Source organism: Dipteris shenzhenensis, chromosome 11 (genome assembly GCF_047967505.1).
Source record: "Dipteris shenzhenensis isolate YYH24624 ecotype China chromosome 11, Dip_SZ_1.0, whole genome shotgun sequence".
NCBI classification, from domain to species: Eukaryota; Viridiplantae; Streptophyta; class Polypodiopsida; order Gleicheniales; family Dipteridaceae; genus Dipteris; species Dipteris shenzhenensis.
In genome coordinates this window covers 5457025-5529113 of record NC_141606.1, presented here as the reverse complement: position 1 = coordinate 5529113, position 72089 = coordinate 5457025, and the positions used below count along the sequence as shown (strand labels likewise).

The 72089-nt window shown below is 41.4% G+C and overlaps 1 protein-coding gene and 1 long non-coding RNA gene across 3 annotated transcripts; one reads left to right on the top strand and one right to left on the bottom strand.

Moving 5' to 3' along the window:
• Positions 1-2383: 2383 nt before the first annotated feature.
• LOC147896532 (uncharacterized) lies at positions 2384-3365 on the top strand. The gene is made up of 3 exons (XR_015541787.1): positions 2384-2539; positions 2840-2893; positions 3119-3365. It is a non-coding gene; the product is annotated as an uncharacterized LOC147896532 (long non-coding RNA).
• A 29745-nt stretch (positions 3366-33110) lies between these two features.
• LOC147896531 (uncharacterized) lies at positions 33111-68695 on the bottom strand. 2 transcript variants are annotated; one of them, XR_015541756.1, is made up of 6 exons: positions 68188-68695; positions 45700-46627; positions 35097-35192; positions 34441-34577; positions 33658-33898; positions 33111-33624 (listed from the first exon to the last, which is right to left on the bottom strand). XR_015541756.1 is itself a non-coding variant. In XM_087381397.1 (5 exons), the coding sequence occupies exons 1-5, from the start codon at positions 68394-68396 to the stop codon at positions 33727-33729; spliced, it is 1542 nt and encodes a 513-aa protein (XP_087237523.1). In that variant the 5' UTR covers positions 68397-68695; the 3' UTR covers positions 33111-33726. The 2 variants fall into 2 exon arrangements, 1 of the variants encoding a protein (XP_087237523.1); XM_087381397.1 differs by having other exon boundaries at positions 33111-33898.
• Positions 68696-72089: the final 3394 nt, after the last annotated feature.

Sequence of the window (72089 nt, the reverse complement as noted above, 5' to 3'; positions counted from 1 at the left end):
TCTATGGAATGTTCTTCTTGGAGCATTACATGAAAGTTTTGATATGGTTTGTGAGGCAAAAGGCACAACAAGAGGGTAGCATGGAAGAGGGGTGGTTGGTCAATGTTTTATGTGACAGACTTTCTCAGTGCAATGGAATCTCTCAGTCTCCCAACTTTGGGAAGACAAGGATGATCACAAGTTAAAGGGAACATGGCACAAGGGAAAGGCAGGCGACAAAGAATGATTGTTGCATTAGAGTTAAATGTAAACACAGTTTGTCTCTATAGTTGTGAAGGATTAGAGAAATGGATTGAAAGATACGAAGAGAGAAAAAAAGAAGAAGAGAGGAAGTATGAAAAGATTTAGAAGAAGCAATAGAGGGGCAAGGTATCCTGATGATTTGTGTATATTGTGAAGTAAATGCAAAACTGAATGACTTCAAGACACAATTATAGAGGCCTGTCAGAGCGAGAGATCACGACAGATTGTGAATAGTGAAAAATAAGACATTGCCAAGGGGTGTGAGCTTCACATAAGTAGCGGTCTCATCCATTTATAGTTATCATGATGAGAAGTTGGAAGTAGCATTGTCGATTTATCTGGAATCTAATTTTTCTTTTGATTTTATGTTCAATATATTTAGATCAATACAATGTGTCACATGGGCATCAATTTCTCATGGCGTCATAGCAAACTTCTACCAAGAGAGTCGAGCTAGTGCAAGGGATACCAAAATTGTGGAAAGTGGGCTAGATTATATTGGAACCATTACAAGGTATCATGAAACTGAGATTTTAAAAATAAGACATGTCTATCTAGGGTTTATATTAAATGTAAATGGTTTAAATTTGTGTGTAGAGGGGCTTAAGCAACTATGAGAAAAGATTCAAATTATTTTCTTGCCATTGACTCAACCAAATTTGGGGATGAAAATCTCATATATTTGTGCTAATGTGAACATGTACATTTCTATAATATTCTTATTCGATAGGTTGGACCATAGGTATTTCGATTATTGATGCACTTAATACGTTTTTCTTAGGAGCTTATTTTTCAACAAATGGATTGCTTGGATGCAAAATGGTGGTACGTGATTCAAGTTGCACCAAGAAAACTAGTTATGTGTATTTGAATATCTTGACATGGACAAGACATACCCTTGGTCATAGTAGATGATATGGAGGCATGGCACTTCAAATGCTCCTCCCTTATCTCATGAGTTGGTGGCTATATAACCATTAGAAGATAATGATTGTTTAAGCTCTTCGGATCATTACTCAAACCTGGATGCGAGGGATCTAGTCTTTGATGTGCGGAGGACCTGGTGCCAATGTGTTACTAAAGAATAATGTAGAAGATTTATGTGATGATGCCAACAATCAACTATGCAACATGAATTCGTAATGCTATATATTGTTCATGGATTATAATATGTTTTAAATCTAGCTTTTTGTATACTAAAGGTTTTACACATAATTTCCATACATTAGACGATAAAAAATCAGAATGTATCTGATCAAAGTGAGGTGGAAATTTTTACAAGGTTACAATTTTAGAGTTTATGTCATAAGCACTATCGATGGTTATTAAGACGCTCATTTTGATGCTTATGTGCCCTGAAATTCCAAAGGGTATTTCGATGCTTTGGTCCACACCTTTCTATTTTGTTCAAAAAGGATAAAAAAAGGAAAGGTCTCGTATTGTAGTAGTGACACACTCATGGAAGCCTTCACAGCAAATGATAACAAAAGTAGCAAGTGTGAGTCACTACAAGACCAACCAATCGAAAAACCAAGTGGAACAACTGAATCGAAAAGCAAAAAGGTGACTTGTAGATGTGAATAACCAATCATCGATCCAAAACCCATTAACAACTACAAAGAAAACATTCAAATGCCCACTATTCCTCTAGCACTTTCTCCACCACCAGTCGTCTCGCCAATCGCACAGAGGCTCCTCTTCCCACATACCTCCACCTTGGGATGATGACATAGCCAACCACCTAATCAATAAATTCTGGATGATAACATAGGCAGCCATAGACCTCCACTTATGGGTTGATGACATAGGTGACCACCCAATCAAGAAATTATGCCTATCTAACCCTCAAAATCATTGGCAATAAGCCCATTTCAGAATTTTTCTATCATCCCTATATGAAACCAAATTAAAGGCTTTTTTTCTTTTTCACCGACCCTTTTTGGGGCACTTTGCTCTAAGCCTATGCAGTAAGCTGCACAAGTGGAACGTGGGCCGCCATCTTGGTAGGGAGTTGGTAGGGGGGCGCCCTACCATTGGGCTCCGCGGCATCTGAAATTGAGGGCAAATTTGAAGGGCATGTGTGTGGCAGACGCCAAAAGTGATACACTCAAGCCCCGTTGGCAATTGCAAGGGACATTTGCGTATAAATATTTGTCGATGGAAGGAGCTTCCTTGCCCATTGTTTCTCACTACTTTCTTTCGCACCCATTACCCTCCGATCGCTTAAGCCCTTTACCATGTCTTGCGGAAACGGCTGCGGATGCTGCCTCAAATGCGGATGCAAGGCAACTTGCACGTATGCCCAAAACTTTCCGCGCACTAGGAATAGTTTATATTACGAGCATGTGTCTCATGAGTAACTGGCCAATCGCCCATATCTGTCTTCGCCTGTAAGGCGTTTGGTCGTGCCTCCTCGTGAGAGAAGGCAGAAGAAGCCCATAGAGCGTTTGAGGTTGCGCAGCATGTTGGGAAGTGAAATATTCCTAGTTGACTTTGGCATCCACAACTTCTCAGCGTGCACGGGAGGTTTAGAGAATGGTTTCGGTTCCCAAAACGTTTCTTAGTTCACTGATTGCTTCATGTGATTTGCATACAGATGCGGGAAAATGGACGAACCGGTAACGTTTGCCACCGAGAGCGCTTCAAAGAGGTGACGGCAAACACTTTGGTGCCTGCAATCCCTCTCTCCCTCTGTTTGCCCCCCCCCTCTCTCTCTCTCTGCCCCTTTCTATCTCTCACTCTCGCGAGTCTTCCCCCCAAAGACACGCGCAGCGCAGCGATCCACACGAGGATCTGACAAACGTTAACATTTTAAGGAGCCTGTTTTGTTCACCGTTCCCTCAACCTGACGAACTCTTAAAAAACGTTGATGCAGCTGGACCTCGGCGACTGTTGCGAGCCAGCTCAATGAAGCCGGCGATTGTGTACCGGAGTTGAGCTCTGCTGCTCCATCTGCTGAAAATGAGCTCTGTGACTGCGGCAAGAAAAAGATATGTGACTGCAAGTGAGGATGTGTGCGCTTTGTAACTGTGTGGTCATATGGACTGTGGGACGCTTGCCGAAGCTATGGCTTTCCAAGCTCCCTTTTTGTAAAAAGTTAATAAAAAACTTGTCCTTGCATATCTCCTGCTTGGGAAATTCCTTCATCAAGCCGTCATGTCGGGACAAGAAGGGAGGCAGTGCGAGGAGGGAAAAGTGAGAGAGGGGAAGGCCTAAGTGAAGGGAGAGATCGCCACGATTGTGTAATTCGACTTCTCTCTTCGTGCGTTTTCTTATGTATGCAAGGCTCATTGCACTCCTTTCAATGTTCATAGAAGTGTGTTGCGACAAGCCAGCGAGAAGAAGGGTGGGCTGAGCAGAGGGAAAGAGGGGGAGGGAGAGACAACAAGAACAAGGGGGAGAGAGGGGGGCTAAGCGGAGAGAGAGATCATGCTGAGCTGAGGGAGAGATAGGGAGGAGAGAGGGCAGGGGGAGGGGATGAGCGATGGCGAGGCAAAGGGCAGGGGGAGGACCTTGGGCTATTTAGGTCCCTTAACTAATTAATTGAATTTTAAAAGCATGAGCCAAATTTGTCCGATAAAGCCTTTATTTGGTTTTCACCTAGAGTAGGATTCACTTAGGATTCATGCACTAGTTTTGGAGTATAATGACCAAAATATGTTGCCCTAGTGAACTTTTAATGGAAATCCAATTGATTAGTTCCCCCCCCCCAAAACAATCCATGAATTAGACTCGCAACTCCCAAATAATTAAGATCGAATTAACTTAAGTGAATTAAGATTGAATACATTGTAATTTGGTATTTTTGGGCTAACCACCCTTATCAATAAATTCTACATATTCCACTTTTTTATATAAAAAGATTTGACATATTCCCCTTTTTTTATATAAAAAGATTGAATATAGTCCACCCTAAAAACCTTGTCTAGTTGATTTCCTTGCCATCGCACTATCGTGAGACAATTCTAGCTCCTTCTCGCTGCTGCGGAGAACTCCTCCTTGCATTTCGTCCTCCTTCCTTTGGTCGGTCCTCCTTTCTTCCAACTCCTTTCATTTTCTTGCATTTCCCAGCATTGAATAATCCTAAAGTCTATTAATTGGAAAGGGAAGGAGGGGAGGATAAACGAAGGGCCCGTTGAACACAATAAAAGAAAACTTAAAGGAAGGGTCCTCCTTTCTTCCCACTCCTTTCATTTTCTTGCATTTCCCAGCATTGAATAAATCCTAAAGTCTATTAATTGGAAAGGGAAGGAGGGGAGGATAAAGGAAGGGCCCGTTGAACACAATAAAAGAAAACTTAAAAAAAGATTAATGAGTAGATGTGATGATTTCTATTCTTCTTTAGGCCGTATCTCGATTCTCATCTTTAAATTGCAACATTTTATACGGACATCTTTGAAACAGCAAGCAAACTTAGATCCCAACCTAATGAAAATGATTCTCAACCCAACAAAGGCATGGGTGATCGAAAAAATAAAAAACAACCTATTGAAGTTTCCAATGTTAAAAAGCACAAGAGGTTAGGGCCACCATTGCAATAGGCAAGCGTGATATCGATTTAAGCATCTTACCTAAGGTGGATAAGCATTGCAAATATATGTTCATTTAGCAAGGAGTACACTATTCCACATGCATTTGGAAATGGTTTGCCATACTCATTTGAAAACTATACAAATTGTCATTAAGATAATCAAAGGTTGGGACAAAGAACATCTTGTTGGAGGGTTAGTAATGTGGAGAAGACTTAGACAGAAAAACATGCATACTTTTCATGGTATGATTGGATATTGCATGGATCATGTAGATAAAGAATACTTTCAAAAGACTTCAAATAATGTCACAGCTAAGGACATAGAAGCAAGAACATGCAAGATGGTATAAATGAAATGAAGAATATGCAAGATGGTATAAATGAAATGAAGAATAAAGTATGCTTAACACAAACAAATATTTTTGACCATGCATGTATGTTTTAATGAAGCTAGGTGCTATGTTTGTAGAGTGTCTTTTGAAAATGCTTCAAAAAAGTAAATATTATATGATAGCATCATATATATGTATATGTACACACACACACACACACATGTATATGTATATGTGTGTGTGTGTGTGCGTGTGCGCGTCTCTCTCTCTCTCTCTCTACATACATACATACATACATACACACACACACACACACACACACACACACACACACACACACACACATATATACATACATCTATGTAACATACATACATACATACATATATACATACATACATAAATACATACATACATACATACATACATACATACATATATGGTTTCACCATATCAAGGTAGAGGTATGGAAGGTGAGAGAATTGGAGCTCTATGGTGCTCCATGCACAATCCAACGCTTGTGCCTTCAAATGATGTTAGGAATTGCTTTTTGGTATATGATGTTCCACACATGTCAAAGGGTCACAAAGACAATACTGAGAGGAAGTCCAAGAAAAATTAATGTCGATGATTCCGATGATAGAAAGTGTATCTTTGAAATAGTAATGATAGCCATGACAATGCCTATTAATGTCGAGGTTTGCATTAGCAAATAAAGTCTCACTAGAGAAAGAACCCTAGCAAAGAAGAGGTAATTGCAATCCATGATATGACAAAACTAATGGTGATATTCCTACACACCTAGCTAATTATATTCCATTGTGTACTCTTTAAAAAATACAAAGGCATACACATTGCTTAATAGAACGGTTTTTCCAAAAATATTTTATTTTATTATGTTTTCATACACTATTAAACTATTGCGTTCATTTCCTTTGCAATTTTCTCTCTCTATTGCAACAAACCATGCTTCATTCTGAGTTATACATGTTGAGATATGATTTTAAAAAAAAATCTAAGTCCCATTAGGTAATCAAGTTGAGACTAAAACTATATCATAATCCTTTTAAGCTATGGCTAAGAGCTATATCATAATCCTTTTAAGCTATGGCTTATACATGTTGAGATATGATTTAAAAAATATATATAAGTCCCATTAGGTTATCATGTTGAGACTCAAACTATATCATAATCCTTTTAAGCTATGGCTAAGAGCTACCTATTTTTTGTTTGGAAATTCACTTTAATTTATTTTCTCATGGATGAGATGGGGATACATATTTAATCTTTTTAACCTGTGGTTAAACGCTTCAATTTTTACTCTTACTTGTAAAGAGGGGGTATACATTAATTCCCATGGAAAACGGGGATCCATTGCTTCCTATCCTTCACATGTAAGCCTTACCAAATAGCCTAGGGAGAATTAGTAAATGTATCTCACACACAAAGACACTTATTTCTTCACACACACACACACACACATGTAAAATTCCACAACTGTGAATTATTCTTTTATGTACCCCTTGCAAAATCCCCCCTTTACACTCTCTTTTTAACCACCCCACACACCAAGCCCACTAATCCATCCAAACCTCTTCTAATCCCTTCTCAACCCATGCACTCATTCGCTCCTTACTCCATGTGTGACTTAAACTTTTTTTAATTATCTAAGAATCCATATGGTTGCCTATATTCTAGGTTAAGCGATAACAAGTCGAGGGAAACATGCATTACCTGTCTACCCAAACGTAACTATGATGTTCTAGCACCTAGTTTGTTTAGATGGTGGCAGGTAAGTGGACTGCCACCTCAGTACTTGGACTCTACCTAAGGATTCAACATTTTTTTCAATATTGTGTTTGTCAAACTCAACACTATTAATTCTTAATTTTGGTCCAAAATTTTACAAACTCTAGTTGTTGCAATTCAAATGTTATTTTGATTGTCCATTATGTTGCAATTTATCCTAATTTAAAGATACAAGGGTTAAGTAATATCATAAGAACATTCAAACATTTAAATTATACTCATAGAGTGCATCTAATCATGAATCAATGGTACCAATTTAAAAAAGTTGTGTAGAAAAGGGATAAATGAGACAATTCAAAACTATAAAAGTGAGATTTAATGTGCAACCTAGTTTGATAGTTGAGACTAAGAGTGCTTAATCTGTTTTATTTCGAGCCTTCATTGTGATATGGTGTCTTTTACCTATGAGAGATCTTTAGGATTAAAGATATGACACTTCATGGCTATTAAGTGTATTATATAAAGATGCATATTTATGAAATGCAACTTACATGCAACCCACTATGCTAACCACTCTTGTTAATTGCTAAATTAATCTTGCCAATGTTATCTTTTAACAAAGTTTTGTCACTCTTAGGTGTTTGATATACTTACAAACACTTTTGAAAAAATGCTAGCTCATTGAAATCACTCCTTATTTTCAAGCATGCGAGATAGAATTTCAAATTTGAATACTACCTCATTGAAAAACTATGTAAGCATAGATTTGTGAGCATTTTGTAATCACATGTATTGGTTTTTTATGCTCCTTATACTTTTAATAATATTCCTATGAGTCTCTCTTAATCTCAATAGAGGGAATTGTCAAAAAACACATCTATATTGACAAGTTGTGAGTTTTTTGCCAAATTTTCAAAAGGACACTTTTATATCCTATTATGCTACCAAACTAGTGTTAATATTGAACACAATGGTCTTTCATCTAGATCGTTCTGATCCAAGATGGTGGTATGTGGTCAAGTTGTTCCTCAAAGTAAAACAACCTTTGAAGATAGGGATGTGGATACAAAGATACCAATGGATCCAATTGATCCCAATGGATCTATAGAAAAATATGAAGATCATGATATGGACCGAGAAGAAGGTGGAAATAATACATCTTAACAGAGGAAGGCAGAGATCATGACATTGGGAAAGAATATGTAGACCTTATATCACTTGATATTATTGAAGAGGGTGAATTAGAGGAGTAAATCTTAGGTAGTTATATAGATCCTGATGATACAAGTGAGTTGAGCATAGAACTAGAGATACACTTACTTGGCATGATGGACTTGGCCAAAGACATAGCATTTGATGTAAAGGATAGTAATTAATTCTTTTGCCATCAAGAAGGCTTCTTATCCTAGTCTATTTCACATTTATACTTGCTTTATGTCGATTTGTCTACTAAGTTCATGATGAATATGTGAGAAATTTTAACTCAAACTTGGTGTACACACTCTTAGACTTCTTATCTATAAATTGATCACGAAAATAACTCATACAAGCCACTGTGGGCTAAAGCAAAGGGCTCGCCAACGCCCTTCCTGAGGGCTAAGATAATAATATTGAAGCTCAAACATGCAAAGCTAGTGCTCCAAATACATATTTGTGTGCCACGGTATACCTCCCATGAGACACAAAAATGTCTTGTATCTATGTTTGTCGAGCTGTCTCTCACTATGGGCTGGGAGTGTGGTCTCCATGATCTTTGTATCCAATGGGGCACATCAAGAGTGATACCTTAGCTTGGATGGTCTCCTTTGGTAGTGATTGGATGGACCTCTATCATGTGTGCTCTAGTCAATGTTTGCATCGGGTGTGGTCTCTATGTCACTGACTCCATTGCTTTATGCTATCTCTTCTGGCTTCTCCATGCTTCCATCGTGTCGACTATCTCCTCTTCCTCTACCCCAATGTGTCCTAGGATTGACTTAAAGGCATAGAAGTCGATGATGTGTCACTATGCTCCATTTGTCTCCTATGGTCCCGCTATCTGATCTACTATAATAAGGTTGCTCTATGTCATTATATATACATCAAAAAGAGGCCAACACAAACTTGTTCATGGAAGCAAATCAGCCGGGAGAGTTGATCAACCTCGTGTATCTCTTGAAAGAGACAGTGGTACCCTCCTCGGATCTCATAGTACATAAAAGACGGGGCAAGTAAATGGGAACTACTCCTCTGCCTCCCCCTCTACCAGCAAACATAACCTATGTGGAAATGCATGCATCATGAAGCGAGAAGGCTGCCAATCGGGGGAGGTAGGGAGTCTAACAATAAATGCAAGAGACGGCGGGAAGGCAAGGTGTGACACAATCGGTTCATCATGAGGCATCAATGTCAGGGAGCCCAAGAATCCAAGTATAGTCATGGAATGGAAGGGGGGGTTAAGTGTAGGACTAAATGCATGATTAGGGGAGGGGGAGAGTAATGAGGAATTAGTTTGGGGGAGAGATTAAAGAGGGGTGAAGCGTGGGTTGCCTTAGGAAATAGAATAAACAGAAATTAAGGGTGAAGAGAGAAACATTAGGGGAAAAGGGGTTAATTAGGAGAAGAGATTGGAAAAGAAAAGAAGAAATTAGAACAAATTATGAAATATTTAAAAAGTGAGAAAATTTATGGAAAAAGAAATAGAAAGGAAACTAGAAAGGGTTATTAGGAGAAGAGATTTAAAAATTAGGAAAATTTGGGAAATATTAAAAAAGTGAATAAATTAGGAAAAGTTAAAATAGAAAGGAAACTAAAAAGGAATAACTAGGAGTAAATTAGGTAGAAAGTAATCAGAGGAAAATGTGGAAATAAAAGGTATGTATAAAGAAATAAAAAATGATAGGTTAGGGAGAGAAATTTAAAAGGTGAATAAAGTGAGTAACTAAAGGGAAGGAGAAGTTAAAAATAAAGGGAAAAAAAAGAAATAAGAGAAAAAAATATTAAGACAACTAAGGAAAAAATAGAGAATAAGAAAGAACAAGGAAAATTAAAGGAAATAATGAAAAAGATTGAGGAAAATGAACAGAAGTTAAGAAAAAGTTAAGGACAAAATAATAAAAATACAAGGAAATTGAGAAGAGAGTAAGGAAAATAGGAAAATTAAAGGAAAATAAAGGAAAAATAAGTAAAGAAAGATATAATTAGGGAAAATAAGGAAAATGATAAAATACGAGAAACAGGCAGAAATTCAAGGGAAGTAAGAGAAAAATAGAGAGAAGGGAGGGGGGAGGTAAAAGTAGAGGAAAAAGGGAGGAAGGGATAGAAAGTGTGTGTGTGTGTGTGTGTGTGTTGCCCACCCCCATCCTAGAGGGTAAGACACATGGTGAGGGGTAAGCCCACCATGTAGAACTTACCCGCCCAGCAAAGAGATTAATGATTATCAAATCGTAATTTAGGGAGTGTGTTCTCTTTTAGAAAGTAAGGGAAATAAGTGGTTGAGGTTGCAACATAGCCTAATTTGATTAGAGAAGGGATCGATCGGTTATGCAATTCAAATTAAATAGTTAGTTTTCAAAAGTAAGGGGAATCACAAATGAGCAATAACTATCCATACCATTATCCAATGTGTATGAATTAATTATACTATGTTACTAGCCTGACCAAGGGCTAGTTGGGAAATCAATGTGTGTGTTTAGATTTAATTGTCCCATCAATAAATGAATCATAAATTAATTTCATCATTTGGATAGAAATCTTATGTATGAGACCAGAACAAAACTATGTTAGACCATTAAATTGAATATTTTGACAAAATTGTAACACTTTCAGAGTGTTTCTTCATATAGAATTTGCAAAAAAATCGAACAAAATTGAGAATTTCTACTTATGTGTGCATGTATGTGTGCATATATATAATTTATATCAATTTATAAATAATATATAAATTTATTATTATTATATATATATGTGTGTGTGTGTGTAGACATACATACATACATACCTACATACATGCATAGATACATACATACATACATATATATATATATATATATAGAAAGAGAGAGAGAGAGAGAGAAAGAGAGAGAGAGAGAGAGAGAGAGAGAGAGAGAGAGAGAGAGAGAGGGGGGGGGCCAGGGGGACGAGAGAGAGGAGAGGGGACTATATAATATATAATAGTATAAATTAAGTAATATATAGTATACTATATATTATCTATTACTTAATATATATTATAATATTATATTATACAATATATTATATATATATATATGTATGTATGTATATACGTATGTACACACACACACACTTACTATCCCTTCCTCCATTGGTTGGTCACTTGCTCATTAGTTCTCCCCCCGTCGACAACCCCCCCCTCTCTCAATTTCTCTCCCTAGTATGTCCCTCTTTTCACCCACTCTCCATTCATTTCCCTTAAAAAAATTTCCCCTTCCCCCCTTCTTCCCCCTTTTTTCCCTAATTTTCTCCATATTTTTCCTACATTTTTTATTATTTTCTTCCTTAAATTCTCCTAATTTTTATATATATTTTGCCTATTTTCCTAATTATTTTGTATTTCTCCCTAAATTTTCCTAATTTCTTCTAAACTCTTCCTAATTACTTCCCTATTTATTTCCTAATATATATTTTTCCCTAATTATTTTCTATGTATCCTAGAATTTTCTAAAATTGCAAACTTTCCTCCCTTTCTCCCTAGTAATTCAAAAGTCCTAAGCCTACTACTAACTGCCTCTAATTAAAAGTCTCTAGCTAAACTTATGTTATACTGAAATCTTCCACTAACTGAGCCCTAACCATCCCCAAAAACCCGACGCCTCCTTTCGTTGACTTTGTTTCCCGACCCTCTTCCCTGACTAAGACTCCGTAGCCTATTTAAGCACTCCTCCTCTAGTCTAATCCTAGCCTCCCTATCCATTATTTTTTGATAGCGTCCGTAAAATGACATGGCCACATCTATGACACCTCCTTTCTAGTCACTTCTCTCTCCCCCCTAGGTACTGATTACCTCCTGTGTGCAGAAGTATGGGAGTTGTCCTCTGGAGTCTGCCCTCTTTCTTTGCAGTCTGTCCCAAGCTCTAGTAACGAAGTCCAGTTCGTTGCTCCAGTCCATGCTACCGGTAATAGTATGACCCTACTCTTCTTATAGTGCCTAGCTTCGCAAGTCTGCATGCCTTGCTGCCTTGGTGGTACTACGCATGTACCGCTCGCACATCTACGATTGCAAGCTCCTCAACCACTGCTCCGCAAGATGACCATGGATGCAATTTCATTGCCTACATGCATGGCTTACATTTTAACTCTAAGTTATTTTTTTGGCTATCCCCGCCCCCACTCTAAGGTTATTTTCCCCTTAGTACATACATTCCTTGGACAACCCCCCCCCCTCTTTGGTTATATTTATTCTTCATGTCGACACCCCTCTCTAAGCATATAGCTCGACTAAACCCCCCTCGTTAATATACCCCCCTCTCTAAGCATATAGCCTCCTTAATAAACCCCCCTCTAATTATATATATATTCTTCCCTTCATTTCCCCCCCCCCCCCCCCCCTTCCCCCCCTCTCTCCCTTTAAAAGCTTTTAGGAAAACCCTTTAGTCTATGCACTTTTTCCTTCTTTATTTTCTTGTTTTCTAGGTTAGAATTTTGTTTCTCTCACTAAAAAGTTATTTTCCACACAACTCTTTTCTTTCTGCAAAAATTTTAGGATAAGTTCTCGCAAACTTTCTCTTTTGTAGATTGTTTCCTCCATTCTAAAACCTACTTTTTCACCTCTATATCCCTATACACTTACTCACTAGCCCCTTCTAAAAATCCTTGAGCAAACCTTAAAACCGTCTCTTCTCTCATTTTTTAGCCCAATTTTTTTTTCCTCTTTCCCTTTATATCTCCTTCCCCCTTTAATTTTCATTCCCCACCTTTTCTCTATTTCTACGTCTTTATACTTCTCCCTTGATTAATGAAAACTCTGCTAATTCCCCCCTTCTATTTTTTCTCTCCCTAGATTCCTTGTATTCTTCTTCACCCCCAACCACCAACCCTTTCCCCCTCATTTAGGCCTTTGTTCTCCTTCATCCCTCTTTTCCTTACTTTTTCCAAAAAACCTTATTAACATTACAAAATCCCTTTTGTTTTTTCCTATATTTTTCTATAAACTTTATTAATTCCCCCTTCTTCTCTCACTATTTTTCCCTTCTACCTAGCCTCTCAACTGGATCCACAATTTAAAAAAACCCATCTTTTTGCACTTAATATTTTACATTTTGCTGGTTAAGTTTATGGCTAAGCTTCTAATTTATTGTGACCCTGATAACAAGGGAGGAGGGTCTATGACACCTGTCTTCCCAACTAAAGTTAAACTGGTCCTTATCATGTTTTCTTATTGGATGGTGGCAGGTAAGCAGACTCCCCTCCTCAATAAAAGTGATGCTTGCCAGGACTTATCCAAGCTCAACTTCTATACATTTTCCACAAAGACATGTCTACAAAAGGGCCCATTGCTAGTTTCCTTTACAAACATGGATTCATCAACTTGTATAAACTTTTCTGTTAATTTGTCCTATCTCATTATCTAGCTTCGCTCTTTTGTCTTTTCACTATGCAAAGGGGTGTTGTAAACACACACACACACACACATCCTCCCATTAAGTAACACATTAATCTTTATGGGGACTCTTCTCAACTTAGGGCATTTTTATGCCGAAGAGATGTTCATGCTTACTCCTAATATATGTAGTCGAATGAGGAAAAATCAACGTGTACATGAGTTGTATTAGCAAGTGATTACACACACACATACACACATTATCCCAGTGGAGATGATATCAATACATACCTCAATCTTATGGGTTTTTCGGGATTAGTAAAGTATGATGTGGCAATGTGGGATAAATAGTACCACAATTACTAGGATATGTGGAGCCTAGCTAAGATGATTGAAATATAGAGTCATTTCCTTACATTCACCAAGCATCATCTTGGAATGGGATGTTTTGTAATTGGTAATATGTATTTGTTAGTAAGATATATAGATAAAGAGATATATCCACTTATGGAATGAGTTGAACATATGAAAAAAGTGGAGTGGGGATATTAGGAGATCATATTATAAACCACCCACCACACGCTTACATCCTTCCTCTAGAGAATGAATCTATACATCGGTCTACTAGAGCTTGATTATAGGAAGGAAACGAGACATGTACACCAAGATAATTGAGAGTAGAAGGGATATTGGTACCTTGAATATTTTATGTATGGATAAGGATGGCTCCCCTAGTACTGATGGGAGGTGTAATATTAATATTTTTGGTATGCCTATTCATGTTTAAATATACCCATGGAGAGGGATATACACGAAGGTAATTAGAGGAAATTACAAGAACTAAACCCATGGAGAGGCGAGTTGCGATATGGGGTTAGAGATCTAGCCGAGTAGACCCTTATAGGAAATACAAGAAAAGACATAATGGACTATGCGGTGGAGTATCGAGAAACAATTAATTGCTATATGGATCTAAGGGGGAAACCTCGAGATATCTGTGGCCAATGGCAGCTGACAGGAGACCGCCCCTCGGACTTTTAGGTGATGGAAAATGCGCACATAGTAAAGGGGGGAATTGACACCAGACTAAGGGCAGATTTTAATTCGAAATAGTGATAGCACTGTATTTCGAATCAATGTCAGGGATTTGCATTAGCTTGGAGGCGGTGGACCACAACCACCAGTAAATGAGGGAAGTACTGGAGGACCTCCTTGGAAGGAGAGTCCTCCCCATTGCCCAAAGCACTAGAGCATCCAAAGGAGGTGCAGTGCAGGGGAGTCCAAAAGAAACGGGAGCTGGCGGGATTGAGAAGACTGTAGTCAGATAACATGCATCAAGAAGGGTGCACAGGCTCCAATCTACACGCACGAATACGCATCGACCTCCAGCAAGTACTCACTCTGTAAGAGGAGAATTTAAGAATTGGGAAATTGAGAAGGGAGGAACGTCTCCAGGGAAGTCGTGAAGGTCGAAAAGAGAACACAGACCAACATTATAAGTAGTGCGGGAAGTGAAAAATTTGGTCTTGTTTCTGCACGATTGTCTTTGTCCAAAGCTGGGTGGAGGAGCAGTGACATACTGGTTCCATAACAGTGAGCAGTGACATACTGGTTCCATAATCGTGACCTCCTCCAAAAGCTTAGGGAGAGCTGCATTGGATCATCCCTCTTGGACTGGTGTGTTCTTTGTAAACAGGGACGTTGAAGGAAACTACCGCATCTGCGAGTCCCTCCTCAGATAACGGTCGATCTGTGCAAGATTTATACCACGGTAGATAAGGTTTTGTCTCGTCATTTTTCACTATGCCAGGAGTGAGGATAGACTGGTCCTATGACACCAGTGAGCTCCTCAGTCGGGAATGAAAGGGTAGATTGAACGCATGCGCAGACTAGCACCTCTTATTTTGTGAAAGTATTCTGATATATACAATTAACCAGCATCTTGAAAATGGACGACGTTTCGAGAGCTAATCTTACGTGTGTTAACATAGAGGCAAGATATAATTTGATTGCACTGGAGCAATGATATTGGAGCTACCTCCGTGAGCTCGGTGTTTTCTTAACCTGATATATTTCTAACTGTCATGAGCAGACCGCCACGAAGATGAAGGGCTCGTGCACCGAATAGTCCATTATGTGATGCACGTAACCATGAATAGATGGTCTCCGTCTTGAATGCACTTGGAGTGATGAGAGGCCATGACGAGAAACTTCTCTATTTCACACGAAACCATTCCTATAATATGTAAGACTACTGTCTACGCCTCTTAGCGTCTTTGTCCACCCCTACGTAGAAAGATGAACACAGAAAGTGACCTTTCTTACTAGTCCCCACTTCGCACAATATACATTTTCCATGATAGCATGTTTGGATTAGGAACGAGGACTCCAATAGGGAAATGGTCGAGAGAGCGAAACGGTGATTGGTAAGCTACGATTAGCTTTGAGTTGTATATAATAGATTACATATACGTCAACGGAGCAATGAAAGGCTTGCCAGCCATAGAGCTCACGATGCATTTTTTCACACCGCAGCGGATAATAGGAACGCTTCAACCAAAAAACTCACGCACTTTGCATGCAGGGAGAACTCAGTGAAGGCCCGTGAACCAGAGAGTCTTAAAATACGGCTGAAACAATATCGAATCCACATGATTTAGAGTCTACGAAATGACGGAGAGCTTACGAGACTACAGAGAGTCATGATATTACACAGATCTCATATCCACCTTAGTGAATGAGACCTAGACTTGGAAGTATGGCGATACGTTCATCTTATTCGTTTGGATAAAGGAGAGGTCCACGATGGTGGTAATGCACAGTCGCGAGATATCACTACTCGATCCATTTAAGGACATCTCGGAGGAGACAGTAACCTTGGATGACACGAGGGCGAAAGTTCCATGTTCTCACCATGGCATGCACTATGAAGCTAAACTAGGAGAGGAATGGATTAACACATATAAGTTAATGTCTACGTAGACGCAAGAACACATGAACCAGTAGAAGGAGGCCGTTTGTTCATAAGGCCCTTCTCATTGAATCATATGGTTTTTTAAGTAAACTAATTATTGTTATGTGGACTTGGGGAAGAAGGAATACGGAAGCCTATACTAATAGAGATTTTATCACCACTTGCAAATGGGTAGATCCCAGCAAGAAGGACACACAAGTTTCATTACTATGAGTAATATGTGTGATCAGAAGGTGCCATTTACTGATTTTTTACACCCTCTTACTATATTTTCTCGGAGTCCAAGTGCCATAGTTTTAATCTTCGCACCACTCCTATCTCTATCAATAAAGGAGGATCAGTACCATGTACATTATTTTTTGTATTTTATCTCTTATTTTTTTATATGTTTAAGAGGTTAAGTACCATAATTGAATTATAGCAAGTCAGTTTGTAAATCAGGAGAGAAGTTGTGGATCTCGTAAGATGATATGCACCCTTTATATTGAATATGATGTTCAATTGATAATTTTGACTGATATACGATTTTTCACTGTCATTTACATGATTTTTATGACCATTTACTAAAAATTTTTACTGCCATTTACTTAGTATTCGTAGGTAGTGACATATACTAAATGCTCTTGACATTCAAGTGCCATTATGAGAACAAATGCAAAGCAAGCTGGGTGATAGGGATAACAACCGTGTGCTGGCATGGAGGCCTACAGTCCCACATTTACGGGTCATTGTTCTAACTTGCCCTTTTTGTGGATGGATGCAGGTGACTTGGCACACTTCTCAACCAGATTTGCGGATGATGTTTGTTGAAGATGACACTGGCACACTTTATACTACCGGCAGAATAGATGGATGCATATGTTCATCTTATGATAATAGTAGATATTTTGGATGCAACTTTTGGCTAAGACTGAGAATTTTGGAGTAGATTGTCCTCTGTATGAGTCAATTATAAACATGGAATTTTGAATCAACTCAGTCATGTATAGCTATTACTGTGATTTTACAAGTCCTTGGGGAAGACAATAATTTTTACCTTAACACCTTCTATTAGATTTGATGGTGTAGGATTTTTACAATGAAGAAGGATTGATAATGGGGGAATCAGAACATCTTGAACCCCCCTTCCGAAATTATTTTCAGTTACTAATATTATGGAACCTTTACTTGCAGCAATGCCAATCTAATGATATATAATATTCTCTGATCCAGTTAAATGGGGAACAATAGGACTTGGGATTTGAGGGTGTGTTTCCTGCAAAGAGAAATAGAAAAATTGAAGGTTTTTAATGAAATACTGAGATGAAAGATTCAAAGACATTAGAGTTATATGATTTTGAATGGATCAAGGATGTTGGAAAGAGATGAGAAATAGGGTAGTAGAAATATAGGTTGAAACACACTAGCCTAATCATTGTGAGGTAAGAAAAATCTCATGACTAATGGTTGGACTTGGATTTGGTTAGCTGGTCTCTTTGTGATACAAGGATTTGATGGCTCTTGAATATGTGGATCCACTAGCTGCCCATCACTTGGATGCCAGGCCATTATGACTATGCTGAATAAAAGAATCCATGACATAATCATTACCATAGATATGCAAGAAATCAAGGAGCATCCTGAAACTAATAAATTGTTGGTCGTGTAGCTGTCCATTAACGATTGGAAAGGGAAATACAGCGTAATCAATCAGTTATCTTTGTCTTTGGACCAATTGATGGAGGAAGACAATATTGCTTTGGTGGAATTTACAGAGAAGTCTCCGGAAACAATGAGAAACCTCTTCATGTATTCCAATCTCCCTCCCCCAGTTGGACCTTTGACCCAAGATAGTTTGGGCCTGAAGTGCTTTTCGTTACTAGAGGGGTCCGGCCTCTAGCACAACACAGCATAGCTTTTGTGATCTTGAGGGTCTATCGAAAGATGTACAAGAGACAATATTCTCAGATCAACTCATGGCTATGGTAATCACCCCAAAAAAGAGCGCTACACAGATGTATACTAAACCTTATTTCCCTCCATGAGTATTGGGAAGGTGAACTATTGGCATATGATAATAAAGTTTGGGAACTACATGATATGAATTTATTGGCATCGTTTGCACCAAATATGTGGATTTTCTTGGTTGATCTTGTTGAATCATCTAAAGCATTGAAATTAGAGCAAAAAGGCAAGTGCAAAGCTTCAATATTATCCTCTTTCAAACTTCTGTCCTATGTTAGCATTTGCTACAGACAGATGCCCTTCCCCAGTTGGTGTTTTCGGGAGATGTAAGAGCAGGATTTCAAAAATAGAAAGGAGGACTCCTAAGTACCTGAATGATATCTTCAACATTGGGAGACCTTTTATTAAATGCAGATGTATGGAAGAAAAGATGGAATGCAGAGCACAACCATTGTGGTATGACCATGGGATTTGATATATGCTACACAATCTACCAGCATTCTTTCCAAATAGGTTGCTAAAAGCTGCCTTCAACTCCTTCCTCAGTATTCATGAAGGCATGTATAGTGTATTACCATTTAATGAGGCATTTTAATACACATAACATAAGGAAATGAAGTTACTAATTATCTTGATTTTTTTATTTATGAAGGCTAGTGATATGGTTATATTCTACAAAGCTTCTCTCACATTTCACTACATGAGGGAACTGGACTTATTAGCTGTGAAAATTTCGGAGAAGAACCCTTTGGCACCTTTGTTACCCCAACCATCACCAGGAGTGATGTCGTATGGAGAACTCATGCTTCGGTCCTTGGAGACACTACCCTCTAGAGCATATGGATCTCGAGCTAGAGGGAGAGCAGTAGGACGCATCGGGTATACAAGGGGACAGAAATGAGTAGCATACTACTCACCTAGGGACCATTATTCTAGTAAGATGATTGAATGGCAACCCCTAACAGAGAGTTTAGTACATTTGGATAGCTCGGAATCCCAGGTATGACCATCAAAGATCTTGAGAGGGGGTAAGACCATGTCATACACTGATGCAAAGAACAAGAATTTGCCTGTTCGACACCTGTTGTATGATGACAAGGACTGATCGATGGTAGGTATGTGATGTTCGATTGAGGAGTATTGTGCTATTGCCACATAACAAGAAAATTCTGTTGAATAAAGAAAAGAAATCTAGCATCTTCATACATGCATTATTCGATAACCCTCTACTTGAAATGTTTTCAATTAAAAAACTTCTTATAGACTTTTTCTATCACCACAAGATAGACAATGTATTTGACTCCATAAAAGATATCAGCATTGCTTGGGAGTTCTCCGGTAATTTAGCATCTTTACTTTGTAAACTCGGGATAGTATTCAGAGATGGGTCAGAGATTATGTGTTAGTGTGAGAGTAATACTTTTAGAAAATTCATTAATATAGAATGGGGACATGTTTGTACCATTGATAATGATATAGTGATCGAGAACACATTGCAGGATTATTTGAAGAAGGGATTAGGACATATCCCTAGGAAACAGTTAAATATTGATGGGACACTAAATGTATTATATATGATCTGGGACAAAATAATCACACTAAATTTGGAGCTGTTCGAGACATTAAACCCAAAGGAGAAGGAATTTGGGGTATTTTACAGTAACTATTAGGAGAGACTAGTGGGTAAGAAAAAATTAAACATAGTGGGAGTTGGGATCCTTTAAGGACACCATCTATAATGCAGGAAATAAGGAGACTCAACGTCCCTACTTGTTACTTATACAGATAAGTCAGCTTCGACTCCAGCATATATTTGCAAGAAGTTCATTTATGACCAAGCAGTTCTAAGGGTATCCAGCAGGGACTTCGCAAGAGTGGATAACCCAAACATCTTAGACTGATTGGCCAAAGATATTCAAAACTTTCACTTAAATATTTCTCTGGATTTGCATACTTTGCCATATCTAATGGCTACTTTCAAAGCTCACAAAAACACTTTCAGATGGATTACTAATGCACACCTTTGTGTATTCTCAGAGTTGGCATCGTTAATTACTATTGCTTTACAAGCATGCTTGGACCCCATCATAAAAGCATCTAGGGATCTCCAAGAGCGAATCAAATTGGATGCCAACATTAATGTGAGTGCGTTTTGGATAGTCAATTCCATATATGAGGTAAAATTAAATCTACGACATAAGATTTATTCGATCTTCACTGCAGACATAGGGAAGTGTTATGAGAACATCCCTTTAGATGGGAATTATGGGTTGAAGAAAGTTATATCAGAAGTCATCAACATGGCTTATGGAGGGAGGAGAAGGAGATATCTCAACATAAACTAGAATAGGAGGAAAGCTTCATGGAGTGATGGAAGAAGCAAAACTATGTTATCTTGGTCTAAAGAGGAATGTGTTATGATCAATATGTGGCTCTTAGAGAACATGCATCTGAGGTTGGCAGAGCAAATATATAAACAGGTCTCAGGCATACCCATGGGATTTTCCTGCTCACCCCTATGGCGTAATTTGTATTTACATTGGTTTGAGCTCAACTTCATTAAGAAACTATGGACGAAAAAGGGTTGGGGGAGATTATCATATTTTGAGCACCCATTTAGATATATGGATGATATCTTGCTAATCAATGTGGATTCCCCAAGGGAGTTTTTCAAAGCCCAAGAGAATGATGAGATGGACCTGTTATGGATTTACCCCCTCCAATTCCTAGAAATAAAAGATACTACAGTGGATAAACAAATTGGGGAGGATGGTATTACTAGAGGAGTGAGAGCCAATTTCTTAAGCATGTCCATTACTGTTACCAATATAAGCAATGGAATAGCGGGTGACAAACAAGTATGATAAAACCGAGTCCCCGGATTATCCAATATGTAAGTTCATCTGGACTAATAGTAACCGACCACTATCATTCTCTGAGAAATGCCCATATTATATACAGAGAAAGAGGACTTCAATGCATTTGGATAAATTAAGAAGTTAATTGGGAAATTTGAAGGGAACGGGTTCAAGAGGGACAAATGTAAAAGACTTGTAAAAAGATTCTTACAGCACGAGTTCCCTGGATGCGACTTGGACCTAGAGAAATTGAGAAAGTGGTTAGGTAAGTATGCTTCCACAACTGTTAACTCACAGAAATGTTTAAACTCTATGCAAACTTCATGGGCAGTAGTCCGACCCAACCTCTCTCTCTCTCTCTCTCTCTCTCTCTCTCCCTCCCCCTCCCCCTCTCTGATGGTCTTTGGCCGGAGTTGGGTGGAGCAGTGACATACTGGTTCCATAACAGTGAGCTCCTCCAAAAGCCTCAGGAGAGCTGCATTGGATCATCCCTCTCGGACTGGTGTGTTCTTTGTAAACAGAGACGTTGAAGGGAACTACCGCATCTGCCAGTCCCTCCTCAGATAACGGTCGATCTGTGCATGATTTATACCATGGTAGATAATGTTTTGTCTCGTCATTTTTCACTATGCCAGGAGTGAGGATAGCTGGTCCTATGACACCAGTGAGCTCCTCAGTCGGGAATGAAAGGGTAGATTGAACGCATGCGCAGACTAGTAACCTCTTATTTTGTGAAAGCATTCTGATATATACGATTAACCAATGTCTTGAAAATGGATGACGTTCCGAGAGCTAATCTTACGTGTGTTAACGTAGAGGTGAGATATAACGTAGAGGTGAGATATAATTTGATTGCACTGGAGCAATGATATTGGAACTACCTCCGTGAGCTCGGTGTTTTCTTAACCTGATATATTTCTAATTATCATGAGCAGACCGCCACGAAGATGAAGGGCTTGTGCACCGAATAGTCCAAGTGATGCACGTAACCATGAATAGATGGTCTTTGTCTTGAATGCACTCGGAGTGATGAGAGGCCAAGACGAGAAACTTCTCTATTTTCACACGAAACCATTCTTGTAATATGTAAGACTACTGTCTACGCCTCTTAGCATCTTTATCCACCCCTATGTAGAAAGATGAACACAGAAAGTGACCTTTCTTACTAGTCCCCACTTCGCAAAATATACATTTTCCATGATAGCATGTTTGGATTAGGAATGCGGACTCTAGTAGAGAAACGGTCGAGATAGCAAAACAGTGATTGGTGATTAGCTTTGAGTTGTATATAGTAGATTCCATATACATCAACGGAGCAATGAACGGCTTGCCACATCGCATTTTTTCACACCACAGCGGATGATAGGAACGCTTTAGCCAAAAAACTCACGCACTCTGCATGCAGGGAGAACTCAGTGAAGGCCCGTGAACCAGAGAGTCTTAAAATACGGCTGAAACAATATCGAATCCACATGATTGAGAGCCTACGAAATGACGGAGGGCTTACGAGACTACAGAGAGTCACGATATTACACAGATCTCATATCCACCTTAGTGAATGAGACCTGGACTTGGAAGTATGGCGATACATTCATCTTATTCGTTTGGATAAAGGAGAGGTGCACGATGGTGGTAATGCACAATCATGAGATGTCACTGCTCGATCCATTTAAGGACATCTTGGAGGAGACAGTAACCTTGGATGACACGAGGGCGAAAGTTCCATGTTCTTACCATGGCATGCACTATGAAGCTAAACTAGGAGAGGAATGGATTAACACATATAAGTTAATATCTACGTAGACACAAGAACACATGAACCAGTAGAAGGAGACCATTTGTTCATAAGGTCCTTCTCATTGAATCATGTGGTTTTATTATTGTTATGTGGACTTGGGAAGAAGGAATATTGAAGCCTATACTAATAGAGATTTTATCACCACTTGCAAATGGGTAGATCCCAGCAGGAAGGACACACAGGTTTCATTATTATGAGTAATATGTGTGATCAGAAGGTTTACTGCCATTTACTGATTTTTTACACCCTCTTACTATATTTTCTCGGAGTCCAAGTGCCATAGTTTTTATCTTTGCACCACTCCTATCTCTATCAATAAAGGAGAATCAGTACCATGTACGGTATTTTTTGTATTTTATCTTTTATTTTTCCATATGTTTAAGAGGTTAAGTAATTGAATTATAGCAAGTGGGTTTGAAGTATTGTAAATCAGGAGAGAAGTTGTGGATCTCGTAAGATGATATGCACCCTTTATATTGAATATGATGTTTAGTTGATAATTTTGATTGATATAACATTTTCCACTCTCATTTACAGAATTTTTATGACCATTTACTCAAACTTTTTACTACCATTTACTTAGTATTCATAGTGACATATAACAAATGCTCTTGACGTTCAAGTACCATTATGAGAAGAAATGCAAAGCAAGTTGGGTGATAGGGATAACAACCGTGTGCTGGCATGGAGGCCTGCAATCCCACATTTAAGGGTCATTGTTCTAACTTTCCCTTTTTGTGGATGGATGTAGGTGAGGTTGCACACTTCTCAACCAGATTTTTGGATGACGTTTGCTGAAGATGACATTGGCACACTTTATACTACCGGTGGAATAGATGGATGCATATGTTCATCTTATGGTAGTAGTAGATATTTTGGATGCAACTTTTGGCTAAGACTGAGAATTTTGGAGTAGATTGTCCTTTGTATGAGTCAATTATAAACATGGAATTTTGAATCAACTCAGTCATGTATAGCTATTGCTGTGATTTTACAAGTCCTTGGGAAAGATAGTAATTTTTACCTTAACACCTTCCATTAGATTTGATGGTGTAGGATTTTTACAATGAAGAAGGATTGATAATGGGGGAATCAGAACATCTTGAACCCCCCCTCCGAAATTATTTTTAGTTACTAATATTATTGAACCTTTACTTGCAGCAATGCCAATCTAATGATATATAATATTCTCTGATCCAATTAAATGGGGAACAGTAGGACTTGGAATTGGAGGGTGTGTTTCTTATAAAGAGAAATAGAAAAATTGAAGATTTTTAATGAAATACTGAGATGAAAGATTCAAAGACATGAAAGTTATACGATTCTGAATTGGATCAAGGATGTTGGAAAGAGATGAGAAATAGGGTAGTAGAAATATAGGTTGAAACACACACATACACACACAAACTTTGTTGTCTTGGAATGATCATATGGACCTCCTACTGATAGGCATATAGACTTTCTTTATGGACGATCCTTTGGAAGTAAGCCTTGCTAAATTTATTTTTGGTACGAAATATCTTGTGCATCTCGAATGAAGAGTTTGAAATGAACTATCTACTGATAAACATGATGGTTGGGCTCTTAGATTCATCCTACGCTGGTATACATACGTTCTTTCATGACTTGTCTAAAAAATGATGGATTGGGCAGTACCTTAGACATACACGGGCATAGTTATGAGCATGGAAATAAATGCCTACTGCAAAGTTTTTTAGAAGAAAATAGCATGATGGTAGACTATTGTGGCACAAATAACGTAGAGGCATTCAACTTGGTTGGTTCATTGTGCCATAACCTCTATATATAGGATGGTATTCTTACGTAGAAAGCATCTCCCTTGCTTTCTTAAGACCCACGATTTGGGTAGGAGCGACAATGCTTGATGAGCTTGGATTCTTGGCTACCTCACAATGTAGATAGCATATACCAAGCAAGATATAGGGGTAGGGACTCCACTTTTGACGTTTTGTCTCATACGCTCTCTCTTTCCTAGCTATGGCAGCATGCTTTATGATTTACGTATGAGCCTTACAATTCGTAGGTGACAATTTGATGCATATATGCATGGGATGACAATTAGCTTTTTGTGATACTCAAGGGTGGATCACGTTCTCTTCATCACTTGAGTCCCTAAGCTACTGATGTTTTGCATACCACGGTCTAAGTCCCTGTGTGAGTACAACCTCTCTTGGCTTCGAACTATACACTCCTCTAAACACAAGGCAAGTTGGGGTGATTCTTCTTTGTAGACTACTATGATATGATCTCCTCTATCTTGCATGCTTAGCTGGACCCTTTCTTACCCTGATATAGGGCCTGATTCTTCTGCTCTCGGACATGTTATATCGGAATCATATTAGATCGTAATCCATATGCTCAACCATGGCTATATTGCAAGTTACTGAGGATCTAACAAAGGCATACTGCCCAAATATCTGTGATCTTCACTCTCTTTCTAGTGCTATACTGGCACACTCCCTTTGTCCTTTGGTTCGTCAGGTAGGTTACCTTGAGTTCTTCCCTACATGCTTTATACATATCATTACGTATCAGATCCTATGTGTAAGTCTTGCCTACGTATCATATCTTGGCTTGACTTTGATCTTGGGTATTGCCTTACATACTATGCTACTTTGACATTTACATATGGCATACTTCCACCAAGGAAAGCGTAGTTCTCTAAACGAGGTTTTTTATTTACAATGTGGATCTTAACATTGCTTGGCTTGGTATACAATAGATCATGCATGGAATGATGTGTGGAAGAATGGATGTGTGTATGAAGTGAGTGACCGTCTACATGGCATACATCTTACAAAATTGGAGGTTCTTTTTACAAACGATAGAATCATAATAGAACTGGTTCCAAACCATGACTCAGGTGTGTGTTATTGAGAGAACATTTCCATACTCTATCAACATGGAGCCTATTGTCGGTGTACAACACGATGCACCACAAGCTAAGGTTAATTTTATCTATCCAGAAGTTCTGTATGGTATTGTGACATCGATAACAAGTGGAGCTTTGCTGAGAAGCCTGTAGTCCCACTTTAAAAGTTTCTTGTTCTAACATGACTTTTATGTGGATGGATGCAGTTGAGTGGAGCTCCTTTAGTAGTGTATGGTATCTTCTGGTCTATCATTGTTTTTTCAATGAAATCTTATACTGTCTGAATCAATATTGTCAAGTACTTTCATGCCTGTGTTTATCCTTTACGGATTGATATAGATTTTGTTAGTAAATGAACATCCACACACACACACACATGTAAATGAACATCCACACACACACACACACACACACACACACACACACACACGTATATATATAAGTAGTATGTAAAGGCTTTAACCAAACCAAATGCACAGGAGAAGGTGTGGCCAACGTAGATGACAAACCAGCCTACGCTTGAAGAGCCTCAATACAATGGCTAAAGAGAACCAAATTTTTTTTCTTGAGAGGCTTGGGTCTAGCCAACCAATGAGATAAGAATAGATGAACTGTTCAAGAAGTGGCCACGGGTCTCGTACTACAAAGAATATTGAGGTAAGAGAAGAAAGTGAGATAAGGCTAGAAAGGAGTTATATCACCAAATACTGAGGCGGAACACAGGGACTTAGTGCAAGTATGAGAGTTGTGTGTGAGTGTGTAGCTGCACTACAAATGACATAGGAAATCCAATGAGCCAAAACGTGGTCTGGAAGGAGTGAAGCTGGTAGAATAGAGTATTTGGGAAGCAACCAAAGAAAATACTCACGAAGGGCAGGTCTATGAATAGCCAAGGTGAAAAACAAGACGAGTGATTGTGCATTGTCTAGATGACTTGCTAGCACAAGAGCAATTAGATGATGTGATTGTGCATGCGTGCTTGCATGCCTACATGCACACACACATGTGCATCTATGTCAGCATGTGTGTGTGTGCGCATGCCCCTTCAACACTATCAAAATGAGTTGGGGTGGTTAAATATTGCTTGGGGTTTACGAGCATAAGCACATAACATTTCTTCTAGGGTTGACTCGTTCTATTTGACCATTTGATTATGGATAATAAAACGTACGCATATTCAACTTAGTTTGCAAATTTTGAAAGACAATCCTCCAAAATGGGCTATCAGACCTACCATCCTAGACACTAACAAAATTAATTGTATAACCTAAAGACTGATTCAATAAACAATCTTGCTAATTCAGTGGTTTTCCCATTTTGTCTTGTTGGAAGGAAATGGAAAATCTTGGTCAATCATTCAACTATTATCCACACAAAGTTGTGCCTTCTATGTGTTCTTGGTAAATCAATAATAAATTCCATGGACGTACTTTACCATTTGATAGGTGGAATCACTATCAAATGTAGCAAGCAACCTAACTTAAGATGTTCAGCCTTATTAATTGGGCACTTTTGGCACTGGGAGGTGGGAATGGGAATTGGGGGGGGAAGGAGTTGTGCACACAGGTGGGTGGCATGCACGCAAGGGGGGAGGGGAAGGGGGGGTAAGAATTGCACATGCACACAAAGGCGGTGGGGTGTTGCACATGTGCGCAAGGCTAAGGGGTTGTGCATGCATACAAGAGGGGCAGGGTCATAGGGGCAGGGTCACCCATGAGCACAAGGGGGGATGTTTGCACATGCATACATGGGGGAGAGAGGGGGGGGGTAGAAGGGCATGTGCCCAAGAGGGGACATGTGTTGCACAAGCACATGAGTGGGGGTGCACATGCATCCAAGGGGGAGTCATGCATGCATGCAAGGGGGTTAGGGGGAGTGATGGGAGGGGTGTAAGGAGGAGCGATGTTAGGGGGATTGGGGTGGGGTGCATGGACAGAAGCGGGAGTGGGTGTCACACATGTGCACAAAAGGGAAGGGGGATTGCAGGGATGGGAGTCCATGCATGCACACAACAAGCGATGGACGAAGTGGAGTGTTAGGGGTAGTGGATTCCAAAAAGGGGAGCGTGGGTTGGGGGTTTGTTGCGTATCCTAGCAAGGGGCAGGGGGGACAGGGAAGGGAGTGTGTGGGTGGGGGACTCGGTTGAGGTGTTGCACATGCATGCAGGGGGAGGGGATGTGATGAAGGAGCCTAGAGGTGGGTTCAAGTGTTGTGCGGGATAAAACTAACATGCCTCACAATGGTCTACACCTAGCTCACATCCCTATTAGTGGTGAACAATTCAACACTTGTTGAATTCTACTTCCAATGATAAGAAGAGCCAACATTGAAGGATAAAAAGAGCCAACATTGAAGGATAAGAAGAGCCAACATTGAAGGATAAAAAAGAAACGTCACTATGAATGCTTGGCTGCCACAAGCTAGTTATCCTTATGGTAAATTTTTTGACACTTCTAGCTTCAAATTCCTTAACACTAACAATGTCTTCTACTAGGATAAGTGCACAGATACACTTGAAGAGATCAAAATAAAGAAGTAAGTAAATAATGGTAAAAGAATTGGTATTTCACTCGTGATAGAAGTCCCACTTATTCTAGATACATCTCCCAAGTCACAAATGTGTTGCAATCTTTTGTGCCACCACCGAGAGTCAAGCTCAACATGGTAGGTAAGGTGTAACAGACTCGTTAGAGAATTTTGACTTCCATGACCACCATCTTGTTGTCTTAATCAACCAACTCCTTTTTGGGACCTATGTTAGCACGTACTTTGGCACCGTAGTCCAACTTTTGGTTGATCCCGCATCGCCAATTTTGCTTACAAAAAGTGGACTATTTGGAGCTTCCCTTGATGCCTCTAATCATTTGCTTTACCCAATAAAATTGTGTAATGAGCTCCAACTATGCTGAGGAAAACTTCAAAGGAATCAGCTACTAGATGGTGTGATCAGTCTTATGCCCCTATGCCCAAGTTGAACAAACAATTGGCACGTCAGTATTATCAATATAGAGTGTCCACTAGGGTTTCCTCTCACTTCACCCTACTCAGGCGTAGTTCACCCTATGCAGGCATAGTTTACCCTTTTTTGCGTCCCAACAGGTACGCTCCCACTCAAACATTTCACTCAAGATCATGGTCAACTAATGGTGCACCTTGTGAGGGAGTCCCACCTTTCAGGTTCCTTGCACCTACATGGGTTCAGCACCTGTACATGTTAGACTCCTTGATCCATGTGTTAAGACAGGTTAGATGGAAAGCCAAAATGCCAACACCTCGAGCACACAAGTGCATGTAAGCTTGCCACAAAGTGGTGCATGCTTCATGCCTCGGCCGATGCAATGATATATGCATGCCATCAAAAGACCGCTTTTGTCCTATCACACCATCCTTCACTCACCAACGCCCTGCGCTGAGCAACGGATCTGCAACCTGCATTCGCATTCTTTCCAACAATTTCAAACACTTTTTAGCTCTAATTCAAAGTCCTTTTCATCTTTCCAGGGCAGTACTCGTTTGTTTTTCATCTTTTGCACAGATTTAGCCTTGGATGGAATTTACCACCCACACGGTTGCATTTCCAAACAGTTGGACTCGCCGACAGAGCAACAACCTCCAAGATCGATGAGGCTCTTGTTGGAAAGGTCACCTCCCCATCTATAAGCCCCCACATGAGGAGAGCATAAAAGGGATGAACTTGGGAATTGAGAGAATGCCACATGATTTACCACCCACAGGGTTGCGTTTCCAAACAGTTGGACTCGTCGACAAAGCAACAACCTCCAAGATCGATGAGGCTCTTGTTGGAAAGGTCACCTCCCCATCTATAAGCCCCACATGGGGAGAGCATAAAAGGGATAGAACTTGGAAATTGAGAGAATGCCACATGAGTAGTAGCATGGGTGCCATAGGGGCAGAGATCAGACAAAAAAAGAGGTACTAAGAGGGACCCTTGTGGTTGCATCAGGTGGCATCATCACACATGAGAGATGTTGGCATTAGGCCAACTAGATGTGTCAATGAGAGGGGGTGTTGGAAAGGTTACCTCCTTCAGTAAGCCCCCATATGAGGAGAGCATGGGGGGTGAACCACTGAGAGAATGCCACATGAGCAGCAGCATGGCTGCCATGGGGGCAAAGATCAGAGAAAGAAAGAGGTAATTGGACGGACCCTCGTGGGTGGCTGCATCAGATGGCGTCATCATACAGGAGAGATGGCAAGGGCACATAGCCATGGATTTGCCCTAGCTGAAGGCGATTCTTGAAGAGTAGCATGGAGGTTCTTGAAGAGCAACATGGCAGGATAGGTGTGGACCAATACGACAGCATGGCGAGGGTCGTGGGCACGGTCTTGGCTTGCAACAACAGGGCCTAGAAGTAGGCCACACATAGGTGTAGCAAAGGGGTAGAGGTGGAAGCTATGGTGGGCCAGCCACCTGGCCATAGATGTGCCCAAGGGTGCGGCCCAATGGGGGCTAGCCTTGGGGCCTGGCAGCAGTTCAAAGGGGCAAACAAAGGGCCCTTATATAGGGTTGCTTATATAAAGTCGGCCAGGGGGAGTTGGTACAAATTCCCCTACTGGTCGGCCAATTTTGGAGGGCTCAACCTCTATAAAAGGGAGGGCCTTGTGCCCTCATAAATCATCTTTTGGAGCAACCTTTGAGGTGCAGAAAGGAGCAACACCAACAACACCAATTGGGCCTCATCTTGAAGGTGAACTTAGCTGGAGACCTGCAGACTTAGCTCACTCATTGGCAGTCCACCTAGGCTGGTTTGCAGATAGCAAGGTGGAAGGGATCTAGACGGAGAGTCTACATACGCTCGCCGAGGTGGAGCACGCGGGCCCAAGTTTAGAGATATCCAACAGATAGTAGAAGTACCTTGTGGTAAGATCAAAGGACCATGCTCTAGTGGGGCTTTGGATCTATCTCTTCTATATTGTGTCCATAGCTTTGGACAAAAATATATTGTTTTGGTGGTTTCTATGTCTGGCTGGATCATTGTTTATTGATGAGTCTATACATCTATTTGATGCATATAAGTTTAAGAAGTTTGTGATTCCAATCCCTAGCTATTCTATCAGTCTTCCGTCGTGCATACCATCTGTCGGTCGATTTCTAACAGCTCTTACCCTTGAGTGCGATGGACCTATACCTTTGCAAATGACCCCTCCCTAGATTACAATTTGCGTGGTGAGCCCACATGATTGTCAAGCTAGGCTCTTTCCGATCCATTTACCACTACTAGGAAAATCCTTGTGCGTTTCTTTTCCTCTACTTAATGATATTCTTAAATTTGACAAGTAGCCTTACTTGATCTGAGGTTCATGTTTCAATCTAGGGGAGCACAGCAGCACCCCTTGCTAGCCTGATCTCTACATATGCCCCTACGAGCAATTCGTTCGCAAACTACCACCTCGTGAGGGAACGAACCACCCTTGCATGGCCTCGTCACCCAATGCCACAAATCCATTTCAACCGCTTGCACCGGACCCCGCACAAGGAGGGACTGTCACAAAGGGGTAGCTCCACCTTGGCCCTGCCTCAAAGAGGTGGTGAAGAGGAATGGTTGTGTACACTCACATAAGCATGACCTTGGATGAACCACAAGCACACATTGTGTTCCAAGACTAGATGATACACTTGAAAACCCTCTATATGTGTTCGTTCTAGGAATATCATTAAAACCCCTTGTCTGTAAATCCTAAGGCTTTAAAACGGACCCTTTTTTTACAAAACCTTAAGTGCTCTTTCCCCCTTGTATCACGATTTAACAGGCCTTTTAATAAAAATATTTTAATAAAATTTTACTATTAAAAAACCCCTCTTATTTAACCCATGTGCCATGTTTGTATGTAATGAGTGAACCCCTCCCTCCCCCCTCCTTCACTACATGAGATTTAGGTTTCTCGTAGAATCCCAATCTTTTTTAGTACCAACATGACCATATTCCAATTAAAAAATACATATTTTTTCACGAATAAGATTTATACTGTTTTGAGACTACACTTACCTCCTTAACGAGAGCCATGTCCTCAACATATATGACCCATTTTCCATCGTCCCTAATAGTGTTAACCTTGGCTAATTTTGTCACCTTTTGGTTCAGTTGAGCTACGTGAGTTCTTCGACTATTCACATCTTGGCCTCTTTCAACCTGCCAAATTGGCAAAGAAGCTTGATTCATATACTACATATAAATGAAACATGTCCTCCAACATCACGAATATTAGTTGTTGGGAGCTGTCTCCTTTGTCTTCTTTTGCTTATTCACTACTAGGGGTGGCTGCTTTGATGTGTGCTATGCACATATCCTAGTTAAACCGACTTTCAATAAGGCCTCCTACCTTGATTTCAATGCTTTGCTATGTTTGGTTTCATGCTCCTTAATCTCATCATGAATCTCGATTTATATCCACCTCTACAACAACTTCATTCTTTATTATTTGCACTTTTGTGTGAACAAGATCCTTGATTTTAGAGACTAACTGGGGGTAGGAAAAAAGTGGGGGGGGAGAGAGAGAGAGAGAGAGAGAGAGAGACATTTCTCTAGAGATGTCAAGTCTATCCAAGGAATGTTTTTCCTAGCCATTTGAAATATAAATGGTTCGATGGATGTGTACATAGCATGAAATAAAAACGAGCAATACAAACATTCTTCATATACAAGCTATGAGGATGCAACAAAGGTTACCTTTATAGCATCAACATTCTTGTGTTCAAAATATTCCCAAGGTACATAGACCTATACTAACACTTTATACAACACAATATTAGCACAAAATTCAAATTGGGTTTCTCTTCTTTTCTCAATCATGCATTGCAAATTTTAGAACGACTTTAAAAATGTGTGAATTTTATTTCTAAAAACATTAGCATCTTTTACCAATTGTAAATTTAAAACACAAAGAGAATACTACGATTACTAATTGTTTTAGCAAAATTTATATTATCATGATGATCCCATAATCACATGAACCATGAGCATATGAACCCTAATACCAACAAAAAGACATCCCCTTCCCACATCACTTAAGGCAAGCGATACCCCACCACTAGACATATAAGCTTGTAAACTCACATATCAAATGCTTGCATACTTCGATGGATCTCACTTCTATCTCAATAAGAGAAGGATGAAGACAACAGTGTCTTTTCATCAAACCATCTTTAAGATTTGTTTTTCACCAGTAACATAAAATTTCCCAACCACCGAATGATTAACTTATATCCACTTTATGAACCATAAAGCAAGAATCATCAGTACTGCATGTGCATATTCTGCAAGAAAACAGTCAGTATCAAACATGGCTGCCTCATGTTCATACATTCTTGCAGGTATACATGTTTTCTTGTGCCTATGTGCGGGTTGTGCAGATATGCATACAAAGATATAACAACGCTTACATGCTATGTGTTGACAAGCAGTTACATACAAAAACTTGAATATCAAAGCCTTCAAGAAGTCGCCGGTAGTGCAAGCATTTTACAGAAGCTACTCTCTCACACATATAGCCTCTCGCGAGCAAGGAATGTAGTGAAAGAGACACTCTCAATCTTGTGGCACTTGTTCTGAACATTTCTGGAGGACATTTCTAGCCTCTCGCCAGTAAGGAATGTAGTGAAAGAGAGATACGCTCTCAATCGTGTGGCACTTGTTCTGAACATATCTGGAGGAGATGGACCAATACAGAAGACTATTGTACATGAACATAATTGTTTGTATCCTCAGACTCTATAGGCCCACAAGCAATGGGATTCATGCTAATAAGAGTTTCATAATCAATGGGATTCATGCTAATGATAATCATCCAAAAATTAGAAACATTTCAAACAGCAGAACCACCATCTGCTTGACAGATAACTTATCATTACTCTATCTTGTCCTCCCCATCATTTTCCTCGAGCCTGAACACGTCCGTTTTTATAACCCTCTTTTCCTTGTCCATTTCTACAGCTGTGGGGGAGTTTGCCCCTACAGTTGTCAAGGCAATGGTCTCTTCCATATCAAAATCCTCCTGGACTTCTTCGGAATATGCATAACTGCCAAAAAAATTTTGAAATCATGCCATTGAGTGATGATGCAACTGTCTTGTCAGCCTCCTGAAATTGCTTACACCCAACCCTTTCTAGAACACACCAAAAATCATCTGATGGTGTACCAGAGTGCTATTCCCTGACTCTATTAACTCGTTGCCTTCCAACACTTGCTGAAGGAAAGCAGAGAAGCCATCAACAAATCAAAAAGGGGAGGTATGCCAACTAGATGAAGGGGCATGCCAAAAAGCAGTAAGCTATGCTTGCTCATGATTCAACTCCACTACTTGTGTCAATTATTCCCACCCTCATTACTATTTGTGATTTAAAATTACTAGTATTTATTTCAACAAGATCATGGAGTAGCATTTTTTGCCACCATATGTAGACTTCTAGAATTGTCATGTAGCATTTTTTGTCACCAGTTCACATTTTTTGTCCCTGCTTGTGATCATCCATTCATTTACAGTAACCAGTTTGTAATCACAGCCACACCTTCATTTTAAAACAACAAGCAACCAAGTAAACACAAAGGTTGGCTAGTTTACCGTGTAGCATTCTTTGAAGGAGCCCACAATGTACAGATCACACATAAAAGAATGAAAGTGATCACATTCCAAAAAGATGATATGATCCATTCGTTTTGCCATCGCTCACCGAAGGGATCTGTGGCCTTGAAAAACAGCTGCAAAGTTCAGAAGTTTTAGAGCTGCTAATTCCAGTACACAAGGGATGGTACAAAAGCTTAAAAATGCAATGAGATGGTCGTATTGAACATTAAAATTGCTTACACCAAGAGTTATCAGACCAGCCTTAATAAATTGCCCCACAGACTGTTATCCTTGTGTCAATAAGCACATAAAAAAGAAGTTGAGTGATGTTTATTTGTATAGGGTTAATGACGGGATAAATCACTTATTAGTACTGGTTTTAGCAAAGCTGCCTTGCAATTTACCCACCGGCACCAATTTACGGGAGGTGAAGGGTAAATTACAATACAGCTTTGCTAAGACTATTACTCACCAGGCGATGTATAACAACTTGCCAAGAACCCTGTAAAATAAGCATCAGCCAAGTTCTTTTTTATGAGCGTTGATCTAAATCTTTTCCTTGTCAGATTGTAGGCCCCTCGTCCTTTCTCCATCCATAAAATGAATTACATACACTGTAAAACAAATCAAGGATAGGAAGTTTGACAACGCACCTCATAGCCAATCCAAGCTATTGACATGATCACGACCATAGCCAAGGAATTTGTGAATTTTTTGTAAAGCTCAAGCTTTGCAGATATTCTCCTTGCCTGCAATGCAGAAAGAAGACTTATATATTTTGACAGATAGGTTAACTCAAACCATATTTGCATTACACACGAATAAACAACAAGAGCCAGCCAAGTCATGCAACATGCATGGTCAAATGACTAATACTAATTTGCTCAAAACAGTTTGTGCTTACGAATGTCGACACATCATTCACTTTCGCCTTCCTTCTTCGAATGTTGAAACTGCCTATTCAAGCTCATGACATAAAGTGTAAAAGAAGAACCGAGGGAACATCAAAGCCCGACATGCTATGAATCCATTGGCTGGAAAAAATGCACGTATTTTACATTGCCCAACATGTAATCAAATAGAAATTCTACTTGCAATAAATTCTGTCACTGGTGACAAAAAATGCTACATGACAATTCTAGAAGCTTACAAGATCATTGTGTCTAGGAAGTGTCTTGTAACATCTGCAAGTTTTTGAGCTATCTACCACCAGTAATGTATCTTTTGAATTCAAGAGATATCCACCACTAGTAATGTATCTTTTGAATTCAAGATAGATATTTTATCCTTTGTTGCTTAGCTTCACTGCAATACTTTTGTGTCTCAAAATCTACTTCAGTACACCTTAGGAATGTTTGTGATCACTAGTTGGTCCACATCCCTTGAGTTGGAGAGCCATGTAGAGCTGGCTTTCCAATTCTAAAACCTTTTTATTTGCTTGAGTTGCCACTGTATCTGGATGGCCTTCTCTTCCACTTGTTTCTTAAAGCAAACGCATGCTCCTCACCTCCCTAGGATTCTAAACACACTCAGCTCTGTGAACGTGGACACCTTGAGTTGGACTTCTGCTCATCATGTTGAACAAGTTATAAACATTGTCAAGCTACAAGCTCAACTACTAATGAGGGTGAGAGAATGCCCTTCACCTCCTCCCCAATGACAGCCAACTGCTCACCAATGTCTTTGACCAAAGTGAGATGGATCTCAACTGACTCTCCATGCAATTTCAAACCATACAGCTGGTTTCTAAGATACGACACCCTGAAAGTGCTTGCTACCCATATTTTTTTTTCAAATCCCCCAAGCATCCTATGCTGATTTTGCATATATTTTGAGACTTACGGGGTTGCTAGCTCTCTCAACGTGTTATGACCAACAAAAATACACTTAAGTGCCTTCTCTGACAACTTATGTTGAAAGTCCACAGGCACGTGGACATATGCGACACAACCAAAGACTCTGAAGTGATCCACTGAAGGCTTTCTCCCATGCCATGCCTCATAGGGAGTGATTGTCTTCAAAGCCTTTGTTGGAGCCCGATTCAAAACATAATTTGCACACATGAGGGCTTCAAGCCAAAACCTATGAGGCAACTTCTTACTAGTAAGCATGCATCTATCCATCTCCATAAGAGTGCGATTCTTGCGCTTAGCTTTGCCATTTTGCTGAGGCGTAAGTCCCACTGTAAGCTGATGCGTGATGCCTTTCTCCTTCGAAAATGCCTCAAACTCATGAGACATATACTCCCCCCCTCTATCTGTGCGAAGTGTCTGTACCTTGAGTCTTGTCTCATTTTCAACCATAACCACAAAGTGTTTGAAATGCATAAACACTTCAGATTTTGCCTTAAGACCATAGACCTAAGTCTAATTGGTGAAGTCATCTATGAATGTAACATAATAGAGATAACCACCAAAAGCAGGTGTCCTCATGGGACTACAAACATCACTGTGCATGAGCTGTAATTTACGAGTAGCTCTTACTGCACCATCCTTCTTAAAAGAAAATCTATGCATCTTGCCAAGGATGCAACCCTCACATGCATGAGAAGGAGGTGACTCCAAAGGAGGCAATGCATCAACCATAGCATGCTTCTGAAGTGTCATCAAGCTGCCATAGCTCATGTTCCCATCTCTGGCATGCCATAACTCCGCATTCTACATCGCAACAGTGGGAGTGCTCACTAAGAGTGCAAGATTGGATCTTTTCTCATTAATGTCAAGCTGAAAAAGACCCCAATACAAAGTGCCATACAACATCAAAGCATAGTCATTCTCTTTGTCTCTGACTGCACACTTAGCATCATCAAATATGACCAGTAGCAGCTGCTCCAATTACTTGTGCTGCATCTTGACCTCTACCTTGGCCTCTAGCTGTAGGAGTGACACGTGTAGCCACAGATTCTGGCCTTGCCTCATCTCCATTAACATAATTCCAGAGATGTCTGCCAACCAAGCTGCTGCAAACCATAAAACTCCACAAGGAGTAGTTGGTGCCATCCAACTTATCCTCCTGTGTGAGGACTCCAAACACCTCATTGGGGTTGTTCTGAGCCATTTCTGTCAGAAAAACGCAGCAAACTAGACAAGTAAAATCCCTTCCTGGGATGTAAAATGCACAACCAACGTCTGCCAAAAAATTCTGCCCATAGTGACAATTACTATCACAGCCTATCGAAGGCTTGAAACGCACCACAATGCTCTGCATATGCCCAAAAATCTGCAAAGTGGCAAAGATCTGCAATTTGACTCACACTGAGTCCAAAACTGCTTGCAAATTCCTCTCCCACTCCTATGCTCCCCCTAAACCCTTAGTTCCTCAACCCTTAACCTCCATGATCCCAAATGCTCTTTCAACTACCAGATTGCATCCAAAATGCAAAAGCCCCAAATTTCTACAAGAAATTGCACCTGAAAGGGGCAAATCAACTAAAAGCCCCAAATTTGCTCCCAGAATGCAGGCCAAACAATGGCTCTCTGCACGAATGCCTGCCAAGAACACCTTCCAAAGTCCACTTGCAAAGAAGACTCTGCAAACAATCACCCTGCAAAAATGCCTTGCTCAAAAAACCTGCAACAGTCCGTACAGTACGACTGTACAGACAATGTGCAGCGAGCAGGTACGGCCTGAATGCGGTAGTACGGAATGCCGGTACGGCGACTTGTACGGCTGGCACAATACAAGATGCACGTACGGGGACTGTGCAGCAATTTGCACGTGCAGTTGGCACAGCTGTACGGCAGTTCGCAGTGCCTCCCACGCCAGAATAGATACGCTAGGTTCAAAGTGACACACATGCATATGCTTTGATTGCAATGTCTAGCAAGAGGGTTGTTATACCTCACATTCGGTCTTGCAAGGCAGCCATGGCAACATGGGACACTTTGGCCAATCTATATCAGATTTGAAATGAGGCCAAGGTTGCTTTTATGTATAGACAGTTGGACAATGTGAAGATGAACAAAGCAGACAGCATACTCAACTGGTCAAAGACTTGAGAGAGCAGCTCATCAATGTTGATGAGATTTTGCCAAATTCTCATGTGGTATCTACCACATTGGATGGCCTACTTAATTCATATCAGGGCTTTGCTACGATCTTTGAGTTAATGGCCATGGGTAACCCCAACCGCTACACCTTCAATGAGCTTGTTTCCCTACTCTTACAGGAGGATAAGAGTCGTCAAAACCAAGCTACTTCCATTAATGCAGATCAAGCCTTCACCACAGATCACAAAAGCAAAGGCAAGGGAAGAAAGCATTTCAACAAGCCCAAGCCTCCTTGTACCTCATCCTCTTCTACCCCAGCTGATGGGAAGAAGAAAATAAAGCGGGTAATTATTGCAGGAAGCCAGGAGATGACATCTTAGTGTGTAAGAAGCGCATTGCTTCAGAAAAGAAAAACCAGCAGCAAGGTCTTGCAGTTACAAATGCCCCTAGCAGCCATGAGGCAGACCATATGGCTCATGATGAGTGGGCATTTCTTGTGACTTGCCACTACAATCCGTTGAAGCACGATGAGGCTGTCAGTTTCACATTCTATGACCCATTGGTCCCACAGAAATCTATTTCAGTCCTTGCATGATGCACCCAAGGGGGTATTGTCACTTGTGCAAACAATGCCTCTTTTCCCGTGAGGCAATTGGCCAAGTACAGGTCATTTCAGTGTCGAGGGATGCAGTGACTCTTGTGGAAGACTTAAATGTTTCAGGTATCAAAAAGATTTCTATATCAGCCATCTCCACAAATGGCTTCAGCATTATTTTTTATGGTTATTGTTGTGCTATGTATGACAACCAGCATGAGAATTGTATAGTACTTACTGGCAGACTTTCTATAGGGCTGTACCATCTTGATGCATATAAAAAACCTGCTGTTACAGAAGCAAATACAGCTGCTGAATCTGTAATTTCAGGCATGAGAGATTGGGACATCTCAAGTATGGAAGTTTGGTGAAAATGCATTCTAAGGACATCATGGTAGACCTTCCACCCATGCATGCACTTACTAAACATCTCTGTGAGCATTGCTTGTTGGGTAAAATGCATCAGTTCTCATTTCCAAAAGGGACTGTTGGTGCATCCTATAAGTTGCATATAGTGCATAGTGATGTATGTGGGCCAATGCGAACAGCATCACTTCAGAGTTATTTATACTTTGTCACCTTTGACTTCACCAGACATACTTGGGTTTATCGATGCATGCATAAGAGAAAATCTTTGCCAAACAAGTTTTGGTTGGATAAATAGAGCACCCACATAGGCATTCAAGACCATCACTCCTTATGAAGCATGGAAAGGCCCCAAGAGTGTAATTTCACTCATGCAGGTGTTTGGGTCCTTAGCATATGCACGTGTTTCCTCTTAGCTCAGGCATAAGTAGGAAGATAAGGCAGCCAAATGCATTTTCATTGGCTACAGCTCACAGTGGAAAGGATACAAGTTGTATCAACCTAGCACAAGCAAGGTTATTGTCATCAAGGACGTGATTTTTTCTGAGAATGCAGCTTTACATCGGCTGGACTGTAAAAAACAGCCATCAGTAGATGCCCCTTATGTGTGTGATTCCTTGCTCCCACTTTTTCAATCAAACATAGATTCAAAATCAGATTTTGCAGGGAACAAATCCCAATGCTTCTAGAAGGTCACAGCCTCCTCAAGATGCCCATGTTCAGCCTGCTTTGCAGCCAATTGATGATCATGCTATCGAACAAGCAGTTGCAAAGGAGAGGACTGCCATTAGACAGCATTAAACAGTCCCAAGATAGCTCTTGCATATTCATACATGTCTGATAGAATAAGAAACTGTTGTTAACTTGTATACTCTCAGGGACAGCAAGCAAGCTGTGCCCTTGGCTGCCCACACAAGAGGTGGTCGGAAACAGATGCAAGGCAATTTGCTTGATGTTGCATTGAATGCAACCATAAGTTGACCCTTTCAATTTGTCTTCAGCCACCATCATCTCTCCTCCCACCAAATTATGAAGACAGGACCATCATAGCAAACTTGCTATCCTTGTCAGACTCTACAATTGGCAATGCATGCGATTTACAACATTCTTCATAGCAATTCCGCTATTCCAAATAATGTCTAGGTAGTCTTATTCAGCATAAAGTGTGTGTACTTATTTAGGCAGTCAACTACCACATGAATGCCATTATTACTCTCTCCCACTTTTGATAAGGAATACATAGAGGGTGTAGCAAATTTGACTACTTCATTAGTTCTTCATATAGGGGCAAACATCCTCCTTCAAGCCTTCCCACTTGATATGTTGGTATATATTTAAAATACAGCCATGTCTTAAAGTAGATGATTAAATTTAGCTTATAGGAGTGGGCAGCAAGAACCACTATGTGGTACCAAAACTCATCCTCATCTCACTTTCATTTGATGATAACCAGATCTTAAGTCAACCTTGGAGGAAACCCTTTCTCCCTCAAGGCACCTAACAAGTCATCCACACACGATGTAAAGAACCTATTCTTGATGGTCACTTTATTTAGAGCCCGATAATTGATACACTTCTTCACCATCATATTGATTGTAGCCTTTGCAACTCATTATGGCTTCGATGGATATGAAAGAGGAAGGTTACATGTATCAGTCACAAAGATTTCAAATTTATCTGTGCTCACATAGTAGCAAGGAACTAATGAAACAAACCAAAGAGGACCTAAACAAGGCCTTTGGGATGAAAGACCTAGGTCATATTGTATGGGAAGCGAAGTTGAGAGTCAATGATAAAACATTTATATCCCAAATTGAGTACGCAAAGGAAACCCTCAAGACATTAAAATGGATTATTGCAAGCTAATAAGGACTCCAATGAGATTATCAAACAATGAAGAGAGTTGTAGAGTGATAAAACCTTTACAAGCAATTTAATAAGCTTGATATAAATGATCACAAGTAAACCGGTCATAAGTTGATCAATTAGTGTGGTTTTCAGTGGCATACCCTAAAGAATGCCATTGGCAAGCTGCAAAGAGAATTCTCAGATATGTCAAGGGAAGCTAGCCCATGGAATGGTATAGAGCAAAAACATTAGTCTGATAGTGTCTTGATGCACTAATGATTAAATAGGAAGTCAAGATTACAATTGGTCTACTTTTGAATATTGCTTCAGCATTGAATCTCCAGTAATATCTTGGACCACAAAGAACATGTAGAAGAGCACGGAGATGTTGATACAGTGGTTCTCTTTCTTGTCTAAGGAATGGAAGTACATCAAGATGGGCACCTCTTCTTCTTCACTACTTGTACTTTCTAGAGAGCAATTGGGACTTTTCTTAAAGACATGCTCTTTCGTATTCTTTTTAGAGACAGTCAACAATTCTTGATTGATGTAAAGCTGACAAAGTAGGGTTCTTCCCCCATGGAGCACTCTATCCACCATATTTTGATGCAAGTAGTTTGCTTGATCAATCAAGGCTTCTCTTCTTCCACTAGGGTTTGTGCTAAAGCTTGACATTGATGTTTAAACTTTAAAGCCTTAGACTAAGCTCACAATCGATTGAATTCCATATTGTCAAGTCTGTGAGAGTGGAGAGAGCACACAATATTAAAGAAATCTTGAAATGGATTGCTTTGATATACAAAGCAATAGTGGGTTTTGTAGGACGCTCTACTAAGATTAAGCCCTAGAGCAACGTGGCATAACGCCACATACATGTTGCAAAAAATTATTACTGAACTAGAGCTGGAATTAAACTCAGGATGTAAACTCTGTAAATGTTCTATAACCGTATGCTCTCGTCACACATGTTGTAACCATTTGTACACTCATTATTACAATCTATGATGGCACTGTCCAATCCATGGGAGCATCAGCCCAGCAATCCCTCCCATTTTGCATTATGGGGGGCATTGCTGACCATATGCTCCCATTATCACTTAATTCTTAAAGATTGCACCATGCATCACCGATCCGCCTTTGAAGAAACAAGTTATGTATATCAAGAAGTTATCATATGCATTAAAGAGTTGTCTACATCCAAAAAAGATTTGCTAAAACCTTGGTCAATGTGTCTGCTCAATTGTCCTTGGTCGAGCTATACATCTAGACATATTGGTTTTCCATCTTTTCACAAATGAAGTGATATATGATATCGATGTGCTTAGTCATAAGAAGTATGTTGTCATGGATAGCATTGTTCTTACAATGGTCGACTACACACAACTGGTGCAAAAGCCTCTACACAATCTAGTCCCTTACCTTTTGGAAAGTAGTCTTGTTTGGTAATTGTTAATGAAACCATGTGTTGTTGACTTACTTTCGTACGCCAACCTGCATCCTACCATATTCTTTCCAAATGGAAGGTAAACAAAACTTCCCAAGTGTTATTCGTGGCAATGCAATCTGCTTCCTAGGTTCATGGAACATCCAATGCACTTGGTTATCTGGTGAAGGGCAAACTCAGCTAGTAATAGAGGCTAGCACTAAAGGACAAGGCTACTCAAAAAGTAGTCGACATTCAATCTAAAGACTGTATGATTTCATTTAGTCTCTCCCAAATGAGCATCCAAGCAAAAAAATGCTTAGACCATCGAGCTGACAAGGCCACTCACCACTTAAGATAGAAAGAATTTATCGCAATATCAACAGGCCGCAACATGGAGGAAAACTCCACAAGCTGAAATTTGCATGTCCGCTAATACAGCGGAAGCATATATCTAGATGAATCTAGGAAATGCCCAAACTCATCCTCTAAAAACAAAATACATAGTACAGTTTCAATCTCATGATAGTCACTCATTTGCACACTCGTTTGCCTGTTGTACTTTGGCTGGTTATCTCCCCTTGCACCCCCTCAAGGATGCCCTACAATTTTGCATATTCCATTTTCTTCAAGGACCATGTGAGTAATTTCTCAAGAGCCTTCTTGGGTTCTTTGAGCTGCTGCTGCTGTTTTCTCACCTATGGAAGCAACATTCCTGCTGCAAATTCTATTTCCGGTCATTAGAGTGAGGGAAGCATCGTCTTTCTTTTCTCTCTTCATCTCCCCTAAAATTTGGCTTCATTTTCTTGACAGCATAGTGCCTTTCCCTCCACTGAAGATCACACCCCAGCTACTTGCTAGACTCGATGAAGATAAATTTGTATGCCCTGATATCAATTTCCATCTGTGTATAGGATCCTATATCTTTTGTAGAGTTTAGATATAGTCAGACAGTCCATGGAATCCTACCAGGGCTTATGCTCACATGGTAGATAAGGCCCACATCTTTCTAGGGTCTATACTCAATAAAATGGACCGGTAGATCGGAATAACATGGACCTTGTTGAGGCAACTAGGCCTTGTTGAGATGTGAATGTCAAAATATTTTGGGTGGAGGTAGCACATGAAAGCTTAATAGGTGTCCAATGAAGGAAGTGGAAAACGAGATACTCCAAAAAGCTTGGATAAGGGAGAGGTCAAAGTGGGATGGATTGGAGAGTCTTTGGTTGTATTTGCTATGCTTATGTTCGAAAACAGTGTAGCAAGACATGCAGCATTTGTTGCCTATAAAAGAGCGGAGAATCCTCCAATAGCATTTGTTTATGCTGCTCATCTGCCATTATAGGCATACTACCTAGTAAAAAATAATCACACCATGCTTAGCATATTCACGCACTAGATTCACTATTTCATCAACATTCACCATAATTCCAATAGCAGGGGCAGGACCCTTCCCATCTTTGTGTCCGTCTTCAAAGCCTTCGTGCATGACATCAAACACCAACTGAGCCTCAAGAAAGGTCTGAACAGGGTCATCCTGAGCCAAAAAAACTTGTGCAATGGAAAAAAACTCCAAGAGTATGAAAGGGAGGTAAGAGATTTGTATGAGATAAAGGGCCTATAAAAAGTAGCAGATTATAAACAGATGGAAAAGGAAGATAAAATAGGGGTGAGGTGACCACACAGCAAGGAAAAAAGAGAGGAAAGATTATACACAGCAAAAAATAAAAACTGATGGAAGAAGGGGGGAAAGACGGGTAATTAACAGGAGCAAAAAACAACAAAAAATGAGCTCGCTAGACACACACACACACACAATGAGCAGGGGGGAAATGGAGCAAAGCTGGCAACAGAAACAGGAGGTGATGGACGGGCTCAAAATCAGACTGGGATGAGGACTACGACAGCAAGGAGTGCATGAGAAAGGCTGCACAGAGTTTACGAGGGCTGTACAAAACCCTAAACTGCAGGAAAGAAGGACCAGCAGCATGCAGGCTGGTCATCACAGCAGGCAGCAATGCCTAAAGTCCACACGAGCAGCACACAGTCCAAGGTCGAGTTGGAAAAGGCTCAAAACAACAAGACGAAGCAGTCGATAGGAGGAAATTGAGTCGCGCCTGTAGGGGAGAATAAGTTGAGGTCGGCAGAGGTCTGAAAGGGCTCTCAAGAGGAAGCAAAACTGCAGGAGACCATAGCTGCTCCACACACACACTACAGCACGCACGCACACACTTTCTTTTTTTGGGTGACACTATTTGTCATTATATTAAAAGAAAACAGTACCTAAGAGTGGGACAGCCAGTTACAAGGCTCAGAAAATATCATCATATGACAAGAAGGCAGGATAATCTAGCTCCACACGCACACATGCGTGCATGCATGTGTGTGTGTGTGTGTGTGAAAAAAATAAAAAGATAGATGCCAATAACTACAGACTTGATAAACCAATGCTCTAGTAAATATGCGGCACTATCTTGTATACAATATATGACCAACAATATACACATGATTTACTAGAGCATTGGTGTATCAAGTAATCATGTATATATGCAGAGTAAATCATTGTATATATTGTTGCTCTAGTAATCATGCCCATGGGGCACGTTGCTTTCAGCATATGTGGCAACTATGATTGTGTGATACTCTCTTTTTTTGCTGTGTTTGGGTGTGTGAATAATGACACATCACTAATTAAGTTCCAGCTGCCATTCTCTAGCATTACAGACACCCCTCTATGGACAACCTCTTCCTATGTATTATCAACCTTACAAGAGAGTTTAATCACGCACAGCATATATAGCATATAACTCATCGTAATATCTATGTAAACTTGCTGATCCTGGACTGAAAACGTTTCCCTTATATTATGAAGCAGCGATCACTCTTATAATTTCACAATCACCAGTGCAGTGTAGTTTCGCAGTTGTAGTTTATCCCTCCAGACCTTAATTTGTTAAATCCCCTTTGTTCATTTTAAAAAGACGCAATTACCCACAATTATCTGCAGACAAAGAGTTAGTGAACTTGCAGCGTACCTGTAGCTTTTCCAAAGTTTTTGACAAGGAGGTAAAGATCCACAAAATAAAAACTGCATCAAGTATGGCCACTGGGAGCACAAGAAAAAGCTTTGCTTTCCCAGACGAGTCGTTAATTGTCCCTACATTCTCCACTACATCAAGTAGCTCAACTGCCATAAAGTAAGCAGCCCCAAGAAACAGTACTTTGGATGTCAAACCACCTAGAGTGGGCCTCACAACGCCATAGCCCATTGAAACAACCAGAAGAAGACAGCGAGATATAGTCTTCTTCACAGCGCCAAAGGTAACTGCCCACAATGTAATGCCAGCAGGCCTGTACCCTGTTGAATTAAAATTTGTATATTCAAAATACCAAAGGACCATTTCACACATGCCAAGTGCAATCACCAGTGTAATATAGTTTTGCAGTTGTAGTATATCCCTCCAGAACCGAATATACTGTATCAGCCAGAGCAGACCGAGTATCAAATAAGAAAGTGATAAAAAGCCATAAAACTTCATCAAAGGTGACAATCGACCTGGTAAATACCCAGTTGGATTTTTCCAAACAGTTTTCCCATTGATTACTGTCCCATAAAGCTGAGGGTCACAAAAGATGAAGTATAAGCTATACATTCCAGTCTTTGTTATCCTTATAGGATCAGGAGTTTCTGAGACTTCAATATTATTTCGTCTGAAGTATATTGGAATTGATTTAGGCCATCCATCAACAGCGTGCCTAATCACTTCACCACCTTCACAACCCTCTGCATCAGCTAAATCTTTGGTACAGCAGAGGACATACTCTTCTACACCATTTCTACCACCAATCTTATCTCTGTCAGCTACCTCAAAAACAATAGCTTCAACCAGTTGGGTTTGAGCCTGCATATCGGTAAATTTTGCGGCAGCTGCTTCAGGCCTTCTTAAGGTTAGGGACTCAAACCTGATCATTTCAAGATAAGAATGCAAAATATTTGGAATTAGAAAAGCTGTAAGGAACATGCACACCTAAAAAAATATATTGCTTGTAGCTGCATTTCTGCTTATTTCTCTCATATTAATGCTTTAAGTACAGTCCTTGATAATTGAAAACACTATTATCAATTTGCCAGCCCAGCTCAAAGAGGACATGTAGACATGCACCGATTGGCTGCCATACAGTGTGTAGAGTGGTGATCACGTTCATATGCGCATGTAAGACACGTGGCAAATCCAACTAAGACTAACCCATTAGAATGGTGTCATCTACCCATCCCTTCATCCATGATGAATGGATGTGGGTGTATGCATACTTGGGCATTCTCGGAAGCGCAAACAACATGCTTCATGGAGTCTGATTGGAAATTCGCAACGTGAAGTCTTGCAAATAATATGTTTGTACTTAGGCAAAATATGAAGAGCAAACAACATGCTTCACAGAGTCTGATTGACATTCCTTTAAGGTGGTACCAGATTGAGGCAAATAAGGACAGCAGTTGAACTATCGTGTACACATCATCTCACTGCTTTCTTCATTGACCATCTACGCTCATCTAGTTGTTCCTTGTCCGCTCATGAATACCGGTGTTTATGCAGATCATCTCCATTGATGCATCTATATTGTTGCTGATGTCATTTGACACTTGAACATTGCATTGATGTTTTGCATCTCTCTACCATGGACACCTCCACTAACAAATTGACTTGTTCATTGATGTTAGTACTTGTTTACCTTTTCCCTGATGACTGTTGGAATGTAGAGGACCACTTCCCACCTGTGAGCTCCCATATGAGGAGGACAAGGTGTAGTCAAACCAGTAGATGGAACGGACTGAGAGAGGCTGCCACATGGACAACATGGGAGCATCCTGCTTGGTGTTTATTTAGGGCAGCCACACGGGCTGCACAAACTAGCACATAGGCTAGCATAGACCCTGGATTCTGACAGTGGCCTTCGGAAATACGCTGGAGAATAGGGCCTTTATAAGTTCCCAAGAAGCACCTGGTCAGCCTGGACAGGTCAACCAGGTCAGCAGGCCGACAGCAGGGCCAGGCCCACATGTAGGATCAGCAGCAGACCCTAGTCGGGTCAAATATAGAGCCAGTCACCCTCATAAAGGTCGTCGGAACCCTAGGCCAGTCGGCCGATTTTGGAGTGGCTTCAGCCCAGGCCACACTGTGCAGACCAACAGCCTTGTTGGAGAGCAACTGTGAGGCATTCTATGGCACTCCAATGTGCATACCAACACCTTGTTATAAAGTGAGTGGGTGTGCATAGAACAATTAGCAGAATGAGCAGTAAAAGCTCTTCCTTGAGCACCTACTGAAGCCTACAAAGTGTCAAAGTGCAGCGGAATATGCGGAAAAGAGAGAGTAGCAGAAATACGTCTAGACAGACAAAACTGCGCTTAGAGAAAAGACACAGCAAACTGCAAGTGATTGCAATGCATAAGTGCTAGGAAAAACTCTGCTCTTCACTGCTTAGAAAACCACAACTGGAAGAACACTCCAAGGCTGAAATCTGCACCTCAGAGGACTCCAAACATGGGCTGGAAGTGCGCCTATCAACCGTACAAGACAAGGCAATGAGCCAACTTTATATGGGGGGGGATGCTGCTGACCTGGCCGACTTGACCCCGACCAGGTCTGGGTTCGCTTGGTTAACCTGGTCTAGTCGGATTAGCTGAACTTGGTCAGGTCGGTTTGACCCCTCTCCCCCTAATGTACAGACAAGAGCTGACTAAATTTTAACACCCCCTCTCAACTCCTGGATGTCGAACCAAACCCAAGAAGCTGGAGCAATTACACAGCATCTGAATAAGCTTCGTGTCCTTCATCAAACCCACTTCCTCGCCGATCGTAGCCACACTATCTTGTTCATAGCTCCACAAGCAGCCTGGTTCGCAGCCTTCAACTGATGACAAGGCTGGCTGCTTCGTGCTGCTCCATGAGATTGCTCCCAGACGAGGGGAACAACTTTCGTCTATTGTAGAGCTCCTCGTACCTAGATCTCCTCCCCAACCGGAGTTATTCCAACTTTGAGGCTTCACTCCTGCTCCATCTCGAGAATGCCACAACTCATTTAGCTGAGTACCTATAAGAGAATAAACCACAAGGAGGATGTGACACAACCTCTCTTGTTGCGCTCTGCAGCTCCTGCGATAATACTAGACCTGCGCTCTGCTACTTAGTTCTCACGGGCGATGGCTATTATTCTTTCCTCCCAGCCAACTCTCAAGGACTTGATGCGTGATTCTACCTTTCTCAACGTTAATTCCTTCATCCTTATCCCTGAGACCCACAATTCCCTAGATAGTTCCTGGCCACATGTCTACATTTTAGGCCCTTACTTAGATGCATCCTTTTTCACCCCTCTCTTGGAGTTCCTTTAAAAGCAAATCGCCCCTTGGCAATTTGCACATTTAGATGCACCTAGGCCCTAGCCCTATTAGAACTATCTACTCAATGCCATTACGCCCTCACCTAGGACCTTGGCAGTTACTTCTCTTGACCATTTAATTATGCACATTAATTATTACAAAAGTTGGTCATCTAAGAGAAAATGCCCACCGATCTATCCGAGGTCATGCTATCTCGACTAGAGCATAACATTCCTTCCCTCTTCAAGCATCAGCGTCCTCGATGATGAAATCTGGGAATGCTCTCCGTAACTGGTATACGGATTCCCAGGTAGCTTCCGATAGAGGTTGACCATGCCATGCAACCAACACCGTGGGTATCTTCCGATTTCGTATCTGCATTGTTCCTCGGTCCAGGATTCTTGTTGGTTTGCGCCTTGCAATATCCTCTATCTCCTGAAACAAAACCACACCTTCGATTAGTGAGTCACCAGCATGTAAAAATTTCTTTAAACGTGAAACATGAAAAACCGGGTGCACCTTACACCCCTGTGGTAATTCTAATTTATAGGCTACACTGCCTATTCTCTTTAGAATTAACCACGGCCCACAGTATCGAGGTGATAACTTAGCACACTCTCCTGAAGTCAACGACTTCGAGTGCGAAGGAATTCTGAGAAAAACTTTTTCTCCTTCTTCAAATACTCTTATAGACCGATTTTCATCCGCATACACCTTGGCTCTATCCATAGCCTGACGGATATTAGCTCTCGCAAATGCTAGCATCTCCCGCATCTGAACTACAAAGTTCGCGGCACTAGGCACTTTCTGAGGTACTCCAACTATAGTTGGATTAGCTCGTCTATAACCATAGTTCAGCTCAAACGGACTGAACCCCGTAGATGAATGTTTCCTATCATTGTAGGCAAACTCCAACAATGGCAACCACTTGTCCCATGTATGTTGCCTCAATGACACATATGCTCTCAGCATATCCTCTAAAGTCTGGTTGACTCTCTCCGTCTGACCATCCGTCTCAGGATGATCCCCACTACTCATTCCTAACTCAGTCCTCAGTGTCTCGAATACCGCTGTCCAGAAATGGCCGGTAAATCTGACATCTCGGTCTGACACTATGGATCTAGGCAATCCATGCAGACGAAATATATGTCTAATGAACAAATCCGCCACTTGCGGGGCACTAACAGACTCTCTAGTCGGAATGAAGTGAGCCATCTTGGTTAGACGATCAACCACCACAAGGATAGAATTATACCCTCCTTGTGTTGCAGGTAGCCCTACAATAAAATCCATGGAAATGCTCTCCCACTTACTTAGTGGTATTTCCAAGGGCTGTAAAAGTCCGGGTGGCTTCACCCGCTCGGCCTTACTTACCTGACACGAGAAACACCGTGTCACATATTCATGAATATGTTTTTTCATCTTTGGCCAAAAGAAATCTCGCTTCACGAGATCATATGTCTTCTCGACTCCTGGATGTCCCGCACACAGGCTATCATGGCATTGTCGGATGACTCTCTGCCTGAGATCATTCTGACCAGGTACTACAACCTTGCCATTTCTAACTAACATACCATCCCTTATGGCATATCTTGCATAAGTTTGGCCTTTTCTGGATGCCAGGTCATCCTTTTCATTTTCCCCGGGTTTTAACACATGAGCCTTAGGCCATAAGCTCTGGACAAACTCGTCCACCTTCTAAGTTTCTTTAATCTCGGTCATTAGAGCACTCTCTAATACCGTGAAACTCAGGTTATGCATAATGCGAGACAACGCATCAGCTACCTTATTGTCTTTTCCTCTTCGGTACCGAATCGTTAAATTAAACTCCTGCATGAGCTCTGCCCACCTAGCTTGGCGGCCCCTCAAGTCAGGCTGTTTACAGAAATGTTTCAGAGTATCATGATCCACATCCACATAAAACTCTGAACCATACAGATAATGCCTCCATGTTTTCAAAGCATGGATAACAGCAAACAACTCCAATTCATGAGTTGGCCAATTCCTTTGAGAGGGAGAAAGCTTCTTGCTTTCAAAGGCTACTGGCCTTCCCTCTTGAAGGAGGACTGCTCCTACCGCAATGCCACTTGCATCGGTTTCTAGGAACAACGGTTTCTGAGGATCAACTATTTTTAACACCGATCCTGAGACCACAGCTTGTTTTATGGTGTTAAAACTTTCCTGTTGATTCTGTCCCCAAATAAAAGGTACTTTATCTGAGGTCAGATCAGTCAATGGCGATACTATTTCGGAATATCCTTTGATATGCCTTCTATAAAACTGGACAAATCCCAAGAATGATCGCAACGCGGTCAGACTCTGAGGGATTGGCCAAGTTAGTATCGCAGCCACTTTCTTCGGATCCATTTCTAACCCCTGTGGAGTAATTATGAACCCTAAGTGCTCAAGCCTAACCATACACAGTATAGTTTTCTTTTTATTCACGTAAAGACTGGCTTTCCTCAAAGTACTGAACACTATTCTTAAGTGTTCACGATGCTCAGTAACACTTTTACTGAATATCAAGATATCGTCAATAAAATGTACTACGAACTTTCCGATATACGGACGTAGTAAATCGTTCATAAGCATGACGAAGGTCGCTGGAGCATTGGTAAGTCCGAAGGGCATTACCAAAAACTCATAATGACCAAACCTGCTTCTAAAAGCGGTTTTATGCACATCCTCGGCTCTAATCCGGATCTGATGATAGCCGCACTTAAGATCTATCTTGCTGAAAATCACGGCTCCATGTAATGCATCTAGCAAATCATCAATCCAAGCCATCGGATACCTGTGCTTAACAGTGATATTATTCAATGCTCTGTAATCTATACAGAGGCGAAACGTATCATCCTTTTTCCTCTTTAATATCACTGGTGAAGCAAAAGGTGAGAAACTTGGTTGAATCTGCCCCAACTTGAGGTATTCTTCCAGTTGCCTACGCACCTCCGCTTCTTCAGCAAAACTCATCCTATAGGGAGGTCTATTTACAGGTTCTGCCCCTGGGATCAGTTCAATCTTATGCTGAACTTTCCGCTCTGGAGGTAACCCATACGGTAGTTCATCCCTAAAACATTCAGAGAACTCCTCTGTTATAAGATTAGCCAGCTTGGCCATCTCACCACTTTGCGTAACATCAGTGCTAGTCGAAGAATCATCCACCGACTCTACCGATGCTGTGCAAAGGTATAAAAACTCTACTTGAGCCTTTCTGATTTCCATCACGGAAACCAACGGTCCCTGAGGTATATCTTTTCCACCTCGCAAGACATAAAGCACATCATTCATCTTGAATTGATATACGTGCTTTTTCCAATCAATGGCTGGATTCTTCCTAGAATGCCACGCCATTCCCAGGGCTATATCTGCATGAGCAAGCTTGGTTATTTCAAAATCAAGCTTCTCAGCATAGTCCTGAATCCGAAGCTCTAACTGGGTAACCCTTTGGTCCCATACTTCAATTGAACTTCCATCTGCCATCCTGACTGTATACGCATAGTCAGATGGACTTGTCTTTAATTTCAGCCTCTTCACGAGCTTGGAGTTAATCACATTGTGAGTTGACGCTGAGTCAAACAACACAATGACATCATGACTGGCCACTTGCCCTTTCATTTTGATTAACTCCGTATCATTGAAGGCGGTATACCCCGTTGCTGCGGGCTTAGATAGGATGTTATCAGGTGCACTCGTCACTAACTTAGCAACAGATACACATAACAAACAAGGTACTAACCTCTGAGAAGGTCCCGCTAGTTGCATCTGCATATGTTCCGCACTGGGACTCTCCTGCATTTCTACGTCGCATTCAGATATTATCATATTAGCCGTGCGACGATCTTTGTTCAGTGGACAATCCTTCCACTGATGTCGCTGAAGGCAGCCGAAGCACAATCCTTCTTTTCTAGCTTTCTCTTTTTGTTCAGGGGTCAACGAGGACTTTGACCAAGCCCGAGCTGCCATTGGAGTTATTTTCCTTTTCACCCCAACGGTGGTACTTGTTTTTACTGGTCCCTCAACCGGCTTCACCTGCTTGATTTGGCCACTTGGCTGCGAGACACTTGTCTTTGAAACCCATTTCCTCTGAAATCGGGTGCTCATACTGAGTCCCTGCCTGCACAAATCCACCAGATCTGCCTCTGGCATCCTCATAGTTCAGGGCTACTGCTATAGATTCATCTAGTGTAGTCACATATTTAGCCCGAACTTCCGTTTTTATTTTGTCGTTCAGTCCATAGATATAGTCTTTTAACTGAACCGACATAGGGAGAGGGTCTGTTATTTTCATAACACATTCCCTAAATTTGTCAGTGTACTCTGCCACTGACAAGCTCCTCTGACGAAGATTTCTATAAGCATCCCAAGCTCGGGATTCTTCATCAGGTGGGAGAAAGTGTTTCTTGAATTCAGCTTTGAACCCTTCCCAGGTGGTTGGAGCAACTTGATCCTTCTGTTGCTTTATCCACCATCTGTCCGCTGCCTCAATAAACAGGTGTGTGGCCTCGCGGATTTTCTTTAGATCGGATCTAATCTCACAAATGGCGAAGGCTTCTTCCCACTTGTGCAACCAAACCTCGATCACATCAGAGCTGCGCTCGGTCATCCGACCTGCGTACTTCTCCGGTCTATAATTAGCGATATTAGGCACTTTGACCCTTGCGCGCTCTAAGGAATGTACACTGGGCTCTGGCTCTGCTGGAGCTTTGCCCTTATCAATCCTAGATGGTCTAGCCGACAAGGCTTGCACCATCTCCCTAATCTCATTTTGACCAGCGTTCACCTGAAGCTGCTGGTTCATAATCTGCTGTAAAGCATCCTCTAATATTGAAATCCTACCAATCAATGTAGGTGCTGCGTGATGTGACATCTGTTGTGTAGATTGTGCTCTAGACTCACTAGGATTCACCCTTGAATTCTGCCCTTCTGCTTCCATAAGTTCACAGTGGAAGATGGTTTTTTTTTTTTTTAAATAAATTGGGGGTTTTTTTTTTTTTTTTAAATATGATGAATCTCCCCCTTTTTGTTATAGACAAAAAAATAAACAACAGTCCTTGCTGTAAAAACGAACTAACTGGTACTTAGAAATTTCTTTCGAAAGACATAAATGCTCCCTGGATCCAAGTCCGCCACCACGCGATTGGAGACGACGCCACCATAAGTCGTGATCGTCAATCTGCGTTATATTTCCCTACTGCAAACTTCTCTTTGTCGTTTCGCTCCGCAAGTGGCGATATAGGCGTCGACGTAAACTGTTCACTACACAACCATATGCGTCGTCCGCCTCTATCTACAGTCCGTCGACGTAGCTCCCTCACGTCCGTCACCGTGGTATCGATGCTCCGTCGCTCGCTCTTCCCACGACCCCTGTCTGCCTATTGTCACCACCCTTCGTCGTTCTAACTGGGCGCCCGTAAGATCGACAATTCTGTACTACCTTCCCTTATCCCTATTTCGAACGCAAAATCCCATCATCAACGCTGCGTCACATCTAACGCTATCATGACGCCGTCCGTCATCAATCGTCTACTGCTGTCCGTCGAACTCTCCCTCGCTGCGCTCTGATACCAAGTGTGACAAAACCTCTCTTGTTGCGCTCTGCAGCTCCTGCGATAATACTAGACCTGCGCTCTGCTACTTAGTTCTCACGGGCGATGGCTATTATTCTTTCCTCCCAGCCAACTCTCAAGGACTTGGTGCGTGATTCTACCTTTCTCAACGTTAATTCCTTCATCCTTATCCCTGAGACCCACAATTCCCTAGATAGTTCCTGGCCACATGTCTGCATTTTAGGCCCTTACTTAGATGCATCCTTTTTCACCCCTCTCTTGGAGTTCCTTTAAAAGCAAATTGCCCCTTGGCAATTTGCACATTTAGATGCACCTAGGCCCTAGCCCTATTAGAACTATCTAGTCAATGCCATTACGCCCTCACCTAGGACCTTGGCAGTTACTTCTCTTGACCATTTAATTACGCACATTAATTATTACAAAAGTTGGTCATCTAAGAGAAAATGCCCATCGATCTATCCGAGGTCATGCTATCTCGACTAGAGCATAACAGAGGAGTTGACCAAATCGCCAACTGCTCCTTCACATACTATCCACCTTGTCGTTTTGTCTGTGGTGGCCATTGACTCTTCCTTGAATTCCACATGCTTGCTAGTCTTACACAATTCATGCACTGACAACAAGTGGTAACCAAGAGTCACAACATAAAGAACCTAGGCGCATTGCCATTGGGAATTATGTTCAACCTGCCCTAACCTTAGCTCGTATAGTAGCCTTATCAAATACCACCGACTACCACTGAAGGTCTTGGAACTGCTCCCGGAAATGTGACATGTGCCCGCAAGCACAGCTGTCCACAATCCACTCTCGAAAGTCACCAATGGTATGACTTGCCGCCTCCCTTCTTGAAGAAAATGGAACTCCTATGTAAACGTTGGGGTTGTGAGGCTACTACTGCTGCTGATGAAAAAGTATCCTTGTGGCTCCACAGAGGGCACTTTCTCCAATAGTGACCCTTCTCGCCACAATAGTTACATGACCGATTCACCTTCAAGGCTTCATGGTCCGCATTGGACTTCTTTCCTTTAACCTTGTTGTCGTTGCTCCATCTTTTTGCATGCGAGACGGTCAAGGCTTCTAATCTTCCTCCCTGTCAAGGGATGTCGCGCCGCTTCTCCTAGTCCACCTTTCCCACATGAGAGTGTTCAGCCTCCCACTCGTAATTAGGGATAAGTAGAATGCCAAGTACTGCGAGGTAAGATCGACAGCAAAGTGATAGCAATATCCTCCTAAGATATCTCCTTCCCCACTCGAAAGACCTTGTCCTATTGGAGGCCCCATCAATGTTAACTTTCTGCATGCATTACACACATTCGCATTCTCAAAATTGTGGTTCTTCAAAGTTGTTGCTGATTTCTAAAGGCATGGACAGTTCGTGCAGAAGGAGAACCACTGACAAAGGTTTTCTGAACGCCTGGACAGCTAGGGAAGAAGCAACTTGCTTAAAAAGGCAATTTGCTTAAGAAGGTGTGTTGCAGGCGTGGACAGCGAGGGAGATGAAGATTCTTTGAAGGAGGCATCGCTGTAGCAGCCTCTTCTTTCCTTGTTCATTCCCACCTACCCTGCCTTCTCTTCTTTCCCCCCCACCCCACCTCCGCTTCTTTCCCACCCACCCTCCGTTTTACAAGTGCAAGCTTTCCTGCTGCTGAGATGGCACGTCTACTTGAGATGGCTGAGAAGCGAGTGAATATCCCCTTTTTACCTACGTTCCTAATAGACCGTTAGTTGGATGGACATTGTTAGTATAGAGAGTGATGATGGAGTCATTGTTGCAATCATACGACCCGGCTGATTTTTTTCTTGTTGGAGTTGTAAGGCCCGATCTAGAGGAGGAGGATCTTGGCATCAATTAGCGGATGGAGCAGGAGACTTTGACCCATTTGTGGGGTTGGGTCAATGCCTAAGTCCATTCTTTCATTTTCCTCAATGCATGTTAAGCACATGACAGTGGCCAGAAGTATTTGAGAGCATTTGGTATCTCTCTATAACAGGGTATCCCCATAAACCGTCTCTCATTGGAAGTGTAGATGGGAGTGTTGAATCCCGCAAAGTGGGCAACCATGCGGGAGCACATCAACAACTTGCAGCAAGAGGTCGCACTTGTGAGAGTATTGGTTTCCTGTTTGACCTATATGCAAGGTGAAAGAGAGAGAGATATTGCACATGCATGCAAGGTGGTAGCGAGAATGATATATGTGATCAGGGGGATAATGCACATGTATGCAAGGTAGTAGAGAGAATGATACGTATGATCACCATGAAGGGAGATATTGCACATGCATGCAAGGTGGTAGAGAGAATGATATGTATGATCACCATGAAGGGGGATACTCAAGGTCCATCTTCCCAATTAGACTAATGACTCATGCACCTACCATTTTATGCACTCTAATGCACCCTTCCCTTTCCCATAAACTCCTACAACCTAGACACGTGGGTGCACATCTTTATTCATAAGCATTGGCCAATGTTACATAGTTTAGTGATACCACCTACATCACTTGATCAATCATAAAATACATACATATGCCGCACCATCAAATTGGCTCCTAATGTAATCATGTTCAAATGACTATTAATTAACAGAATACTCAATTCTCTTGTCATGATAGCAACCTCCTTCTGCCCCATACAGTCTCCTGGTCGTCCAAGACTTTTCCACACAACCTTGCTCTTGTGAAGGACGAGTGGGTGGGAAAGAAAAGAAATAGTTTTTTCCATACGTTATCATACACACACGTCATACGGGTATGGAAGTATGATTGGACTCTGGAGTATGGTTCAGCCCCTGGGGCTGAATCATACGTGACCCTAATTTTACCCCCAAAAAATCAGAAAAATATAGATTGTATACATTTACTTGAGAGAGAACTACAAAACTTTCAACTTCAAACTTTTATTGAAGCAAGTACAGCCAAAACTTTGTGTAAAATCAAGTACAAAACCTGCCCTAAAGTGAACAGCAGTCAAATTGCTGCACCTACTGCTGTAGAACTACTCCAATCTGCCGTGTGCCTCTTCGTGTTAAAGTGAAGTCAGCTCTTGTCTATATATGAGGGAGAGAGGGCTACTATGTGGGTGTGCACACCCAGAGAGAGGTGTAGTGGTGTTGTCCTTCCTCGCTGTATTTCTGCAGGCAGTTGGGGGTGTTGCCAGGGTACATTGCCAGGGGCAAATACATGAGTTATTGGGCTGATTAGGGCCTGGTAAGAGGGCCCAGTCAGGTTTAGTTTAGGCCCGGTTAAGGGGCTGTTAGTGCTGGCTGTTTTTCAGCTGGGTTGGGGCCAAACTGATCTGCCAACCACCTTGACCATGGTCGGTTTGACCAGGGCCGCTTGACCAGGGCCAGCTAACCCGACCAGAGCAGGTCGGGTCAGCTAACCAATACAACCCAGACCCTGGTCGGGTCAAATTGGCCAGGTTAGCAGCGCCCCCCCCTCCACCCCTCCCCGCACGCCTGCCTCCCGCCCCCCTCTCCCCCCCCAAAAAAAATATAAAGTGGGCTGTCTTCTACAATTGATAGGCACAATTCCAACCTATGTTTGGAGCCCTCTGAGGTGCAGATTTCAGCCTTGTAGTTGGTCTTGTTGTGGTTTTTCTCACCAGTAAAGAGCAGAGTTTTCCCAGCACTTTTGCCTTGCAATCACTTGCAGTTTGTTGTGCAGTTCATTCTCTCTATAAACGCAATTTTCTGCTACTCCCTCTTTTCTGTCTGCATATTCTGCTGCACATTTGACACAGTATTAGAGACCAAGGAGGTATAAGGCCTTAGGAACAGGGAGAGCTCTCAGATCGAAGGTGTTTGCTGCTGTTCGGAGGTGTAGACTGTTCGTGGCAAGAAGACAAAGTGACAAAGAGGTGTTGCTGGATGGCCTCTCTATGCTTCATGAGCATTTTCTTGTTTTCTTATGGTGGACGATGATTCTTGTCAAACGCAGTTTGGAGAATACTCATGGCGGCTGCCCGCGGACCTGGTCCTATGTCGTCTCTTGGTCGTAGCTCTGCATCTGATAAGGGCTACAGTGGCCCCTGTCGGTGGAGCCCCAACTTTGAACATAGTAGAAATATCCCCAAGCGTAATCTGTGCATCAACCCTCTATCTGAGTTTCGCGGGGCCTCGTGGTGTGGGAGCCCGCATGGTCTAGATGGAAGAACTCAGTGATCAAGCTCTGAGAAGAGTCTATCAAGGAGGTCTACTCCTGTCTCCGTGATCGAAGTAGGTGCTCACGGTGTCTGACTGCCTCGTGAATGAAGGCGATCAAGCATCTCTAGTTTGGAAAGGAGAGAAAGCGGGACAATATCCCAGAACTGTCTCTGAAGAGGCAACAAAAGCGTCCTCGGATCTCATAGTATACTAGGCATCTGAAAATGAAATGCTCCTCCGAGTCAATCCCTAGAGCCACATAATGTGCATATGTGCCTCTCCCTGGGCAAACCCTCAGCCTTGCCACTCTCGATGCGAAGTCCATGTGAAGAGACCCGAATCTGCCCAATAGATATCCTCACTGAGTGGGGTAGGTGAATTTGCATGTATCCCGGTGGGTCGATAAAACCCTCCGCTGTGATATGTATACAATGATCCCTGTAGAAGTTGAGCTTCACTGGAAGCTTGCTCGTTCCCAACCAAGTCCTGAATGTGTGTAGTTGCAAAAGATCCTCACGAATGACCTGGTTGACCTCCTGAGACAGGAGAGGGAAAAAAGGCGTGTCAATGCTATACTGGAAGGAGGGGAGCCTATCCATGTGGAGTCCCAGTCGCTCAAACCATCTCTCTGTGCGTGCAAACCAGCATCTCTAATCACCTGCTCCTGATAGTGCCATAGAGGAGGACAGCCATGGTAATCTACTTCGTCCAGAAGTGCAATGTCCGTACCCCCTGACCCGATATAGGTAGGTGATAACCTGAAATGCTGCATTAAGCTATAGTGGAGATGACCCAAACTCAGCCAGAATAATCTGGTGAGGAACTGACGGCTTACTGCAAATCATCCATGATAGCATGAGAACCTGTAGGTGCTCCACTCGAGCCCACTCTATAAAAATGTGAGAGGAAGCACTACCTCCCTAATTTGGCCAATGAAGCGTGTCCTCGGCTCATTCAGGCCTGCATCCAATGTTTTTTCCATATGTTACCATACGAGTACGTTATACGAGTATGGAAGTATGATTTGAGTATTGTTCAGCCCCTAGGGCTGAAACATACATGACCCTAATTTTACCCCCAAAAAAAATAAGAAAAATATAGATTATACACATTAAATTGGCATAGAGGTATTAAACTTTCAGCTTGAAACTTGAAACTTGTATTAATTTTAAAGTCATCACTCATGAGTCATGATTCATCATTCATGAAAGACTCCAGCCTCCAGAGACCATAGTCATCTAGACTCTCGATTTTGGTACATAGTGTCAAATAATGGAATCATAGATCATAGATCAATCATCAATACTACACCAAAACATCATGATCAAAGGAAGTAGATACTAGTAACTACACCAAATATACCTTTGTAAGACTAGAATAAGTCCAATCATACAAATTTAGATTTTTTGTTGTTCTAAAGACCAAAAATCTACACAGAAAATAAAAGAGAGAATGAAAGAGAAGAAAAAGAGGTAAACAAAAACTTTTATGGAAAACAAAAGGAAGACATACTTAGCAAGCAAAGCAACACTTATGTCGTCATCATGCCCAAGCATGGCTATGTACCAAATCTCCCTCCTCCATATCAAGATTGTAGAGCTGATGTTGAAGAAGCAAGATCCAGGATGTGATGTCTATCTCGTACAGATCCTTCAGAGTGACCCACACCTCTACTAACATCTCGGCCACCTGGATGTGAGGAAGCACAGAGTCCGCCGTAGTCCCAATGATCAATGCCAGAACATGGGCATCTCTGTCTTCCCAAGCTTCGAGCTCCTCTCCGTCTACTACCATGGGTATATTCCCCTGTCTATCCACCATGTCCTCTGGCTTCACCTCCACTCCCACTGTCAACTTCCACAGCTTTCGAGCCACTAAACGACTCCGGATCTTCACCTTCCAGATCGGGTAGTTTGTCACGTCCAGTTTCCCATGCTCTCCAAAGTTAGGGATGGTGAAATAAAGAAATCTAGGAGAGGAGGAAGGGAGAGCAGGGGCTGAAGAGGCTGAAGAGGTCGACATCTCTGCTCCTAAACCACACAGCAAAGTCGATCAAACTCAACCTTTAGTAGACTAGAACTCCTTACGCACCTAACTGAACCTGAGTCACCCTCCTCTTCGCAAGGGCATTGTCCTCCAGTCGTGGAAGTCGATTCCCAAGAGCTTTTGACCTTGGCATATTCATGAATACATGGATATGAAAATACATAGACCCTTGGCAAAGGATTGATTAATATTTCTCACTCAATTTATGTGTGCTCGGGGAACTATAAGAAAGGCCATGGTTTTTGTTTTAAAAGTTAGTAATATTGATTTGGTTCAAAAGTAGTTGCACCACTGAAAATGACCCAACAGAGGGTACGCTCAATGGAAGACTAATAGAATTGCCCAAGAGCTCTCACAGTGTCGTGTGGGGTGTGGAATCACAAACTTCTTAAACTTATGTGCATAGAATAGATGTGCAGACTCATCAATAGGCAATGAACCAACCAGATAGAGAAACCACCAAAATAATATATTTTCGTCCAAAGCTATGGACACAATACAAAAGAGAGATCCAGAGTCCCACCAATGGAGTGGTCTTCTGATCTTACTAGAAGGTCCTTCTCCTATCTACCGGCTATCTCTAGACTCAAGCCCGTGTGCTCCACCTCAAGCTTCTGTAGACTTTCCGTCCAAATCATGACACCTTGCTGCCCTGAGAGATAGCCAAGGTTCAGCCCTTGAGAGCTCAGTCTGCAGCACACCTTCTTCCCTCCTTCACCTCCAGGATGAGGCCCAAGGAAGTGTCTTCTGGCTGCTCCTGTCTGCTGCCTTTTCTGCTGAGCTGTTGGATGAATTATGAGGCCCAGGGTCTCTCTTTTTATAGGCCCAAGGCCTGCTGCAAAAAAACCGATCAGCAGCATCATTCTGGCTGACCCAAACAGGCCGACTAGTCTGCTGCTCAAACCGCCCCAAGGGGCTCTCAAAACAAGGGCCTTTGGCCCTGCATTCCATGCAGGGGACCAGCCCCTAGGTCTACCCATGTGCTGGCCTGGTTGGCTGGCTCCAATCATCTCCACCAACCCTATCTAGTGGCTGACCCAGCTCATGCTCCCCCCCGCCATGTCTGCACCATGCTGCAGCCCTTTGCCGGCACCTATGAGAAAACAATGAAGAGAGCAAGAGTGAGCAAAATGGAGTGAGCTGAACGTAGGCCACTCAATGGTGGACTGAATGAAGTGAAGTACAATAAAAGAGATGAGGGGTTTTCTCTAAGTGACAAAACCCTATCTAATCACTAACCGTAGTTAGAGATTAGACTGTGGTTAGGGGGAAAAACCTCTAAGAGGGAAAAGTGCCCCTAACCTACTTATTACATTACATTGGCCACTGCCTAGAATATAATAATAATTCTAACACCCCCTGCAGTACCAATGTGGTGTACAAGGTAGTCATCAATCACCAAAAGGAGATAAGTTTAGGGCACTGCGAAATGCCTCAAACTTCTCACGTGGAAGTGCTTTGGTGAAGATGTCTGCAACATTGTCATGTGTTGACACATAGATCATACTGATCTCCCCTGCATGTAACTTCTCTCTGACATAATGATAATGAACCTCAATGTGCTTCATGCGAGCATGAAACACAGGATTCTTTGCCACTGCTATAGCACTCTGACTATCAGTGAGAATTGGAGAAGGACCCTCCAATAAGAGACAAAGATCAGCAAACAAACGTCGCAGCCATGCACACTCAACTGTCACTGTGAAAGCTGCCCTGTACTCAGCTTCACATGAGGAAGTAGTCACTGTAGATTGCTTCTTGCTCAACCAAGAAATGCAAGCTTTGCCCAAAAAGAATTAATTACCACTAGTTAACTGCCTAGTATCATAGTCTCTAGCCCAATCTGAATCACTGTAAGCATGCATCTGCAAGTCACCCCCCCTGGGAAACATCAAGTCAAAACACTTTGTGCCTTGCAAATAACGGAAGATGCGTTTTACAGCCTGCCAATGTGTTGTCTTTGGGCTGTGCATATATCTGTTCACCTAAGATACTGCATACTGAATATCGGGCCGTGTATTGCACAAGTAGATAAGGCATCCAACAGCCTGGCTCTGTAAAGTGTGACATCCACGGATTCACCTGCATCATATATAGTAAGCTTCAGTCCCGGCTCCATGGGAGTGGCTATAGGCTTATAATCATGCATGTTGAACCTATCCAAGAGCTTCTGCACATACTTGGATTGAGACATAACGATGCCACGCTTGTCTTGTATAAACTGGATCCCCAAATAAAAATTTAACATGCCCAAATCTGTCATGTCAAGTTCAGCTTTCAACTCAGCTTTGAAATCTACAATTATATCCTCATTTGACCCTATGAGCAACATGTCATCTACATAAAGAATGATGACCAAAATATCCCCCCCATCCTTCTTGATGTAGAGGGTGCTTTCCGTGGGACTATTATGTAACCCCTTGCTTGCCACGAATGCATCAATCTTGGCATACCATGCATGTAGGGCTTGTTTCAGCCCATATAAAGCTTTGTTAAGCTTGCAAACTTGAAGTGCATTGCCAGAAAGTTCAAATCCAAGAGGTTATTTGACATAAACCTCTTCCTGCAAGTCCCCATTAAGGAAAGTTGTCTTTATGTTCAACTGATGGACATTCCAAACAAAAGAAGGCTTTCTCCCATGCCATGCCTCATAGGGAGTGATTGTCTTCAAAGCCTTTGTGGGAGCCCAATTCAAAACATTGTTGGCACACATGAGGCCTTCAAGCCAAAACCTGTGAGGCAACTTTTTACTGGTAAGCATGCATCTATCCATCTCCATAAGAGTGCGATTCTTGCGCTCAGCTTTGCCATTCTGTTGAGGTGTAAGCCTCACTGTAAGCTGATGCGTGATGCTTTTCTCCTTCAAAAATGCCTCAAACTCATGAGACATATACTCTCCCCTCTATCTGTGCAAAGTGTCTGCACCTTGAGTCCTGTCTCATTCTCAACCATAGCCACAAAGTGTTTGAAATGCATAAACACTTCTAATTTTGCCTTAAGACCATAGACCCAAGTGTAGTTGGTGAAGTCATCTATGAATGTAACATAATAAAGATAATCTCCAAAAGCAGGTGTCCTCATGGGACCGCAGACATCACTGTGAATAAGCTGTAATTTACGTGTAGCTTTCACTGCACCATCCTTCTTGAAAGGAAATCTATGCATCTTGCCAAGAATGCAACCCTCACATGCATGAGGAGGAGGTGACTCTAAGGAGACAATGCATCAACCATATCATGCTTCTGAAGTGTCATTAAGCTGCCATAGCTCATGTGTCCATACCTGGCATGCCATAACTCCGCATTCTGCATCGCAGCAGTGGGAGTGCTCACTGATAATGCAAGAGCGGATATTTTTTCATATAAATCAAGCTGAAAAAGACCCCGATACAAAGTGCCAGACAACATCAAAGCATAGTCATTTTGTTTGTCTCTAACTGCACACTTAGCATCATCAAATACAACCTAAAATCCTCCTCTATTAAGAAAGGACACTGAAAGCAAATTCTTCTTTATGCCTGGCACATAGAGAACATTTGAAATTCTGAAATCTATGCCATCAGTGGATGTGAGAATAATGTCCCCCACTCCACACACTGAATAAGAAGAATTATTTGCACAAGTCACCTTCTTTTTAGTAGGTGGAGGATGCAGAGATGCAAAAAGACTCTTCTTAGAAGTGATGTGCTTTGAAGCACCACTATCAAAATACCAAGTATTCAGTGTCTCATTGACACTGAGAGAGCATGCATCCTTTGAAGGATCATAAATGCAAGTCAAGAAAGCATAAGGGTCATCATCATTGAGGCTGTAGCATTTGAACTACCCACTGAAAAATCTGAAGTGCAAGACAGAAAGGCATAGTGCTCGTCCACAAAGTTGGCTGTAACATCTCCCCCATCATGTGAATGAGGAGCTGATGCATCTAACACAGCCATACCTGAATCCCTTTTCTTTTCTTTAGCTATGAGCTTCTTGCATTCACCAATATAATGACCTGGCTTCTTGCAGTAGTGACAAGTGCCCTTCTTTTTATGCTTATCTACATCACCCTTAGCCTTATAAGAGGGCTGTCCTGAATCAGCCTTACGCTGATGTGCGGGCTGATTGGCATGTTGCTTTTGCTGCCCTTTTCCCTTGGGCTTGAACTTGGAAGCCATGGCATGCTCCGGGTTGCCATAATTTTATCGTGTCTGCTCCTCCTGCAACAGAAGCCCTAAAAACTCATGAAAGGAGAGAGGATTGCTGCCCCCCCTCAATGACAAATTCAGCAAGGTGTGGAAACCAAGATAGGACTCAGGAAGAGAATTCAAAGTAGTGGTAATCATCTCTGAATCCGGAATCACTTCATCAATATTCAGCAGTTGCTTCCTCAAATCCTGAAGCTTTGTGAGGTGAGAATTCATGGAATCTCCCTCATCCATATGCGTATGAGAAAGCCCTCGCTTCAGAAAGGAAACTCTGGCGTCATTTCTTGCTGCAAACATACTCTCTAATATCTCCAAAGCTGCCTTTGATGCCTTGCATGACCAAATGTGCGGTATAATGAACCTCTTGACAGAGAGAGAAATCACTGATAGAGCTTGTGCATCCCTAGAATCCCATCTTTTCTGCTTTGCTGTGGGAGCTCCTGGAGCGGCAGCTCCAACTATTTGTGCTGCATTTTGACCTCTACCCCTGCCTCCAGCGGTAGGAGTGACAAGTGTGGCCACTGTATCTGGTCTTGCTTCATCTCCATTGACATAATCCCAAAGATGTCTGCCAACCAAGATGTTGCGAACCATAAAACTCCACAAGGAGTAGTTGTTGCCATCCAACTTATCCTCCTGTGTGAGGACTCCGAACACCTCATTGGGGTTGTTCTGAGCCATTTTTGCCAGATAAACTCAGAAATACAGCAAATTGAACAAGTAAAATCCCTCCTGGGATGCAAAATGCACAAGTAAAATCTGCCAAAGAAAATCCGCCCTTAGTGACAAATATTGTCTCAACACCCGCAGACTTACTACAATGTCTGCCCAAAAATTGCACAAGGACACTCCAAAAAATTGCATGTGCCTACAAAGATCTCAAAAGCCCCAATTTCTCTGCAAAGAGAAGAACCTGTAAAGGAAAACCTGCAAAGTAATCCTGCAAGAAAATCATGCAAGGAAAACCTGCACAAAGTGCAGACGCCAACGAAAGGTGCAAGGGCTTGCAAAATGTACGAAAATCCATACTATGTACAGATTTGCAGCAACAATACGGATGGTAGCCGTACTGTGAAGGTACAGTCGACTGTACGGACACCTGACGCGGCTTGTACGGACAAAATGGCAACTTGTACATACAGCATGGCATTGACTGTTTGTACGGACAGCAGATTCGAAACCCGTACATCGTACAGACGCTGTACGACTGCTTGTGCGCACATGTACACCGGCAAGTACGGACGATGCAAAACTAGTACTGCGTAGGAACTGCAATACGGCACAGGGCAGCTGGGCATGGTACAGACGTACGGAACAGCCCACAAATGTTGTACGGACCTGTTCACGGACTGATGTACGGCAGGTTGTACAACTAGAGCGGCGTTGGATACGAGACAAGAGATTCATCGCTAGTATGAGCGTACGGACAGCAGCATGGGCTGCTGTGTGGCTGTACGGAATCAGCCCGTACAGATTGTACAAAAGTGTTTGGTGTAGATCAGGCAGGCACTGGAGCAAGGGCTATACGGACGGGAGCTGCGAGTAGAGAGCTAAGAGCAGGAAGCTGGGAGCAGGTCCGAAAAGAAGACTTTGCTTTGATACCAAATGTGAGAAAACAATGAAGAGAGCAACAGTGAGCAAAATGGAGTGAGCTAAACGTAGGTCACTCAATGGTGGACTGAATGAAGTGAAGAACAATAAAAGAGATGAGGGGTTTTGTCTAAGTGACAAAACCCTATCTAATCACTAACCGTAGTTAGAGATTAGACTGTGGTTAGGGGGAAAAAACTCTAAGAGGAAAAAGTACCCCTAATCCACTTATTATATTTCATTGACCACTGCCTAGAATATAATAATAATTCTACCAGCACCATGTCATGTCCATACACTTGCTATGTGCACCCGAACATGTCTATATCATTGCTAACATCATCGCACCTTTGTTCCAAGTTGGAGATGCTGCGCAGATCTGCTCTGCTCTGCCCTTGACAGTCCCCTAGCCATTCTCTGCCAGATCTGCCCTCGAGGCAAGCTTCCTTCTGCCAGGTACTCTCCTCTCTTTGTATGAGGTGCTGCGTATGTGGCAGCCCCCTCCCTCTCTCTTTTCTTTTGCCCACATGACAGCCATGTTGCTGCTCATGTGTCAGTCTCTCAAACCCTAGGTTCACCCCCCCCATCCCCTCCCATGCTCTCCTCATATGGGGGCTTGCAGATAGGGAGGTGACCTTTCCAACAGCATCCCCAAATCAACCACATCTTCATCAAGCTGTTTTGCAGCCATTTTTAGAGCTGCCTTTGCCTGCAATCTTCGACAAATATCTTTCACACCTTTGGGAGGAGCGGTACACTTCTCAATGCCAAGCCTCCAAGCCCAAGAAAATGTGCCTTTACACGGGCCATGAATGAGGGCAATATTGACATTTACAAGTGTATTGGCCCTTCCCCAAAGGCTTTAAGGCGTCTACAAATTCCCATTCTAGTCCTTTTTGTCTTCCCATTTGTAGATCTGCAAGCTGCAAATTTGCAAAAGAGGGCAAATAAGGCAAAGGAACAATTTCCAAAAGAGGACTTGAAGCCCTGTTGAAGATCTCCATCTAGCATCAACTAAAGGTTACTAAACTCGAGAGCTCAAAAGAGAGCATTGAGCAGCCATATCTGCTGCAAAATGTTTTGTTGTTCTAAAGACCAAAATTCTACAAAGAAAATAAAAGAGAAAACGAAAGAGAAGAAAAATGAGGTAACAAAACTTTTTGAAACACAAAAGGGAGAGGGGAAACAGACTTAGCAAGCAAAGCAACACTTATGTCGTCATCAATGCCCAAGCATAAGCACCTATACAGGGTTTCTAAAGACACGCGAAGTCTCTTGGGCAAACCCAGTGCAAATAAACAAAAGAGAAAGAAAACAAGAAATAAAGAAGAAAGTAAGAAGGTGACTATGCAAAAATAAACAAATAACATCCCTGTTTTAGAGGAGTTTCTGCCTATTATGATGGACCTATTCAGCACATACCTGATAAATTTCCGGATTTCAGAGATCATATTCTAACCCGTTGTAGACGGTTCTTCAACGAGGCTTAGTTTCCCGAGTCCAAAATCAAATTAGCAGGCCATATTAAGCATCGTTCCGCAGCTTGAATCGCTTAACGAATCTGTACTATTGAACACCAAGTTCACATCTAGAAAATGCACACACCTGATGAAAGACGATCCATGAGTTCCAGCTCTCTTATCACCAGCGCTAAATGAGGCCTGCATACCCTCGCTACCACCGTTGAAAACAAATGCATTGCTCTGATTAGAGAAACGGCCGTTGACGTATTCATGAACAGAACTTGTCACGAAGCCTATGTGAGAAGCCCATAGCCCGAGCAAAAGCGTTGTAAGCCACTGCGTGTGTGTCATCTTTGATCAAGTTTACGGCCAGATCTAGCGAACGTTTTGTCCGTTTCGAACCATTTCTGAGGTTTGAAAACGACTTAAAACTGACAGTTCAATCGACCTCCATGCTAAAGAAGTGGAATGTGAGTTTGTCCTAAAACAAATAATAATTAGTTGCAGACACCTTCCAAGTTCCGGCAAAGGGGGCGTTGAATTATCAAAAGCAACCCTGAACACTTCAACTCTCTCCGTTTTCGTTGGGCAAATATCCAGTTTTGGTTTTATACAAAGAGAAGGGCAGGTCACATCAAGCATCTGCTAGTTTTGACACATACAATAGAGGGTCCCATCAAGCACATATTTTGTTTGTCTAGCAATCAGGGAGTGGTATAGTGGAATATTGAAACTTTTTTTGGGAATCTTCACTTGGAATTTTTAAAAACAATACAAAATTATGTGTTTTGCCATTTACGAGATCATCCTATGAAAATTGCTTTTTAATAGCCCAAGGCTCTTTTAAAAAATCATTTTGTATCCAAAAGCGCTTGCTTTACCACTACACTAGGATGCAGTGCCCAGGTGTACTTATGCACTCTTGGTTAGAAAAGTGTGATAGTAAAGATATATGGAACCTACGTTGGGGGAACCTATTCAATTTGTTGGGCAATTGTATTCTCTTTCTTGGATGATGCAATGACGAGCGTCAATATGCTTGGTGTAGGCATGAATATCACGCCATTGACCAAATGTATATTGGTCATATTAGATGAGTGACAAATGCAATTATACCATTTCAAACCAAAGTATATGGCATATCTCAGTACTTATGTGTTGCTTGTTGTAAATCAAGCTTTTGCATGTATTAACTTAGAACTTTAACTCAAATTCGGCCTTGTTATAGTCAAATATATCAAGCTACCTATGAGCTACAACCATTCCTTTGGGTTGATTTCCAAAGAATTGGCATATTGTGAAAGTTCAACATTACACTAAATGAGTGCGTGTCCATTGACTTGCATCAAGCAGCCTAAATTATTGAAAAATGTTTTTGGCACATTTCTAATTGCACAAGCATGATTGATCGGTTGAACTCACGGTATCATATAAACCCATAGCTTTTCATTAAGGTTTGGGCTACAAGCTTGCCTTTGATATTCTTAATTAGTTTTCATTATTAACATGTGAAAAGTAAATTGTCCACATATACAATTATCACAATAATACTCTAGCTTACTTTGAGGATGTGCACAAATGGATTTAATGAAGATGTCTCAAATTCAAGATGATGTAAAAATGCATCAATTCTTGCTTTTTATTGCCTTCATGCTTGCTCTAATCCATAAAGAGATTTTAGGAGTCTTCATATCAAATGCTCTTTTCTTGGGACTGCCTAACCTTCAAGGAGCTTTAACCTTTAGTGCACCTTAAAATTGATCCATCACATATTTATTCAACAATATATCCATATGGACAAACTAATTATAATGTGTAGTTATGTTAAGAATGATGTTTACAATAGTCATCTTTGCTACTGGAGCAAAATTTTCTTCATATTTGTTCTTGTACTCTTATGCATAGCCTTTGGCTATAGGCCTACCCTTGTATTTGCCAATTTGACAATTAGATGTTAACCCACTTGTAAATAATACTTTGGCTATATGGAAGCACTTCTTTAGATGACCAAATTTTACTAGCGATTATAGCTTGGTATTCTTTGTCCATTTTTGCTTACCACTGTGGGTCTTATGTAGGCTCATTGATCTCCATCACATCTAGCATGTAATCATAACTTGTGGTGTAATCATGTTCATCAATAACTTTCTTACAAGGGTTCATCTCCTCTATCATACAAAATAGCTTTAATATAATCAATATTGATTTTCAATGGTTTGCATGACAACTTTGCTTGTTTTGCATTTGTGGACATTTAAACTTGTGCTTGAGTTGTAACAATGGATCAATTAACTTCAACGTGTTAGACATGAATTAGAAAGCCAATGGGTTGTCACATGTAGCCATCACAGTGATAAATAGAGCATGTTCTTTTCCAAATCCATTAAGGTGATTTCAACCAATGGGGATCATTCACCTTATGAGACCAATTTCTTTAAGTTGATGCACAAGATCTTTTAGCTTCAAAAGGTGATTTGCACCAAGTTTTGAAGCAGTTTATCTACCTAAATTTAACTTTCTCTCATTTGGAACATATTCTTTGTAGCTTTTATCAAATGCTTTCCACACATCATTTGAATTCTTCTTGTATTGCATAAGTGAGATGATATCGGCCTTGATGTTGACTTTCGATCATGTAGAGGCCCCATTCCTCATCTGTTATATACGAATGAGGTGAAGATAAGGCCACATAGCTTCTTTAGACTAATAATACATTTTTTACATATAGGTTCCATGTTTGTTGGGTTTGCTATTTTGATACCGAAGATAATTTCATTATATTTTGCAAGAATTTGCAAAGTGGAAGAATTGGCTCCCATGAAATTTTAAACTTCAAGAAGGGCTACCTCCACCAAGAGATACCGCGACGAATATGGAATCCAATGAAATGGATCATTAAACAAACAAACTTGGCTCAAGAATGGAAAAAAATGGTGAAAATTAGAGCCTTAATGGTATTTAAAATCACTTGATTATGATAGCCTATAACAAGTTCAGATTGGCTTCGAAAGATCCTTTATAACTTGTACTATATATACTCAATGAAGAGGCTAGTAAAGACATGATATTGCTACTTTTTCTCTCATTTCCAAGTTTTAAGGGTTAATTGAGCCATAGTTATGAATGGTAAAAATTATAGCCTTACTCGTATGTAAGATCACTTGAAATTGGCTTCAAAAAATCCTTTATAACTTGTATTGTATGTACTCAAGAGGCTAGTAAAGACATGATATTGCAACTTTTGCTCTCATTTCCAAGTTTTATCTATCAATTGAGCTATAGTTAAGGATGGCAAAAAATGGTAAAAATTAGGGCCTTAATGGTATGTAAGATCACTTGATTATGATAACCTATTAACAAGTTCAAATTGGCTTCAAAAGATCCTTTATAACTTGTATTGTATGTACTCAAGTTATGTTTCTGTGCATTGTAGAATAGGTGTTCATAATTGTAGCAGATGTCCTTAGGTTATATTCTCTTGAGAGGTGTAGGCTAAAGCATTATAGTATGAGCTTAGGTGAGAAAGAAGTATTGATCACAAGGTTGTATGGAGTTTCTCACCTCCATAGGGACTCAAGGATTTAGGAAAGGGATGTAGGGTTTAGAATGAGAATAGGATTAAGGAATTAAACTAGGGGTTTAAGGTTCAAAAAGAAAGAAAGTTTATTAGAGCCTTTTGAAGACTGATGGGACTATGACATGGCCATAACATCAACATCATCATCATCATCATTAGTCTCATCAAAATCCAATGTCCAGTTTGGTCCTGTATAATAGATACAATAGCTGTGCCCCCTAGAAGAGAGGTCATGATGGATCCGGTGGCCAGTGAGGATGTGGTAGTATAATGTCAAAGATAGAGAGCTATCAACTATCTATGGATGCGGTCCGGTGTGGTAACTTGGCTATGGCTTTGCATCTAACAAGGGCCATGGTAACCCCTATCGGTCATACCCCAACCCTGAATATGGAAGGAATGTCTCCAAGCATAATCTGTGCATCTGACCTCTATCAGATATGTCATGTCGTTGTCGCTGATTTAAG

Coding starts and splice junctions, on each gene's coding strand:
- LOC147896531 (XM_087381397.1), bottom strand. CDS start 68,396: ATGACACACACGCAGTGGCTTACAACGCTTTTGCTCGGGCTATGGGCT. Junction 35,193..45,699: donor AAACTTTGGAAAAGCTACAG/GTACGCTGCAAG, acceptor TCTGCATTGCAG/GCAAGGAGAATATCTGCAAA. Junction 34,578..35,096: donor TAGCTTGGATTGGCTATGAG/GTGCGTTGTCAA, acceptor TGAACTTTGCAG/CTGTTTTTCAAGGCCACAGA.